The sequence below is a fragment of the Mytilus trossulus genome, chromosome 7 (genome assembly GCF_036588685.1).
Source record: "Mytilus trossulus isolate FHL-02 chromosome 7, PNRI_Mtr1.1.1.hap1, whole genome shotgun sequence".
In the NCBI taxonomy this organism is placed as follows: domain Eukaryota; kingdom Metazoa; phylum Mollusca; class Bivalvia; order Mytilida; family Mytilidae; genus Mytilus; species Mytilus trossulus.
The window spans coordinates 8821572-8893660 of record NC_086379.1 but is presented as its reverse complement, the minus strand read 5'-3'; the positions used below and the strand labels follow the sequence as shown (position 1 = coordinate 8893660).

At 32.4% G+C, this 72089-nt stretch overlaps 4 protein-coding genes across 4 annotated transcripts; 2 read left to right on the top strand and 2 right to left on the bottom strand.

Annotated features, from left to right (window-relative positions):
- Positions 1 to 32226: 32226 nt before the first annotated feature.
- On the top strand, positions 32227 to 37386 carry LOC134726140 (uncharacterized). Its single transcript, XM_063590538.1, has 4 exons — positions 32227 to 32349; positions 32652 to 32712; positions 35951 to 36106; positions 37142 to 37386. Exons 1-4 carry the CDS (start codon positions 32227 to 32229, stop codon positions 37384 to 37386), a joined length of 585 nt encoding a protein of 194 aa, XP_063446608.1.
- A 2073-nt stretch (positions 37387 to 39459) lies between these two features.
- LOC134726139 (whey acidic protein-like) lies at positions 39460 to 43561 on the bottom strand. Its single transcript, XM_063590537.1, has 5 exons — positions 43531 to 43561; positions 42215 to 42526; positions 41044 to 41249; positions 40186 to 40258; positions 39460 to 39530 (listed from the first exon to the last, which is right to left on the bottom strand). Exons 1-5 carry the CDS (start codon positions 43559 to 43561, stop codon positions 39460 to 39462), a joined length of 693 nt encoding a protein of 230 aa, XP_063446607.1.
- Positions 43562 to 51992: 8431 nt separating this feature from the next.
- LOC134726138 (WAP four-disulfide core domain protein 6A-like) lies at positions 51993 to 58938 on the bottom strand. Its single transcript, XM_063590536.1, has 6 exons — positions 58843 to 58938; positions 56892 to 56994; positions 55252 to 55301; positions 54517 to 54550; positions 53805 to 53969; positions 51993 to 52255 (listed from the first exon to the last, which is right to left on the bottom strand). Exons 1-6 carry the CDS (start codon positions 58915 to 58917, stop codon positions 51993 to 51995), a joined length of 690 nt encoding a protein of 229 aa, XP_063446606.1. The 5' UTR covers positions 58918 to 58938.
- Positions 58939 to 60861: 1923 nt separating this feature from the next.
- On the top strand, positions 60862 to 65481 carry LOC134726805 (phospholipase A2-like). The gene is made up of 5 exons (XM_063591219.1): positions 60862 to 60967; positions 61960 to 62082; positions 62979 to 63138; positions 64176 to 64325; positions 65303 to 65481. The coding sequence occupies exons 2-5, from the start codon at positions 62004 to 62006 to the stop codon at positions 65364 to 65366; spliced, it is 453 nt and encodes a 150-aa protein (XP_063447289.1). The 5' UTR covers positions 60862 to 60967; positions 61960 to 62003; the 3' UTR covers positions 65367 to 65481.
- The last annotated feature ends 6608 nt before the right edge of the window (positions 65482 to 72089 follow it).

Sequence of the window (72089 nt, the reverse complement as noted above, 5' to 3'; positions counted from 1 at the left end):
AATTTCCCATAAAACTAGATACATTGTATGTATATAGCATTTTTACACCAATCAATATAATTATAAAAATCCACAGTTTGTTAAAAAGTTCAAACTTTTAATTTTCTTCATTTTCAAAATGCATATCATTGATGCGTTTTGTTTTAATCTGTGTCAAAAAAGCGTTTACCAGACCGTAATAGGTGTTTGCACATAACGTAATAGGTGTTTGGACATAATGTAATAGACATTTGCTCATAACTTACATGGTGTTTGCACATAACGTAAGCGGTATTTGCACATAACGTAATAGTGTTTGCACATAATGATGTAGTTTTTATACATAACTTAATAGGTATTTGCACATAAGGTTAACGATGTTTGCACATAGGGTGAACGATGTTTGCTCATAAGGTAAACGAGGTTTACATAAAACGTATTAGTTGTTTGCACATAATTCAAAAGGCATTTGCACATGACGTAATGAATGCTCACAGAGAGTATCAACTGTACGACAAAACGCATAGGAACTATACCATGATGTATTATGTTTTTCACTGAAGATACATATGTATAAACAAAACATAACGCCAAAATACTATAATATCATGAGGTTTACATAGAACAAAGGTGTATCAAAACAAAACGTTTAGAAAATTTGACATAACAATAACACTTGAGAAAGGACGCAATTATTAACTGACTTACGTAAAAGAAGTATAGACACAACATAGATAAAATATGAGAGAATGTAAAGGTGGTTGATCATAAAGTTTCGAAGTATTCACAGAATATATAGCAGTTGCAGCATAATGTAATGCATATTTTACACAACAAAGTTTAGCAATGACATATCATTCAATTGTTTGTCCAAACGAATTACTAATTTGACATAACACAGAGATGCCGTGTCAGGAAATAAAGACATCTGCACATAACATAAAGAAGATACGACAGGACGTAAAGGCAAAGCGAGAAAACACATTAGATATTTACACTATAAGACAGTTCCGGCGTTCCATACTTTTACATGAATGACATAATGACATAAAATAAGTTGTGCACTTTACCAATGAGAAGGTTATGTTATGTCGGTTATTTTTATTCTATAACTTATATCAGTATGAAAAAGAAAATGTGGATTAGTTTTCTCGATTATCATATCGGGGCCTTTAATAGCTGACTATGTGGTATGGGCTTTGCTCATTGTTGAAGGCCGTATGGTGACCTATATATAGTTGTTATTAATGTCTGTGTCATTTTGGTCTCTTGTGGACAGTTGTCTCATTGGCAATCATACAACATCTTCTTTTTTTATATATAATTGCCAATGAGACCCTTTTCCACAAGAGACAAATATAGTAAGTAAAAATCTACTATCAACAGTAAGCAACTATGTCGTATTAGGCAGATATTGAGTGCAGTGATATCAATATAACTGAACTACAAATAGGAACACAAAAGTGAAATTAACAGATAAATATGTATTTAGGCTTGAATTTTGATTTCACATACAATGTTCTTTCCTCTTCCGAACCGTTGGAAATCGATAGTTAAAAAAGTGTATACGAGTATTGAGAAAACTCTCTCAAACAACACCTAATTCTAAACAGTATCCTTATGATGAAATGTACATGACAACAATTTTGTGATATACCTGGGGTGGTGGTGTTACAGGCGCTGGATTCTGAAATAATACAATGATGCACATAATCTGAGCAACTCACAAGAAACTAATAAGGCACATGTTCTGACATAAATGAATTATAAATATTTAAAAAGTTATAATAGTTATCAAAAGTACCAGGATTCTAATATGTTATACGCCAGACGCGCGTTTCGTCTAAAAAAGACTCATCAGTGACGCTCAGATCAAAATAGTTGAATAGCCAAATAAATACAAAGTTGAAGAGCATTGAGGATCCAAAATTCCCAAAAGTTGTTAAATACGGCTGAGGTCATCTACTTCTGGGGTAAGAAAATCCTTAGTTTTTCGGAAAATTCTAAGTTTTGTAAACAGAAAATTTATAAAAATGACCATATAATCGATATTCATGTCAACACCGAAGTGCTGACTACTGGGCTGGTGATACCCTCGGGGACGAAACGTCCACCAGCAGTGGCATCGACCCAGTGGTGTAAATAGTTATCAAAAGTACCAGGATTCTAATTTTATACGCCAGACGCGCGTTTCGTCTACATAAGACTCATCAGTGACGCTCAGATCAAAATAGTTAAAAAGCAAAATAAATACAAAGTTGAAGAGCATTGAGGATCCAAAATTCCAAAAAGTTGTGCCAAATACGGCTAAGGTAATCTACTCCTGGGGTAAGAAAATTCTAAGTTTTTCGAAAAATTCGAAGTTTTGTAAACAGAAAATTTATAAAAATGACCGTTATACTTCAATGATGTAATAAGTCTTGTTTGAAATAAACCCCCCCAAAAGTATCATTCTGTAAATAAGAAACGATGCAATGTATTTGTGTAACATCACTAATTCCGGGCCGGCCAGAAAGCACATACCACAAAATAGTTCCTACGCAGGAGTGTAACTTTCTAAATATGGAGAATATTTATGCATTGTTGGTATCAAATGAAAGATGAATGCTTGGTTATCATTATAGAACACTATTTGACTTATAACTTTAAATATTTAAAAAAAATGCACCAAAGTGTAAAAAAAGGGTACATTTTGCCTGTTTGTCAGATCTAAAGTACCTGCTTGGTATATCCGAAGTGCCGGGAACCAGTTCTTTCGTATATGTCATTAAAGGTATGTTATTTTTTTCAATACAAGACACCCTTTAATGAAGCTTTATAAATATTCAAAGTTATTTCATGAATGTCACGTTATTTGAACTTAAAATGAAAGAGCTGTGTCTGCTTAAAATTGAGGAATTAACATAGAAAACAATGGGACCATGAATTAGTGGTGTACTTCCTATTATGACGTAAAGTTAAAATAATAATACAGCATTTCTATAGATACAAACAAAACATCCATTCATTCTGTCGTTTGATGCTATCAAATAGGATTCAGAATAAATAAATTGTATGTGAATTAATCAAACTATAAAAGCACACACGTGGTATAATGTGATATGAAATAACATGAGATATGAGTAAAGTTACAAACCCCAGGCGGTCCTGTAACTCCAATTCCTGGTTCCTATAAGAGGTACATAGTCACAATGTTTAGTATAAGCAATTCCATACCCCTATCCCATGCACATCTTTTCCGAACACATTCATTTTAGTTAAAGGGGAATTCCTGCATTGAAGCATGACATGTACAAAAAAAAAGCATTAAAACACAAAATATAGCTGAGATGATCGAAGATCAAACTTGTCAACTTTTTTTTAAAACAAATGGTAGACAAACAAAAAGAATAAGCAGTAGTGTCTTACGGTATTTTAAATCTTTAACCCATATCTCTTACACAATATGGATATGTATTTTCTCTTATATTTTCTCGTGATCATCTTTAGATCTTCACATGATGGTACATGCACCTTTAACTTTTTTGGTTTTTAAAATTCACTGACCAAACAGGTGTATGAAGTGGTCTTATTTTTTTTTCTTTTTTCATTGAGAGAACTTTTCTTTTCAGTTATCTTCATGTGTTATTATGTAACCACCGTGACGATACATTCTACTTCTTCTATCGTGTGTGATGTTCCAAAGACTAAATATTGAAGGCCAAGCGTTTTTAATTTATAAGATGAATAATTGAAGTCATATAATCTAAAGACATATTTAAATGTGTAACATAAACTTTTTTTAAGATAAATTTATACTTACAAATGTAAAGTGAATACATCGGAGGACATTGCATCGTCTAGGACAGCATTTTGAGTGCTCTGTGAAATATTAAAAAAGAGATATTAATAAGCAGTAGAAAATTCTGACAAATGCAATTCGGATTAATCAAAGTTGGATTTTGTTTTACAGAAAAAACAATTCAAAGTTAAACCACATATTAACTACTATAATACAGCAAGTCCTTCTTTTTAATGTTATTGTTGTTGTTGATTTTGATATTGATGTTTATCAGGTCTATTCTGGGTTTTGTTCCGTGGAAGAACTTTTTATTTCATTCTGATTATAATGATTTGTGTTTTTCTTCTGTCTAATTATTTTCATGTGCTGTATTGTTATTTCAAAAGATGTCGCTTATATATTTTGTATACATATGATGTTAAGCATTTTATACCCGTTTGAAACTGACACCATATAACCGAACACTTTCTCTTGGATTATATTTTGTTTTCATCTGCGCACTACTACGCAACTGTAATATAGATCATGCCAAAAACGTCAATAAATGTTAGTTACAATCTGTCGTAATAAGAAATTTAAAACGGTGTGATATAATCTACTAGGATTTTTCAACCCGACATATTAGAAATAAGATGTATGGTACCATAGTAAAACTTATTAACAACACATAGTAGATACATTAGGTCTATGTATATAAGGTCGTTGCTTGGTGACATTTACATTGAGATCAAAGTTAAATGTAAATATGACGTTCAAGGGTCTGACCTTTGTTCTAATTTACATTTATAAATCTTAAAGCCATGGAACTTTTTGCATGAAGTTGCAGTACGGTCTTGAAAAGTCAACGTGTTTTCCGGAAGTAGCCTTTTTTCTACTTATGAAATGTAAAAGTATATAGAACTTTTTTTTAAATCAGTGTTAACTATAAACTATCAGATAATACCGTAAAGGATAATTGTTAGATAAGTAGTGACAAGTTCTATTTCATTTCAAATAAAAGTTTTTAGAAACCATATAATTTTTAAATCAGTGGAAACTAAGTTTTCATTTGTTAATAGTAGACAAGTCAGATAGACAATCAATATATCTGTATGTCGGACTAGCCTACCCCAAAAAGGCGTTAGTGTACCGTATCTAAAATGATTCCATGATTCAGCAGGCAAAGAAGCTTACCAAATAAATTATCTTAAATTATCTTTACCTATACACTCATGCCATTTTACTTTAACTAAAATTAAACGATCACTAAAATACGCACGATAATATCACTGCCATTTTATTCCAAGAGCAGTTATATATTATACTCATTTGCAAATATACAGCTATACTTTAAACTGTTTAAGAATACTTGTACTATTATCCGATTTTCCAAGGATTTCCGTACAGTTGACGTAGTCTAATTATAAACATCGTCAAAGCCGTTTCATTTTGATTTGTTTCCTATTTTGCTATGTAGATGCCTTGGAGCTTACTACTACATGTATTACGTATATGGTGTTTTGTCATCTGTGTTGGTGGCCGTATGGTCTAAAGGAGTAGGTTTAGTAAAACCCCTTTTTGGCCCCAAAATATAGCAGTTTTAAAAAGTTGTTAAAATGTAAACTTTTAGTTATCTATTGTACAGTAGAATGCTTCCAGCATTTTAGTTAAATTTTAGACGGTTTTCGTGTGAAACGAAAGTGGCCGCATTCGTGTTCATCCTTAATATCAAAATGTAAGTTGTATTTTATGATAATGCATAACATATATAAAAATTGAGGATGAACACGCATGCGGCCACTTTCATTTTTGACGAAAACCATCTGAGAAGTGACATTTTTCGGCATATTTGGTAGATTTTTAGTATTTGAGCTTGAATCGGGTCGTTTTTAAAGTCAAAATCAGTTAAAATCTTTCACATTAACTTATTGATTCAAATGAAATAGACACTTAAGTGTTTAAAAAATGGTTAAAATCTTTCGTCAGATGAACCTGAAATTTGAGGCAAAAATCGGTCCTTACCGGACCTACTCCTTTGCTTACATTTTCACACCTAGGTCTCAAGTCAATAATTGTGTTTTGACCAAGGAGGTTATATTCTCAAACCGAGGGATGAATCAGGTGTAGAAAAATATGAAATAATTTTTCATACAAATGAAAATGATTTTTTGAGAATTTTTTAAATTGTGTATTCACTTCACGATAAAAGACATAAAAGCACTAATGGCCTAGGTTTTTAAAAATATAAAAAAAGTCAACGGTCATGATACACATTCAAATTCATTTTTGAGTGTAAAATGAAAGTACTTCAGTTAACCGTGAATGTAGAATTTTAAGCAGTGTTGGAAAGTGGTGAATATTTTTAAAAGGCTATCATTATCCTTTACGGGCCAGGAAATACTACCGTGCCACCTCAAACTACTTTCCCATAAAAGCTTACCACCAAAACAGTCAGCGTCCGTTATGCAGTCTGAAGACATGGATGGTGAACACACAATGGGATCAGGGGCTGCTGGGCAAGTCAAATGTACATGACTTTGCTGTAATAATAATAATAATAATAATAATAATAATAATAATAATAATAATAATAATAATAAAAATAAAAATAATAATAATAATAATAATAATAATAATAATAATAATAACTTTATTTTGCAAATACATAGACAAAACAAACATAAGAATAACTCAGTCATTGGTCTCCTTTCATCAGTTGACTCTTTAATAAAAGAAAAGAAACAACTTATTGTCTTTATATCATTTGTTGTTGATGGATTTAGTATAAATCAGTTAAGCTAAGTGTATTATAGATTGATGGGTTGTTGTTTGCTTAATGTCCAGTGGCAAATATTTCATGCATGTTCAAGACGAGAACAAGTTAACAATAAATACAATATGTACATTGTAGGTCTTGTGATAGAGGCAATTCGGAACGAAGGTAGCGAAAATGGGGACTGCCACAGGAAAATGAGGGTATCTTGGAAAGGGACAGAAATTGTGCCTTCCAACAGGCAACCGACGGACCCCTCATAAAGTTGTTAATCTGCGTTCCGAGTGTTGTTGTTTTGCCCCGTGTTGAAGGTCTCGTTGTGACTTTGAGATGAAGAACAGCAACAAAAGTGACATCTGATTGACGGAGTTTGTAAGCATTATTTTTACACAGTCCCCTCTTCATAGATCCGCACTATCAAAAAAGAAATTAAGATAAAAAAAAAAATTATTGTCTTAAAGAAAAAGCATTGTCTTTGAGATTGAGAATAGAAGTAAAAGCCTTGATTCCTATTTAGATATCGAATGTATTTCGATAAAAAAAGAAGCTTTTTTTACTTACCTGAGTTTCGGTAAACAAAGAAATCATCAAAACTAAACCCGACAACATGGTTTGGTCAAACAACAGTTTTTTCCCCAATGTTGCAAAGCTCCTACTTTTAAGTTAACTGACGTTTAAAGTAATGGTTATTCAATTGTATATTCGATCTTATTTTGTACAACATTTCATGTTTAACTAATTCCGGATGCAAAAATAATATTTGTATTATTCATATTTTGTATTTGATCAAATGAAAAGATACATGTAAAACTACACGAGGATTGAATAATTTATGGCAGCCGAATATGTACAAAGTACTCATTTATAATAATTTAACACCAATCGACTTTTCAGGAAAAATGGAACGCAGTAACCGGATTTTAAAATATGACATGGCATGGTTTTTTTATTATACATTTTCCTAGAATAGAACTTATTGCACCAGCTGCATGTATACATATGTATATTATAAAACTAAATAAAACATAATGTAAAATTAAACAACACTGCGTTTTGTAGAAATAAGTTGGTTGGTCATGCAGCTCAATAATCTTATGATTAAAATTGTCATAATATGATTTGTAATGTTGACCATGCGCTTGTGTTAAAATGTTAAAACGTAATTCTGCGTTTGTGGTTAAAAAAATTGTGTCATACATTTGTACATGTGATGTAAACTGTACAGTACTTTCTTCTTTCATTGGAGGCGTAATACTAGTAATATCAAATATCTACAATACGACCTGGACTGGATCGTAATCCTTCTCTAGTTGGCTGGCGAAGATAGATATACAATAAACAAATAACATGTGACCCATAATTGGATATAAGAAGATTTGGTATGCGTGGCAATGAGACAACTCTCCATCCAAGTCACTATCTATTAAATTAATTTGATAAATCATGTTTAAGAAGTTTTTTCAATCGTTCTTTATCAACTTCTCCGTCTGTTGAAACCTTTCATATTTCTTTTTTTAAAGAGGTAACTCTTTACTAACCCTTTATGGCAACATAACCCGTAGGTTTTAGGACACCCTACATCAACTATTTGTAGTCATCACGTGTGGTCCCCCTAACCTTTCATTTCTCCATATTATAAAAGGTAAGATAAAAGTACATGTATATCAGAAGACTTTGAGGAAATGCATGTATATTGATACATCTTAAGCTTGATTAACGGCTGTTAAACAATGTGTTTCCACTTTACAACTGAGTGAATTCAATATTATTTTCTTTGTATAAATGCCTGAATCTGATTTATATATTCGACTTAAGATCATGATGTAGGCCACATAAAACAAATACTGTATGAAATTGCATTTATCGGACATTATTTTTCTTTTCAATCTGTAAAAGGAGAGGCGAATAATACCAAAACTATAAAGACTCACAAAAGATTACAAAACACTAAGTCTACATAGAAAATTTAAGACTGAGCAACATAGAATCCATCAAAAACCGGACGTGTCCTAATTTAGCTTGCCGTAATACTAATCATGTCGCTTTCGTTGCGTTTTAAAAGATATGTCAACCGAAAATTTTACAAGAACATTCAAAATTTATTGATCGAATGGACACTTTTTTTTAGATACAAGAAAATGCACTATGAGTATCAATGAAACAAATCTCTGGATCCAAGTCACAAATTATAATAATAGTAAACCATTATTGGAGAAAGTACGGTCTTCAAAACGGAGCCTTCGCTCACACAGAACAGCAAGCTCTAAAAGTGTAAAACTATTCAAAAATAATTACATTAGATGTATGTTTCATTATAATACGTTATTCTGATTGGCTAACTAGCAATCTCGTGATATTCCTTAATCAATTTCATTAGACAATGCAACTTTTCATTCATGATGAAACGAGGTCCCACGATAAAGTACACATGTAAATGAAATAAAAACTTGATTAAAGGCGTGTTTTCATAATCCTATAGAAAAAATGTAATTATAAGTATTGAATGCTTTTTTTTTGTAACTTTATAGGGTTGTAAAAGCGTTGATCATGCGCACATCTTTAGTATGAAGCGCCGCGCTTCATACAAAATGTACTTCGGTCAACGCTTTTTACACCCCAATAAATTTACCAAAAATACCATTCAATTCCTAAGTGAAATCTATTTAAAAACTAGAAACGAAAACCACTTATGCACCACATCAACAAACTATACAACATCAGATTTCTGACAGGTGCAAAAAAATGCAACGGGTTTATTAGCTTGTTTAGCTGATTTTTATAGTTCGTTGTTATGCAGTATTGATACACTACTATTTCATGTTAGAGAGGGTTAGATATCCCGCTAACATGTTTTACCCCGCCACATTATGTATATATACATGTATGTACATGTATGTGCCCATCAATAGTCACGTTATTTAGTGCTTATCGTTTGTTTTTTTGTTACAAACTTAGTATTTAAAATTGTTTTTCTTGCATATTGATTTGACCGTATGCAGTCTTCCTTTTCTTACTATAATATATCATGATAGGTATAGTCCTAAAATTGAGTACTACACTAGATGCGCGTTTTGCCTTAATAACACTCATAATTGACGCTCGAATTTGACAATAGATATATGCGCACCAATGCAATAATGTAAGTGAATGTATCGCAAGAAATATTATATTCATATAGATATAGGAAGTTGTGGTTGAGTCTCAATGAGACAACTCTCCATCGAAGTAACAATTTGTAAAAGTAAACAATTATAGGCCAAGGAACAGCCGTTAGGGAGCTACCATTTGATTTCTATGGGAGGGGGGTGAAAATGTTTGTCCTGCATTTTTTTTAGTTGTAATTTCTGTCCTGCCCTTTTATTTTTCACTCTATCCGGTCCTGCTTTTTTTTTTTTAGCTTATAATGACTTTTTTTACAGTCATCCTGACTTTTATTTTTGCAAGTGTCTCATCCTGCCCTTTTTTTTTTACTCAAAACTCCTGTCCTGCCTATTTTTTTTAAATTTCATCCTAGCCAACCCCCCCCCCCCCCCCCCCCTAAAAATTAAATGGAAGCTCCATTAACACGGAGCTAAGACTCACACCTAACAGCAAGCTGAAAAGGGCCCCAACAATTACTAGTGTAAAACCATTTCAACGGGAAAACCAACAGTCTAATCTATAAAAAAAACCCAAGAAACGAGAAACATTTATGAAACACATAAACAGACGACAACCACTTTTTGTTCAATACTTCTACTGCTTGTGTTTTGTTAAATATGTAGAGAATAATACATGGCAAAATCCGTAGCATATGCCGTATCATCCCGAGATACCAATATTAGACAGAAGGACTTTAGGCCTGAGGGATGATATTAGTCGAGGGAGATACGGCATGTGTTACGGATTTTGCCATGTTTTATACTCTTTATCATATATTTGAACAGGAGAGTATTTATGAACTGCTTTTTGATCCCTAGCACTTGGGTTATCTTCATTTCTTCTTTTGTCTTGTTTAAAAAAGCTTACAATTTGAGTGCTGTTGTTTTAAAAATACTTTTTATTTGTTTTGTATGGTATTTCATTGAGTTCTCTTTTATAGTTGCATTTCTTGCCAGAAATATGAAAGCTCGACGTGTGTGACGTCACATTCCAAACAATGACGTCATTCAATTAATTGCGTCACACCCGAAATGACCGTTCATTTGGGACCCATCTTCAGGGTTAAAAATAAGTTAAGTATGAAGAAGCTGGCAAAAATTAAAACGGAGTTTATGTAAAATGAAAAAAAAATTAGTAGGGATGTGATAAAGGGTATAAAATGGTGCGCATCAAAGTTGTGGATATGGATTAAACAGCAGTCTATTTATCGAATATTCAAAACTACTGCATTTACTACTAATTATATGAAAAATATATAAATGTTACCTGTACATGCATAAATTTTTAACTCTTGTTGAGTGATAGGCCTTGTAGAAGAAAGACTGTAGCAAATAAACAAGATTTGGTATATGATTAAGTTTAATTGGAATGATACATTTTAGATATATAGTTTACTTTAGTTGTATTTGTTGTGTTCTGATAGGTCACTGCCAGTTTATCGTACTTTATACATAAATATATAAGAGTTATATCCCTTTGTAAAAACGTTATGTTTTTGGATATATCCCGCCTATTATGAACCTGAAATTGCACTTCCAAAAAAGTCATTTTATAGAAAGGTTAAACGCAAAATGTGGTAGCATTTTACTTTCCTCCATTAGCTAGAGGTATAGGGGGAGGGTTGAGAACTAAAAAACCTGTATAACCCCGCCGCAATTTTGCGCCTGTCCCAACGCAGGAGCCTCTGGCCTTTGTTAGTCTTGTATGTTTTTATAATTTTAGTTTCTTGTGTATAACTCGATATTAAGTATGACGTCCATTATCACTGCACTAGTATACATATTTGTTAGGGGCCAGCGGAAAGACAACAACGAGTGCAAATAGCAAAGTCCATGATGCATAGTCAGCTATAATTGTCCCCGAAATGACTAATTTTTAACAATTCAAATGAGAGAACTAACCGTCTCATTTATGTTCAAAATAATGAATGACACACAGCAATAAAGGAAACACTGGATTACAGGCTCTTCGTTAAACTTTAAAAACATATACCATTCATACAACACATGATCTATACTAGAGTGGAAGCAACATTGTTTACAGCATGTTTTGTTTGTCGCACAGTTATCATCGCTTAAACATAATATTATAGATTTTACATGACAGTTCAAATACTTAAAATTGTCTGCAATACAGTTCTGAGGTGTGGTACATGAACCAATAAACAATAATTGATAGAAATAAATGTTTTATTATTTCGTGTTTTGTAAATTGTAGTATTTTAAGTAATTTGTATTTAACATTGTAAGAATAATAAGATATTGTATGATTGACAATGAGTCTTAAATTATAAATCAAAAGAACATAAAATATTTATCAAATTGCCACAAACTCTTAAATTTAAGACGCCACTTGCAAAGACATGCACACAAATTATTATAAATATGAATAAACGGATATTAAACAGCTTGTACTGTTTCCTCATACTTGATGACTACACATCTGAAAAAAAGAATACTAATATTATTCAATTGGCAAAATGTTTATGTACAGTTTGACTGAATGGGTCGAATCATTTTAAACCACATGAGATCGCTTGTGGATGAACTCAATATCCCAATATATATTTATCTTTATTATCATAATGCCAAAGCATTACATCAGAACAGAGATAACAACAATTACTATTTACAATATTAACAAAACAAACAATCGAACAGACCTTACTGTAATTAACCAAACACGTGTCACTATAAACAAACAACATTTTCCATATTCGATTTCAAAACTTTGATAAATAAAAAATAGTACAAAGGTACAATGATCATCATTTAATACGCCAGACGCGTGTTTCATCTTCATAAGACTCATCAGTAATGTTCAGATCAAAATATTTATAAGGCAAAACTAGTATAAAGTTGAAGAGCACAGTATTTGTTTATCAAAGAATTTCCTGTTTCGCAATCTGTTATGTCATGAATGTTAAATATATTAACAAGTACAAGTATAAACGATTAAAACGTGTTGAATTGATATGGATATTTATGGTTGACTCAATCTCATCTCTTATATTTTTTTCCTACAAAACTGTACAGAATAAACAAATGCATAACTGACGAAAGCATGGTTTTTTAGATGAAGAAAACAATTAAATGGCTGTTTCTTTGCTTTTTATTTTTGCTGTAGACGAACAGATTATCTCTCAAGGATGGATACTCTATTTTTTTTCTATCAGTTGTACAAGAATATCTTCAAACATGTCATTATTTCCGAAATGAGTAAATATTTATTTGCTTTTTTATTTGGCTACACATGCAACATCTTGATTGCATAACGACTATATTTGATGTGTCATTGTTTTATGTTTTTTTTGCTGTTTTTTTTTTATTCATAACGAATGACTGACACTCTTAAATTATAGATATATAAAAAGTTAGTCGAAAATATCCAAACAATAAATTTGAAGGATATCAGTTGATCACGAGTAGTAAACATGGTAAAAAGTTTAAAGGAAAAACGTTGTTCAAATGGTACTTAGCGTTATATTACCTATACAGAAGTTACAGCAAGGTGGAGGTCCACAGCAATGAGCGCAAGGTTTCCGTTCTACAAACAAAAGAAGATAAATATGAATTGAAATTAAAACATGAGCACCAATCGAAAAATATTTTTCAGTAATGATGGGTTGAACTTAGTGTTTATAGCTAACTAAACCTCTAAAAAATTCTTAGATATGTATTGTTTTAATCATTCATGAGGACGGTTACATAATATACTTTTTTGTTGAAAAAAGAAAGAAAAATACAAAATTTTTAAATTGTACGGCATGGTCACTTTGTTACGATGAAGCAACTTACTTCGTCTTTATTCAAATTACGAAACTAGTCAAATAGTAAAACAAAAATTGGTGACAAATAATGAAAAAAGGGAAATCCTAATTTGGATTACTGGTAAAAAGTAAAATTACAAAAATACTGAACTCCGAGAACTACGTTTGGCAGAATGCGGCCATGGAAGCTTAAACATGTTAAAGAAGTGTGTTGTTCCCTCAAGAAACGATGTCGTATTACTATGTTATAAATATCTTGTGGAAACAACATAACATCTTGAGGGAACGGCATACATGTAGCAACTTAAGGGCACGAAATAACTATATTTTGGGAACGACAAAGCATATTGAGGGAACGACATAGTATATTGAGGGAGCAACATATTTGGGTTTTTTCATGGCCGCATTATGCCACCGTAGATAACAACTGTAATAACTGCAGCACACAATACGTTCAATACCACATGATTTGTCTTATTGGCAATTCAGAGGCATAAATACTTAAAACAAATATAGATATTTGACAAAGTCAAGTAAATATTTTTGGGTGCACTCAATTAAAACGAATAAGCACGATTTGTTTTGGCATGTAAAGTTGTTTTGGACATTTTGTTGCAATAAACGCTAGCAAATCGTTGAAAAGTAAGTTAGTATTCTCTGCTTGAAATTTTATAATAAAAATATCTGTGAGTTTTCAGTAGAAATCGTGGCCATATTTGCCACAGTGTTATACGTTGAGGAAGACACAGCTCTATTATATATTATCGTTATTGTTTTGATAATTTTGCACTTGGAACATTCCGTTATAGCCATTGCTATAACGTTGGTTATTATCATAAGCTTTCTTCTTTAAGTATTCAACAGAAACAAAGAGATACCTTCCATGATGACAGTATCTGGAGAGTTTAATTATGTATTTAAACATTACCAGGACAGCAGATATAAAACCCGCTACCGGGACCTTCTGTACAAGTATAGCTGTATCCATTAGTTTGGTAAATTATTGTGAATTTTTACAAAATAATTTGCTTTGTTACTAATGGGCAAAGTTCATTTTAATTGTAAGTAGCAGGCATATTCAGTAAAGTTAGAACTTAAAACACATCACCATCACCAAAACACAATTTTTTTTATCAATCTATTTGTGTCCATTGTGTAATAAAATCAACGGTACCAATTTTCTTGCACATAGACCAAGGTGAGCGACACAGGCTCTTGCGAGCCTCTGGTTTTGTATATCACATAAAAAAGGATAAGCTACGACCAGAGCCATTATTTGTTTAAATGCACAATAAGTTAAATATTTCAAGCCTTTCAATAGTTAATTAATTCAATTGAATTAATGCATAGAAACAGTAAACGTAATTTGTAAGAAAGCATTGAAAAGGGGATAATAAAGTTTGTGAGGGTGCATTTTGATTTTTTACGGTAAGTTGCTACCTAATACGACATTTTCCAGAGACCTTCTCTTTTCTTATCACGACCTCCCTGATTGATGCTTGCTGCTTAATAGTATGCGGTTACACCATTGGTAAGGTTAAAATAAATTCTTCGAGAAAATTGTGGTTGTCATTGGGAGTTGGTTGACTGATATGAAGTTAAAGTTGACGACCATTGAGGACAAATACATGTAATTCCTAAAAGTTTTGCCAACAGCAAGGGCAATCTATTCCCCGCGATAGAGAAGCCTTAGTATTTCAAAAGCTAAAAGTTTTGTTTACAGTTAATTTATAATCATAAACATATCAATGATAACTCAAGTCAACACAAAAGTGGTGACTACTGGGCTGGTGATACCCTCGGGGAATTAAAACTCCAACAGCATTGGGATATACCAAGTGGTTGTAAAACTCATAATAGATACCAGGACTGAAATTTTATATTTACGCCAGACGACGCGACTGCTCAGCGTGACTGTCTATTACGAATCAGGAGTTCCACCTTCCTAATTTGAACTATGGTGGATAGTTGTCTTATTGGCAATCACACAACAGCTATTTATTTTTATATTCATTCGCATAATTCATTAATATGTTAACGTCCAGAATATGACTTTACTATGCTGCACAGCCAGACGGTCGCCCAACTTGGCAATAGGTTTACTGCCGATACGAAGAAAAACAAATCGACCGACCTGTGTCTATTCCGTAGTCAACCTTCGGAAAATAATACTTTGGTGAAGATTAAAACTGTAAAATAACTTTGTTCATTGCAGGATGAAAATGGACATTATGTTCTCTAAAATTAAGAATTAGCAAGAATGACATGAATGAACTGTGTTCAAAATGCACGAATAGATTGCTAGCTAAATAAATAATAAGTACTATCATCAGTTTAAATTGAATATTTCTTCAGTAAAAAATAACTCCCACTGAAAATTTAAAAAATCAAACGTTACAACTGTTGAGGACATGTATTTTTCATACAAGTTGGTACAAAGTAAAATCACAAACACAATGAGCTCCGAGGAGGGTCCAAAGAGGAAAGTCACTAATGAAATTGCAGAATCAAAAGCTAAAATACATCTAATGAATAGAAATATCTTAATTCATAATATTTTTTAATCAATATATGAAACGTCCTCAAACATTCAGATTAAAATTCACGAACCTTATTTTAAATTTATGTAATAAAAAACTATGTGTATTGACAAGACGACAAGTCACATAAAACGTTTCGTGGACGGAATTTTCCCTTAGCAATGATTTACAAATGTCATTTTGGCAAACATACATTTTTATCGCATTCCATATGACTTGATTTCATATTCAACTTTACATGTACCTCAGATAAGTTTTTAAATTTCCTATTATTGTTCTTTCAGGGATATAATATGAATATAAACTGGAAATCTGATTATGTAACTGAATACTGGATAACGATAGTACGACAAATACTTTCAAAGATAACATTTATAATCCGTAAATTCTGAAAGATGGAGAACACTAACTAAACATTCATAAATTGTGCCTCAAATTTAAAGTACACATGTTATATGCAATGTAAAAATATCAATAGATTCTCTCCTTATCTGCCATGCTATCTTTATGCATAGGGCAACGACATAAAGCTTTTTTTAATCACAACAGCACTTTTAAAATATCAAATATTAAGAGTAATACCTAGTTTACATTCACATGTTGGACAGTTATTCTCATCCTGCACATTACCAAAAGGACAAAATATGGCACAGACAGGTGGACAATCTGTCAAAGCTGAAAAAAAATAACATTAAAATTACCTTTTGTTTATTGAAAGAAGACACACCACATAATAAAAAAATCCTTACAATCTTTTTTCAAACTATCATTTTACACATGCAAAAAAAAAGGTGAGTGTATAAAATTATAATCCTGGTACTTTTGATAACTATTTACACCACTGGGTCGATGCCACTGCTGGTGGACGTTTCGTCCCCGAGGGTATCACCAGCCCAGTAGTCAGCACTTCGGTGTTGACATGAATATCAATTATATGGTCATTTTTATAACTTTTCTGTATACAAAACTTTGAATTTTTCGAAAAACTAAGGATTTTCTAACCCCAGGAGTAGATTACCTTAGCCGTATTTGGCACAACTTTTTGGAATTTTGGGTCCTTAATGCTCTTCAACTTTGTATTTGTTTGGCTTTTTAACTATTTTGATCTGAGCGTCACTGATGAGTCTTATGTAGACGAAACGCGCGTCTGGCGTATAAAATTATAATCCTGGTACTTTTGATAACTACTAATATATTTTACTGCCGTCCCGCTAGACCACACGACCACCTGGGCTCTACAAAAATAAAGCTTTCAGTGGCCGTGTGTCACCTTTCCTCGTCAGTTTTAATCTAACGGCGTACTACAGTACATGATATATAAGGAATGCAGATGTTATTGTTACAGATCAGCTCAATTATCTATAGTAAAGGATCCTACAAATTAATGTAAGATACAGTCACGGAAAATAATTATATTTATAAGTACGTCTGAGTCAGTGACAACTCTACAACAGATTTATCCATCGGATCGCCATCAAAGATGGTGATACATAGCTGTGTTCATTATATATATAAAACTGATCTAAACATCCAACCAACAATGTTAGATCTGTAAGTTTGCTTTCGCAAATTTTTTGTTCTTCCCTCGCTGGGATTCGAACCCATGCTACTGTGATATATTGACGACAAATCGCCTGCACTGCAGCCGTCCCGCTTGACCACACGACCACCTAGGCTCTACAAAAAAAGGTTTCAGTGGCCGTGTGTTACCTTTCCTCGTCCGTTTTAAAAAATAATAAAAACATAACAATTTCAAACAATTCAATTTACTAAATATGTAAGCATCCCTTATCTCAAGTTTAATGGAATATTGACAATGCAAGCACTCAAATTGGGCCATTCCAGTTAATATCTGATAGGTGGGGGTGGATGAGGTGATTTATTTCCTAGGTATCAGAAAATACATGTTGAGAAACTGACCTATCAGAATTAAAAAAATAAGACCCGTCAGATGAAGAGTTTCAGTTCATAATGGGTGGATGGGCTAGTATAGGAAAAACTTACCTATCAGAAATTTTTAATGCTACTAACATACCCATCAGAATTTTTCTGACACTTCAACCTGTCAGAAAATACCATCCACCCCTTTTAAACTTTCATTAAGTTCTATGTCTCTGAGTATATTCTCTTTATGAGGCTAAAATATATGCGTGCAATTGCCCTTACTGAAAAATCAGCCTTTTGGCCAACTGTTGTGCAACTGTGTCGCAAACACTGCAATAAGGTTGCTGCAAATAGTTTGCAAATAGTTTGCAGCAACTTCACAATGAATTTTTATCATGAAAATGAAGGTTGTTGCAAGTCTGCACAAAAGTTTATAGCCTTATATAGAGTGTGGCGATCTTTGGTAGCCTTATATATAGTTTGTGGCAAACTTCTGGCAATTTAAGTGATGAATTTCCGGCAAACTTCTTGTAATTCAGTGGTTGTCGTTACATATATTTGTTTTTCGTTCTTTTTTTACATAAATGAGGCCGTTAGTTTTCTCGTTTGAATTATTTTACATTGTCTTATCGGGGCCTTTTATAGCTGACTATGCGGTATGGGCTTTGCTCATTGATGAAGGCTGTACGGTGACCTATAGTTGTTAATGTTTGTGTCATTTTGGTCTTTTGTGGATAGTTGTCTCATTGGCAATCATACCACATCTTCTTTTTTATATTTCAAAGCATATATAGTTTGCAGTGAATTTCTGGCAATTTTTGTGATGAACTTCCGGTAAACTTTCAAAGACTTACTATTATAAATTTTGCCATGAACTTCTGGTAAATCAAGTGACATCAATAATAGCAAATTAAAATGCAGAAACTGTCTAAATTAACTTTCATAGAGATGATTAATGATGCAAGGCCTGTTCCAGGAAGTAATAGAATCATATATAACTCTGACATCTATCATATATAACATCCAGTTACTTTTAAAAAAACAGACATTAAAACTTCCCTTTTATTTCAAATTCAAAGAAGCAGGAAGTGTGATTTTAGTACAGGGAGCATGCTCAGTATAGAATTTTCGGCAAAGTTCCAGCAAACTTGAGGACTGCTCTAAAGTTTATATACAAAGTTCCTTCAAATTTAAGAAGGTTAAGATTTGGCAGCAACTTTTTACATGTTAGCCGAAAGGTTGCTGCTAGCAGCGAAGACGGGTGAACAACTTTAAGGTCTTCTGGCGAACTAAAAAGATTGCGGCAAGGTTGTAGCAGTGTTTCTTTTTTCATAGGGGTGAACATCTTTTGTGGATGTATGGAATTTAACAAATTTAATGGCATCTATGATGAGGTTATTTAGAACTTGGCATACAGACTGAATAAACACCTGTTTTTAATTTTGACTGCTAGATGTCTTTAAGGTAAAGTTCTGTTGTTTTAACGTTTACCCAAAATCTTCATGTATTCATAAAAAACCTTCTTTCAAACTGTGCGTATTGTTGTGTGTTTGATTTCTGCATTGGCTAGACTAAGAGGTATAGGGAGTGGGTTGAGACCTATAAAAAAAACAAGTTTAACCCAGCCAAATTTTTGTACCAAGTCAGGAGCCTTGGTTTGTCTTGTATAATTTTTTATTTTAGTTTCTTGTGTATATTTCAGAGTTGAGTATGGCATCAGTTACACTGTCAGAACTAGTAGAATGCTAAGAGTAGTAGTATACAAAATCTAACGTGAGGAAAACTAAAAAAAAAAGATTTTCAAATTCCTATGGAGATTTGCATTGAAATGGGAGATAACTCTGCAAAAGTGCAGAAGTATCAATAAAGATTGATCATTACTGCTTCTATTCAACAGAATGTATTAAAATCTTTATATTTTAGCCATCTTTAGAGTATAACCAACAACTGTAAAGGTGTTTTCATATATTCTATCAAGCTACAACCTAGATTTCATAATTCATTAGATGAAAATTTGTTAGATTTTTCAACATGTCAAGGTTTAAACATTAAATTGAATAAAATTAATTAAGCATTCATTCTTTGGTGGTTTAAAGTATCTTGAAAGAAGTTAGATGCTGAGTAAATATGATTTACAGAAATTTAACAATACCTTAATTTCACATTTTTTTCTTTAAAATGGTCACAAAGCCATAAATTTGCGATTTCTTTAATGCAAAATGTGCAAATTTTTTTTAAATACTAATCACACTTCAGCTATGTACATTTCATGAGCAGAAGATTATACAATGTAGTCAAATATGAACTTACAAAGTATCATACATGGATTTTAAGAAAATCGACCAAAAACTTACCAAAAAAAGAATCATTTTTGCTGAGCTATGTCCCTTTCCAATGTTGATTTCCAGAGGAAATTAAAAACGCTGATTTTGATTTTTCCTCTCAAGTTAGATTTTATGGGACTTTTTGTCTGTGTATATTTTGGATTAAATGCTATAGATGAGAACTAACATATGTTTTGTTGCAATTAGTTTTAAGTCCAAACTTAGTTTCTGGCTGCATGATTTAAAGACCAATTGGTGGCCTTTAGCTGGTTTCCGCTGTTTGATCAGGTTGATGTCTCTTTAAAACATTCCCCATTCCATTCTAAATCTTATAAGAACTATAAAAGCATTTCATGCTAATGCCCCCCCTCCCCCAAATAAAAAAGTTGATTTGGTTCCATATATTTTAACTCTATAGTTGTTACTGACTTTTTAATCAGAAAATGTCAAATTTATGTTAGATAACAGCTTTTGATAGTTTGATATTCCCTCTGACGATCTTCTCTGTTACATCTAGAGTATGTATGCTTGAATTCTTTCGTAAATAAACAGCAATTGTGTCTTCTTCGGGAGAGTAGTCCTGTACTTCGGCAGCATACCAACGACCTGTATAAACACAAGAAAAAAACCATTTATATAGCTTTTAAATCTAGGTCAAGTGGTAATGATATAGCTTATTTCAGATATAAAAATGCAGATAAAAATATTGACCATTAGTTTGCACGTTTGAATTACTTATATATTGTATTTTCAGGGTTTTTTATAACTAAATATGTGATATGGTCATTATTGACGGTTGCACAGTGACCTACAGTTGTTAACTTCTAGATCCATTTTTTTCTTTTTGAGATTTGTCTCATTTGCTTTATGCCACATCTTCTTACTTTCATGATAACCAATAATCAAGATAATGTTTTTTTTGCTCATTGTTGATCTATAGAAGAAGTGACATACAGTTTTTAACTTCTATATCCATTGTTTTTAAATGGATATTTGTCTCATTTGCTATCATGCCACATCTTCTTACTTTCATGATAACCATTAATCAAGATAATGGCCAAATGTCCATTTGGCATAACAATAATAAAGTAGTTGAAATATTACTTTTAGCATTTAATTGGCATTAGAAGAATTCATTGTCCTACCAAGTTTACTATTTTGTTGGTAATGCATAATCAAACAATTATCTTGCAGAAAATCAGTGCTGCATTTGAAACATGACACAATCAGTATATTACATGCAAATGTATAGTTGTTTTTGATCAAATAAAGCATGAACTTGCCTGGATTCATTTTTGCAGTCTCAGCTTCTTGTTTGGTCCATTTTATCAAAATAGAAGATCCAACCTCTATAACTTTGTCATAAATTGAACTTTCGCTCAGAGTAGTCCTTGCGCTTTTGATTATTTTTCTTTTCATTGCATTATCAACATTTATTTTGTACTCTTTATCTTTTTCACTGACATATTTCACAGTAATTTCATCTTTGTATTCCTCATACTTCATAACCTTAGCAGGAAACCAACCTGAAAATTAAAAGAAATATAAGATGGTGTCAAAATTATATTCTGAAATTTTTGATTCTACTATGTGGACACAATTTGCAAAACTTTTAATTGTCAGGTATATTTTTAAAGAATAGTAATTTAATACTTAAAGTTCAGAATATTTTTTTTTAATCTTGAAATTATTATTTCAAACTAATTTTAGAATCTTTCAAAAACTTAGCAAGTTGTTTGCTCTATTATATATTTATGTATAAAAAACTTTTTCATTACTATCTGGAAAGATTGCTATCTACTTTTATAGCTGACTATATGCGGTATTGACTTTGCTCATTGTTGAAGGCTGTACGGTGACCTATAATTGTTGATGTTTGTGTCATTTTGGTCTTTTGTGGATAGTTGTCTCATTGGCAATCATACCACATCTTCTTTTTTATAGTGTCCTTTTTTATTGAATATGTAACGTTTTTATGCCCCATTTACTGGCATTATTTTTTCTGGTCTGGGAATTCGTTCATCTGTCCCACTTCAGGTTAAAGTTTTTGGTCAATGTAGTTTTTGATGAAGTTGTAGTCCAATCAACTTGAAGCTTAGTTAACATGTCTCAAGTGATTTGACCTTTTAATTGTAATGCCAAATTAGATATTTTACCCCTATTTTCATGGTCCACTGAACATAAAAAATGATAGTGCGGATTGAGTATCCATGTACTTGGGACACATAATGTGTTCTTGTTTTTAACTATCAATTTATGAAATTTTTCGTATTTCTATAATAAAAAAAAAATTCATCTTAAGTATCTATAAATCATCATGTACCTGCTTTCCTGTTGGATGCTCCAAGCTCTTCATCTCCCCAGTAAATTAAAATTCTGTTTCCTGGTAGGCATATCACATCTCGTTGACTTGACACTTGTTCCTTTGATTTCTGACAGGTTATTTTTTCGATGTATCTTTCTATGGTTTCAAAAATGTCTTGTAAATTTTCTTCTGAAATGCCAAATGGTAGTTCAACTTCTGTTAAATTTCTTTTCTCACCACAGTTGCCAGCATTTCTTCTTGGTCTGTGTAGGGCAAACTTGGCTTTCCCCTTACTCCGAAAGCTCTTTCGCGGTGAATGAATTCTTCCTGGCAAATGTAGAGGGACTTCTGTGCAAATATTAGTTGTTTTGAAATATTAATTAAATCCAAAATTAATTCTGCTTCCTTTTGAAAAATTAAGTTTCTGGAACCAAGGCGTAAAGCTAACAACCTTAGGGAAAGTTCGTCTTTTGTTCCAAGAGTTGGTACTTGGAAAAAATTTAAAACCTCCTTTATTTTTGCAATATTTAGTCGATGGATACCTTGAATTGAATCTGGAATTGTTGATAAATCTCCATCAAAGGTTGACCTATCTGGTTCTTCAATTTCCAACTTTTCAGCCAACTTTTTTACTAAATCAACTTTTGTTCCAGTTGAAGGAACCTTTTGATCTGCACACATTTGTACCAATTCTGCCTTTGTATTTTGGAAGAGTTCATGGTTCTGCCATCTATTTCTTTCTATTTCGTTTGTCAGATCTCTTTCCATTTGCTTCCGCAGATGATGAAAGTAGTTTTCAACCTCGGTTTGTGTAATCCATGACAGTAAGGCCAAAGAGTTCGAAATATCAGCAGTCAAATGTGGAATCACCTTGAATGCTAAACCAAGTATTGTCTCAGGGAGAAAAATATCAGGATGGTTGTCCCAAACCCCACATTCCAAGGATTTTCGCATTTCATAAGATATATAATGCAATCTTCCAGTTCTGATATACCTAATATAATCTGGAAGTGGTTGTATGATTGCCCTAGATGAATTATTGCCAATCCAGTTGTCATCCGATCTAAATATTGCTGTTAAATATTTGCCAGAAAATGCTGTTGTCATGTCACAAAATTCATTATTAAGACGTGCATAATCATCTGCATATTTAGCTATGAAATTATCTCCGGATCCCCATGTCATATGTAAGATTTCAGACAGTTTGTTCTTTTTAACGCCATAACCAAGGTTGGACTCCATTTTCCTTTGTTCAGACAAGGACAAAAAATTTCTTAAATTATTTTCATCATCGAAGAGAAATGTTTGGTCTGCTCCGACACCTCTAAAGCATTGAATATTTTTACCACCAAATGAAGCATTTTGTATAACATGTTGTAATTCCTCAGCAACAGCTTCCATGTTTTTGGTATGCTCTAGTGTTCCAGCTTCTGGCTCTTTAAATATACTTGACGATTTGATAATTCCCAGCCTCTGAATATGTAGATTGACAGATGCATGAACAATTTCCACAAAGTTCCTCTTGCTGTAATATTCAGCATTTGAAATTTGGATAACTCTGTCTAGATTTAAAAACCGTTGAAATCTTGCAAGTAACATTCTCACTAATGGACTGCTCGGACATTCAGAAGGTCCATTATCAACAACAAATACAAAAGAGCTTTTAAGTCTCCCTGAGATAGGGTTTCTAAAATATTCATCGAGTGCTGGTTCTGCCAAAAGTACAAAAAGTTCATTGAAGCATCTGAAAACAGTTTCTGGTTCATAAAAAGACAAATTTAAGAGATAGACAGCTTTCCCTGTTCTGGTTACATGTAAAACTTTTTCAGTGGTACCCTCCAGCTCAAGTGATAAATTATCTGGAAGTGTCTTCATAATTTTTGTTTCCAGGAAGAGATGACCCATTGGTGTAATTGCATTTGTACGGCTTTGATCCCAGTCATGATCTGGTGCTTCACATACAACCCAGGTCTTCCCACCTAAGGAATTGTTACAGCGGACAGCTGCCTTAGCATCCTTTGAATCTATACATGTATCATCTGTGTTTTCTGCTGCATTATCTGCTAAATAATTGATATTTGCAGAACAATAATGTGCATTGACAACTGTGTCCTTGACTACAGCAGTTTTTGGTGCACTGTGAAGTGAAATCATTGCATTGACATTTTTGCCTTCATGATGTTGTTTTGCCTGGTAAGTTCCTTTCCTGTAATTTTGGGTATAGTTATAACAAGTTGATAAAGAAATATTAAAATCTGGTGGTCCTGCAGCCAAAACAGTTTCCCTGGCATCAGACATTCTGGTTCTGTTAGTTGCTGACTTGTATTTAATTGTATTAGTAAGTCGTGAATGTGCCTCCATTCCTCCTCCACCTCTTTGTTCCGTATCACCTTCTCCAAATTCATATTCTAAGACAGGAACAAGATTTGGATTTTGGTCACTTTTAAGCTGTCGTCCTCTGCCGGTCATATGATGTCGCAAAAATTCTTTTTTCTTTAGTTCTTTTACACGGTGTAAAATGCATCGTTTTTGTTGGTCATTCAGACCTTTTTTGAATTTGTATTCCTTCATTATATTTTCATAAATCTTTAAATGCCGTGGAACAATATCTCTAGCTTTGGTTATTCGCTTTCTTGATTTTACATCTTCTAATTTAGTCATGAAATTAACACTTGTCACTTTTGTTAAGAGAAAGGTAATTGTATCCCGATCTCTTTCAGAGTCTAAGTAGTCTAAAGCATTTTTATATACTTTACCAATCTGATTTTGTATATGTTCATTAATGAATTTTTGTTCGTTTTGTGATCCTATTATTCCATTGATTTCTTCAACAACTGCCGCTAGTTTCATACCTCTGTCTTCTGTCAGATAAGCTTTTCCATTGAAATAAAGCTGCATAATAGGCAGATACTTTGATAAAATATCATAAGTTTCACAAGCTTTCTTCTGAGAGATTTGGCGTTTGATGTTAAGTGGTTTGTTTTTTGTCGTTGTATAAATTTCAGAAGCCGTTTTAGTTAACAAAATCGGTGATCCATATATAAGTTTTTCACAAACTTTTTTCACAGCTGACAGGTGCGAATGCGATTGTGATTCAGGTAGTGCCTGACTTAACTTCTTTTCCAGCTCTAAATTTGCCATAACTAAGTTCCCTTCAGTTTTGGATCTCTGCATACCAATTTTGTTGTTTCCATCCATTATGATGCTGTTGCTTCTTAAAGTTGATCTGGCCCGGTTACTTATGAATGTTTCTCCCTGTTGTTTATACCACGCTCTGCTCACATGTAGAGGTAAAAGTGTTTTCCATTGTGTCTCGCTGTCATTTTTGTATTCAATATGGCTTTGGAAGTCTATATTTTCATCAATACTTGATGAAGCAAATAACTGTCTTCGAGGTTTAATTTTGCCTGCTTTATCTACTGCTTGTGTGGCATAAATTTTACCTTTAGATGACGATGATTTTGATCCTGTATTAGGAAAATAGTGTGTTATCATGCTGGTTGTTTTACTCTTTTTCTTGGCAGAGGCTGAGTCAGTCTTTACATTTATAGAATCATTTCTATTTCTCCGTTTTGCTGCACGAACTATGAGATTGTTCGAGCATATTGAATCTGTTTGTTCTTTTAGTTTTACTGATGTTTTGGCAACTGTTTTCTTGCTGCTGTTAGGTGCTGCATATTTTTCCTTATGTATATTATGAGATTCATGGAAGGTTGTTGACACCTCAATTTCTTGAGCTACAGAAATATCATCCACTGTATTGTAAATTGATATTGACGTTTTTAAAGGTGTGTTTTTCATGTGTTGAGGTGTTTTTTCCTCTTCTGTGTCATCGACTCCATCATCATGATCATTTTGTTGTTCTCTGTTTTTTTCTGAATTGATGTAACAATCTAATTTCCTTGTTTCTATTTGTGCATAATTATGAAAATAATATACATCAATGCATGTACCATTATTATCTAATTTCGTTTCACTTTCTTTAGTTATTTCACTTGATGACTTCTGATTTTTTGTTACAAAATTGTCTTTCCTTTGTAGAGGGTCCTCACATTTTATAACAATGCGATGTTGCATGTTCTGTTCCACTTTTACATCCTGGGTTGCTTCTTTGTAGTAGGTAGATGATATTCCATTAGCAAAAAGCAGGCTGTTAGTGTTTATATCTGTTTTTTTATTTAGATGTCCATCATAATCAAACTGTAAACTTTCTGTATATTTTTTTTGGTCAAATGTACATGATTTGTCCTGAGTTTCATCAAGTAGGCTGCCATCTATAGTGTCTATTTCATTGCATGCATACAAATTGGACTGATTTTTTATTTCAGTACTATCTATGATGTATTCATTGGTTTTTTCAATTTCGATTTTTTTTATCTGTTCATATGATCTGTCTTGAGCAGGATGAAGGCTGTTTTTATAGGCATTTTTATATTGTTGGTCATTATCAATTTTTTCCTTAGCATTTATTTCATTGTTTTTAGGTAGATCATCCAAGATACTAGTCATTTTCTGATGTTCTTGACCTTGTAGTTTGATTTCAGTTACGTTTACTTCTAGCTCGGATGATTCATTCTTCAATTTAGATTGACATTTCTGCGGGGCCTGTTTTTTCATCTTGTTATCATGGTCTGTATTTCTTTTTTGAATGAACTTTCCTTTCTTTTTTTTAGGTCTGCATGAAGTTAGGAAATCTGCTAGGGTTAACGCCTTTCTCTGGGGAATGTCATTTCCGTTAAACCCCTCTTTTTTGGATACAGTCCACTGTAAATTGCTTTGTTCACATGGAGCTTGCAGACATAGTAGGTTGATACAAGGAACAAAGTGATTTGGTGTCCACCATGACTCTCGGCTTGGTTGTGTTCTAGTCCACATAATCCTGTAAATTTCATCACCTTTAAATGCATTTGGTCTTGGATTAAACATGTGATGGAGATCAGCTCTTAATATCCTGTTATGTTCAGGGTAAATTGACTTAACAGGATGTCCTGATATACTAGCAAATGCACTTATTTGCCATATTCCTGCCCAAGAATTTTTCTGACATGTTTGCAAGACTTCGTTCTCAAAAGCATCATTTAAACAGTGAATGCTACCACTTGATGTCGTCTGTGATAGTCTTCTTGAAAATTTTCTCCCTTTATGGTCATCCATTGCTTCATTTAGATAAAAATCCTTTTGCAGTGCTAGTTCGATAATAGCTCTTACACGCATCTCTGTGAAATATTTTTCAGTTCCAAATACATGTAATGACATTGATCTGTATGCACAATTACCATCACCGTAAACACACACGGGGACATATTGTTTGTCTTCATCGGGTGGAAACAAGGTTTTGGAATATGTGTCCACTTTATAATTGACTTTTTCTTTGGTAGTAGGGAATGATAAATTCTGTACTTTCAACTTTTCGGCATCAACAACTGTCTTCAGGTGGTTAAAGCCATTACTAGCAGCATCTTTGAATTTTATAAAGGTATCTTCAAAGAACTTCATCCTGTAAAAGAAACAAGTTATAAATATATATACCTGATATAAAAGGATATAAAATGTTTCTTGACAGTGTCATCAATAAAATTGTAGACATTTTTTTATGTATTGCCTTTTTTATAGCTATATGATTCTGTGTTAAGAATTCCTTATCAAATTTTAAACCTGTGCAAGTTTCACTTCAATGGAAACCTCACAGATCAAGCTTCAAACTAAAGAAATAAAAATGAAAGAAATAATATGCCAATATCCATTTTAAATATTACTAATCAAAGTTAGTTTATGTAGGTTATGGCTGGTGGTTCTTAAATAAAAAATTCTTTTGATTTGGCAGTTACCAGTGTTTGAAAGCCATTGGGCTATGTAAGGAAGTTATTCCCATGAATCAAAATTTTAATATAATTACTGTTTTTTTTCACATCAGGCCTGGAAGTCATAAAACTTTTATCAGTGCTCAGAGCAGAAAATCATGCTTGAAACATGAAATCCAGCAATTTGAGGATTTTTTACAAAAAGGATAGCTATACAGGTCACTTGCATTCAAAAAACATGTCGACGGAAGGAAGCACATTTAAAACTAGAGGCTCTCAAGAGCCTGTATCGCTCACCTGATTCTACTTGGGTTTTTGTAATTATATGAAAAAGAAGACATTTGTATATATTTCAAATAGGGTCCTATGTTAAAGTAAGTCCCCCAAAGGTGCCCATCATGGATGATGGATCGGCTACAAAGTAGCAACACGTGGTCAGCACCTAATAAGGAATATTCATGCCATGCATGGTTTCATTCCATTCAGTGGTTCTCTAAAAGAAGACATTTGTATATATTTCCCGTAGGGTCCTATGTTAAACTAAGTCCCTCGCTGGCAACTATCTTGTATGATGGATCGGCTATAAAGTAACAACACTTGGTCAGCACCTCATAAGGAACATTCATGCTATGTTATGTTTTATTCCATTCAGTGATTCTATAAAAGAAGTCATTTGAATGCATTTCCCATAGGCCGTCTAATGTTAAACTAAGTCCCCCTGCTGGCGGCCATCTTGGATGTTGGATCGGCTACAAAGTAACAACACTTGGTCAGCACCTCATAAGAAACATTCATGCCATGTGTGGTTTCATTCCATTTAGTGGTTCTTAAAAAAAAAGACATTTGTATATATTTCCCTTAGGGTCCTATGTTAAACTAAGTCCCCCGCTGGCAGCCATCTTGGATGATGGATCGGCTATTAAGTAACAATACTCGGTCAGCACCTCATAAGGAATATTCATGCCACGTTTGGTTTCATTCCATTCAGTGGTTCTCTAAAAAGTCATTTGTATATATTTCCCATAAGAGTCCTATGTTAAACTAAGCCCCCACTGGCGGCCATCTTGGATGATGGATTGGCTTCAAAGTAACAACACTTGATCAGCACCTCATAAGAAACATTCATATCATGTTTGGTTTCATTCCATTCAGTTGTTCTCTAAAAGAAGTCATGTGTTAATGCATTTCCAATAGAGTCCTATGTTAAACTAAGTCCCCCAAAGGCGGCCATCTTGTATATGATGGATCAGCTACAAAGTAACAACACTTGGTCAGCACCTCATAAGGAACATTCATGCAATGTTTGGTTTCATTCCATTCAGTGGTTCTAGAAGAAGTTCAAAATGTAAAAAGTTAACGACGACGACGGACGCCAAGAGGTGAGCTAAAAAGTAAACCTCTTCTAAATGTGGACATATTAAGATTTTTTGTAAGAAAAAAGTATATGTACATTTAGTTTAATGATGAAAACTATCCATTTTGTTATAAAAAATTCAAATGCATCATTTTTTTTTTTAAATTGAGGTTACATATGACTTTAACTATGCACTGCACAGAAGGATTTATGTGGTCAGCTATACACCGTACACGGAATAAAAGACCAAATCATTTCTTAAACCAATCGTACATCCCCATTCAATAGTATTGATCATAAAAAAAGTCCCCCTGTCATGATATGATATATATATACCATAATATCACCCGAACTAAAAGATAAGATAAGGCCGTGAGTTTTCTTGTTTGAATTGTTTTAAATTGTCATTTCAGGGCTTTTTATAACTGACTGTGAGGTATGGGCCTTGCTTATTGATGACAGCCGTACTGTGACATATAGTTGTTAATTGCTGAGTCATTTTGGTCTCTTGTGGAGAGTTGACTCGTAGGCAATCATACCACATCTTCTTTTTTATATGTCTTATGTGGGTAATGGGCATGATCTTCATATTTTCTTAAATTCAAGTTAAAGTACCAGACTTCTGATGTGTATTAAAATATTAGAAAATATGGTATAAATGCGAGGGAGACAACTCTGCAGTGGCCAGTGATCAAAAGACATAGAAGTTATAACTAGTCTAAAGTCACAGTATGTTTGTAGCCTGTTATATCATGCCAAAATATAATTTGAAAGTCAAATAACAAACCTTGATCCAAAAAGGTTTTTTGTGCATTATAATATGCACAATAAAATTAAATTGATAATTAACAAAAATAAAAAAAGTTACTGTACCTTGAATCTGTATACATGATTTTTTTTCTCAATATGTTTAGGCAAATTTAAACATGTACATGGACAGGTGCTCTTATCTGCTCTCACATAAAAGTATTTTTTCTGTAATGAAATCAGATATATATATGCATTAAAATATTTTCCATTTTTCATGTATAATTTAATTGTTAAGTACAGTAGTACAGTTTTATTTCAGTGATACTGGTAGTAAGGGTGAAGGAAACTTAATTGATGTCTAATATATTTTTGCATGAGAAAGTTGCATGAAATTTGATTTTTTGTTTATAATTTCAATTTGAATAAATATGCATACTTAGTAGCTAAATCTGAAATTTTGTGCACTCTTTGTAGTCAAATGGTATCCATAGATTTTCAAATGTTAGTTAACAAATAATCATAAAAAAGGCTAGCACTACAAACTGCTGAGTCTGAAAAGACCAGTTTTTGTGCTGGGCCAGTAAAATCAGGTCATTAAGTACATGAAGTAGTTTGGTGTATTGCTGTCAAATTTAAGAAATAATTTAATGTAGGCAAAAAAAGCTAAGATTTGCAGTGCAGACAAAATTATAGTACACTAAGTCACACTTTAATTTTTGATATAACTTTTTTAAATCAACTTGGATTTTCATCAAACTTTGCACCTATCAAGTGAATAGTTAAAAAAAAAATTAAAGTGTACTATCTGAATTCTGTCCGAACTGCAAATCTTAGCTTTTTTTTTTTACCTACATCAACTTAATTCTTAAACTTGATAGAAAACACCAAACGAAAAGTATAAAACAATATTTATAACTTTGTTACACCAACTACTTTTTCTTATCAGCAATTCTTAAAACATATAAATACATATTTGCAAATTTTTCCTGATCACACATTTTGGTGAAATCTGGAACTATACTCTTGACTTTTAGAAAAGGTTTTTAGCCTACATTCTTCTTAAATATGAAATATTTTAAAGCAAAATGATATTCATCTTCTACCTCCTTTTTACATAAAGAACATAAATCTTTTTTTTCAAAGGTAATTTACAGTGCCTACACTGTTAAATATTTAAATAACTGTTACTTATTCTTATTAAATTATAAAATTTGATCAAAATAAATAGTATAAAACTTACCTAATGTTGAAAGTTTTCTGGATAAATCTTCTTTTGTTCAGATGATGAATGGAGAAGGTAACAAATATTTTGCAAACACACAGACAAACAAATTATAATTCTATACCAAATATATAATAGTGGTACTGTAGTGTCCTGCTGTTAAAATATTACAAATACAAACTTGAGTTTGTTTTTTTTATTGTCAACTATGACACTCAAGCAGTGCAATTAAGTTAAATTTCATACAAGTGATTACATTTAATTACATTGATTATTTTAGAACAATGTAGATCTTTTCATCATAAAACACTTTCTCCACAATCAGGGGTTCACTAAGGGATGAAAATAAGTTGGACATTTGTTTTAACATTTAAAAAGCTATTAATGTATTAATTTTAGTTGCAGTATTAAAACAACATTAGGTCAATGTGATAAAAGTATACACTTTTTTGTATTTGGCACAAAACAGGGGAAGAGCTTAATTGGTACAACCTGGCCCTTCCCCAGTTTCTCAGCCTCATACAAACAAGTTTTATATTATTCTGACATTTTGACCTGATATTCTATGTATGAAAACTGAAGATTCTAACCAAAGACTTTCTTGTGCCAGAAATTAAAACAAAAATGAGTTTACCAAAGGATTGTGCAGAGTTTTTGACAAAGAATAACTTGTCCCATCATGAGGAATTCTTCTTCAACTTGGGAGTAGCAAGTTTTGATGACTTTTTTGCTATAGAAAGCTTAGATGTAAAAAAAATTCTCAAGCCCTTAGAAGAAAGAAGACTATTTAAGGCTTTAAGTGGATTTAAATCAGGTATGTAAAAAATATTACTCAAATGAAATTCTCTAATTTAGTAATTTTATAAGGGACACAAGTAAAACAAATAGTTATTTCATGGAATTTTTCAGAATTTTCTCTTTTAATGAAAACTATCATATATTAATTTTGTAAGATCTTGATATGCTTACAATTTTTAAAATCATTATAAAATCTAGAACTTTTATATAGCCTTAAATATATAATCATATTTTTCACAGAAATTAATAAGAAACAGAAAAACAGGCATCAACTTCCAGACTTTGAAGATTGTGAAAGAGCTGATGTAAAAGGTGAGATCACAATAAATGTGTGTTTGATGGAACAGTCATTTAGATTTTAAAAGGGGGAGGGGGGGGGGGTGATAATGATTTTAAGGAAATGAAATATATATCCTAGTATTGTGAGAATTTTTAAAATGATCAGTTTTCTAGCTAACAGAATGCATCCTGGCAAAAGGTAACAAGAGTGCACACCCTGAAATGTCTTGAAAGGGGGGGGGGGACTTCGATATTTTTTTGGTAGGGGTGTGCCATTTTTGCCTAAAAAATGTACCCATTTTAATATAACATTCACTAAAATTCAATACCTATAGTTATATAAAAAATTAAGAAAGAATGACCTTTACTTTAATACAATATTTAAAATATGACCCATGCTTATATAAGCACTAGCTCATCATCACTCATAATTCATAAATATACCAGCTACCCTTAAGTTTTTATATATGAATTGACATCGTTTGGTGCACATATATTTCATAATGTAAGATCCTCAATTAAGCATAATTTATATATATATTATGATATGTAGATCATACCCCAAATCAATATATACAGTTATCAAACGTAAATGCATTTTAATATTGAATGTCATTTAAAAGGAGGGTCATTCTTATATAAAATCTCGCAAAATTATTACACATATTTTTGGCACATCCCCGTATACCCAATAATATGAAGTTGACCCCCCTCCCCCGTGCCCCGCAGTACACAGCTTTTTGATCAGTTTGGTGATGAGGAAAGTCACTGTATAGTTTCTCTTTATCAATGAATTTATGACCATACATTTGACAACAAGAAGCTGATGACCTGCAGATGCCTAGCCTTGTTTTACTTTTGTTACAATCAATTGAAATGTCATTAGGTAAAGAATGTATAATGAAGATCAAAATATAAAGTGTGTTTACAATTTCTAATGTTTCCATATCTTTACATCCTATATATTGGACATAAGTGGGAATGATGTAACAAACACAAATCATTATGTGTGAATATTCAGTGCTTATGTATTTTGATGATAAAAATTCTTTCCTCTAAAACTAATTGTCTTTTCTCTGACCTGTTATCAGATGTGAAACCAAAACCTGAGTGCAGAACTGCAATTAAATCTGTCACAAGTTGATAAAATAATGTATCCGTAACAGATCATACAGATTCAGTCGGACTGAAGATTTTCAGGGTTTAACCAATCATTGATATATAATGTTGATAGCCCTAAGGCAGCAACCATTTGATTTCCAGGGGTTGAGGGGTTGGAGGGGGGGGGGGGGGGCTATATTCCAAAAACTGGAAACAAACTTTTTTTAGCACCCCCCCCCCCCCCCCCTAGAAAATCAAATGGTTGCTGCCTAAATGTAAAGCTTTATTTCAACTGTCACATAAACTCAACATTAACCAAGAAAACAAAACATTGATCAATGAACCATGAAAATGAGGTCAAGGTCAGATGAACCATGCCAGGCAGACATGTACAGCTAACAATTCTTCAATACAACAAATATAGTTGACTTATTGCTTATAAATTAAGACCAAACACAAACACTTAACACTTAACAAATGGGCTGTGAAAATGAGGTCAAGGTCAAATAAAACCTCTGTAACAGACATAGATCATAAAATATTTCCATACACCAAATTAAGTTGACCTTACCTAACGCATAAAGTATAAGAAAAATAGACCAAAACTCAAAAACTTAACTTTGACCACCGAACCATGAAAATGATGTCAAGGTCAAATGACACCTGTCAGCTAGACATGTACAACTTACAATTATTCCATACACCAAATATAGACCTATTGCATATAGTATAAGATAAACATACCAAAACACAAAAACTTAACTGTTACCACTGTGCCATGAAAATGAGGTCAAGGTCAGATGACACCTGTCAGTTTGACATGTACACCTTACAGTCCTTCCATACACTGAATATACTTCACCTATTGGTTATAGTATGATGTATCTGAGATATGGACTTGACCACCAAAACTTAACCTTGTTCACTGATCCATGAAATGAGGGTGAGCTCAAGTGAAAACTGTCTGACGGGCATTAGGACATAATTTGTACATGTGACTGACGGAAAGTTCGTAATATGAAGCAACTATATACAAAGTATGAAGCATCCAGGTTTTCTACCTTTTAAAATATAAAGCTTTTAAGAAGTTTGCTAACACCGCCGTCACCGGATCACTATCCCTATGTCGAGCTTTCTGCAACAAAAGTTGCAGGCTTGACAAAAATGAAGTCTTTGTTGTGTGATTTTAATTGTTTTAAATATTTAGAAACACTGGCGGATCTAGAAATTTTTATAAGTGGGGGCCCACCCACTGCGCTAAGAGGGGGACCGCTCCAGTCACGCTTCAGTGATTCCCTATATAAGCAACCATTTTTTTTCCTAAAAGGGGGGGGGGAGGAGGCCCCCTGGGCCCCCCTCTGAAAAAGCTTTGTTTTCACACATATGCTAACTATATATTATAATATAAAAAATTAAAACTTGCACCTTTACCATGTTTACTATGGTTTTGATGTTGATAAAAGTTAAAAAAACAAAATCATTTTGTACTAAATTTTCCATGCCAATGCTTGTTAAGAATTTTAAGATTTTAACTGTCCCCTATTTTGCATCACATGTATTTACAGTTATAAAAGACAGTCATTGGACAAAAGTGATTTCCCACTCCAAAATTCAACGAAAATCAATATTTTTCAAAAAAAATATTATCTAGTAGGTCTATTAGATATTTTAATAAGATAGAAACCACTCTAGATTTATTGTTTACCAGTATTACCAGTATTTGGTTTTGATATTATAGGGTTATTGCATGAATATTGGGGAATATCGTCCCGAGTAGAATTTTATATTGCACGAGCTTGCGAGTGCAATATATGTTCTTCGAGGGACAAAATTTTCCAATATTCATGCAATAACCCTTTTATTGTATAGCAATATAATATTTGAAAGAAAAATTGGTTTAAACTAAGAAATTGACGTTGATGACGTCATGAAGTTTGAAGATTTATTGCACTAGTGCAATATTGGAATTTATTGCACGCTAACTTTTGGTTACTTTCTGTGGGAAATATAATATTGCTGTGCAATAATATTCATTCTTATTGTTAATTTCTGGCGAGGTATACACAAAGAAAAATATTTCATAACCCATTAGATCATCACCAAAATTATGACCAAATAAACAATACAAATTCTTGTGTCCTATGACATATATATGTTTATATTTCAACAGAAGAAGAATGTTATGAACAAGAGATTGGAGCTGAAGGAGGATCTGAAATTCTACAAGATAATTTGGAAGAATGCATAGCAACACCTATTCCATCAACATCAAATACGATGAAAGAGCAGTCAAGTGAACATCAGGAATTTGAAATAAAGAACCATGGTAAGTTCTGCCGATATGCTAATTGTCATAGTATGTTGTCTAAAAACTTACATTAAATAATTTAAAACTAAAACCACAAAAAGCCTTTTATAGCTGACTATGTGGTATGGGCTTTGTTCATAATTTGTTAACATACAGTAACCTTTAGTTGGTTATTTCTGTGGTATTTGGTCTCTTGTGCATGGAGAATTGTCTCATTGCAATCATACCACATCTTCTTTTTTATGTATGAATTTTCAAGGTGATAGAATTAAACTTCATTCAATCAAAGTTTTATAAAAAAAAAGGGGGGATCATTACATGGAATATAAACAAATAAGACCATGGACAAATTATAAATGAAGAAAAAAAACAAATAAACAGCTGCAACAAGAGCGCATGATACGCCAGTCACTTTTTCACAGAATACATAAAGTTCAAATTATAGCTTGTCATGACATTAGAAATTCATGAAAATTTTCAGGGATGTTATCTTAATAGATACAAACCACTCACCAAAAGTTTCACGATAACTGCTCAAAGAAAACTGGAAAATCAAACCTTTTTATGAATAAAATCATATGACTCCAAATATCTAAAAATTTCCAGAAAAACATGTCTATCATAGATATAAACATTGAATATACCAAAAGTGTCATGCGAATTGGTTCAATCATATTGACTTATTGTCCAACATGTTGATAATGAACAGATCAACAGACAGACAACAGTATACCAGAATATGTCCCGAACACTGGCATATAAAAATACATCAAAAGAAAAAAATAAATTCAGATGAAGCAAGCATACCGGTAAAAAAATGGAGATGAATTCTGCTACACCTAAAGGGGGCCCATTTGTGTTACTCTTGACTTTATTGAAATGCATACATTCCATTGATTTTAAAACTAAGGAAAATATGACTGGATCATGTTTGAGAGAATTGTGAATATAAAAATTAACCCTTAAATTTGACTTGTATAGCATTCGTTTCATTTTCCTTCCTTCCATATGAAACTATTGTTTAATAAATGTGTGTTTAATTTTTCTCTTTAGGTTTGCAAATGCCTATTATGTTTGGCAAAAAAAACACATATGGAAATGCAGTAGAAAAGGGGATTAAGTTGTGGACAGACTTCCAGATAAAAACAGCTATTGGTTTGGAGAAAAAAAGGAGGGAATTTTTCAACATGAAGGCTGAAGAACTGTGCTCAGTTAAGCACATAAGGCATAACTGGACAAAGACAGAGATAGCAGGTGCTGCCGACACAGCATGGACTTTAAAAAAACAGCTCTGTTAAAGGTAGAGAACAATTATATCAGTACTCTGCTAGAAGGAAAGAAGGCCCCCAAGCAAAAGGAGTCGACCATAAGAAAGAACCTAGAGGAAATGATGACAAATCATATAAAACTTGAAAGCTTAGACAAGGAAGTGAAGGCATGTGCAGAAGGAGGTGATTTCGATAAAGAAAAGGAAGTAGAGGAAGAGATGAGGCAAATCATGCGGAAGCTTAAAAATGCCCAAGAAGCTTTAAGAAAAGCCCTACAGGAGAGACTATGCCAGTTAGGGGAAGAGAAATCAAAAATTAACAAAGATTTCGAACAGATGCCCTTATCTGTTGAGATACAAGACTTTCTGAAAGAACTTCCAGAAGAAGGCAATGACTCGGATTTAGAGTTTGAGCCCTTGTGTAAAAAAAATAAAGATGAATGAGGGCTTATTATGATTTTTTATGAACAAACTGTAAATACACACTATATGGAAAATGAAAATATAAAAAAGGAGATGTGGTATGATTGTCAATGGAAAAAAAATAATATGTAAATAAGGAGATGTGGTATGATTTCCATCAAGACAATCAGTCAACATTTCTGAAAAAAAAAAATAAGGAGACTTGGTATGATTGCCAATTGAACATTTAATGCTATAACTAAGGAAAACAACAATATAAACTAGAATTTATTTTGTAAAGTCTTTTAAAGTTTCACGTGTAGAAGAACAAAAACTAATCTTTATATAAAACGATTGAAACATAACAATGGGACATTCAAAACAAGTCAAATAACTGACCACACCATTGCACAAAGACAAGGGAAAGGCCAACAAATTCATTAAAAACACAAGTGAAACTGCGAGCTACTGCTCACTGATGATACCCCCGCCGCAAGTGGATAATATAAATAGTGTAAAAATATGCAAGTGTTCGGTAAACAGGAAGTTGTCGAGTGATGAATCTGAAAACGCATCACACGGTATAGCTGACTTTGTAAATCCTGAAACCCAATTTCGTTTTGTAGTTCCTGAGAAAAGTGTGACGAAAATTTTCAACTTGGCTATCATGTGTAAAATCATACAAGTGTTCGGTAAACAGGAAATTGTCAAGTGATCAATCTGAAAACGCATCACACGGTAAAGCTGACTTATATAAATCCTGAAACCAAATTTCAGAAATCCTTGTATTGTAGTTCCTGAGAAAAGTGTGACGAAAATTTTCAACTTGGCTATCATGTGTAAAACCATACAAGTGTTCGGTAAACAGGAAGTTGTCAAGTGATGAATCTGAAAACGCATCACACCGTATAGCTGACTTAGATAAACCCTGAAACCAAATTTCAGAAATCCTTGTATTGTAGTTCCTGAGAAAAATGCGACGAAAAATATTCATGGGACGGACTGACTGACGGACGGACTGACGAACGGACTGACGGACGGACGGACAGACAGACAGAAGTAAAACAGTATACACCCCCCTTTTTTATAGCGGGGGTATAATTAAATGGGGGGTATAAAAAGAAACAGAACATAGAAAACTAGAGACTCAAAACGGGCTGCACAAAACACAGGACGATTTAAGGCAGTCATATTAAACCGCAGGAGTGCAAGATGAGAACTCTGCTGTAACATCAAAACTTTTCATTTCTTTTCTGTAAATTTCTATAAAGTTTTTTAAAACATATTTAAAACTTATATGTCTTTTCTACTTGCACATTAATTAACAGGCATTAACTTTGTTTGTGATCTATTTGTTTTTATAGTCTTCCAAACAGTTTTAAGTCTACCTTTCACAGTAACTCCGTGACTGGTACATAGCTAGCTGTTTGTTATCTGATAGTTATCATAAGGATGACCCATAAATTTTAATTCTACAATCACTCAAATACAGTTCATGTATCTATGAATATTGATACAAATCCTTGAAAAATCCTGTTGATTCATGAAAATAATTTCACATTGTATTGGTATTTTTAACCCCTAAGAAGATCTGACAAGAGTTTTTTTTCAACCCCTCAGATGTATTTACTGCAGCTCGACCCTTAGAAGAATTTGGTAAATAAGTGTACGTGTCAGATGAAAAAAAACCCAAAACACACCCTTATGTATGAATTTTACACCCCTCAGAAATAACCATCCACTCCCCCGTATCAGACATTAACTGGAATGGCCCTATGCGTAGAAGTGAGAACAACATCATCAACATATATCTTAAGCATTGACAGACGATTTAATGTGTTGTGTTTTAACAGGAGTTTAATAGAAATTTCAATTTTAAGATTGCTGGCTGTTGGTTTGAAACATTTAGAAATATTTTTTTTCTGATAAAAATGTTATGGTAAATAAAATGAACATTTTACTATTTTTGTTTGGGGTAAATGTAAGATATACATAGAATCATATTCAAAACAGTGTGGTCCTGGCCATGGATTGACGATATAAATTATCCCATTTACTGGGACAGATTAGGTGAACGTTTGTCTGTAACGACCATTGCTCACTTCTTACTTATTATAGAATTTAAACTGTGGGGTCACCAAAGGTTCTTAACGCCTTTAATAATAAAATAATTCAAAAAAAAAATCAGGAATAACCTTTGTTTTGATTTATATTATTGATATAAATCAACACATCGTATTATTCCGGATTCGTTTTTCGAATTGCTTTTTTTAGGTGTTGAGAACCTTTGGTTACCCCACAGTTTCAGTGTCTTTATCAAGTACATAGTGAGCACCTAATCTGCCCAATTCAATGGGATAATTCAGGTCGTCAATCAATGGCCAGGACCACACTGTTTTGAATATGATTCTAATTATATTAGACTTACGTGGTGGCGGTGCAGGTGCAGGTGGTTCTGGTTCTGTAGGTGATGGTTTAGACGGGGGATGAAACAAAGGACACTAAAATGTACAATAGATAAGAAGATTTACTTTTACATGTTTTAATTGTTGAAACTTGTAATTTCAATACATAAAGTAAGTTTAAATGGTTTAACACTAGATATTTTACGGCCCTTTATAGCTTATTGTTTGGTGTGATCAAAGGCTCTGTGTTGAAGACCGTACTTTGACCTATGGTGGTTTTACTTTTATTAATTGTAAAAAGGATAGAGTGTTGTCTCATCTGCACTCATAACGCATCTTCCATATACATTGTTTTTGTGTACTTTTCATTTAAAAGAATGGCATATTTTAAAATGTAATTGTACAAATGGTTGTTGGAGTAGAAAAAGTTTGCAACTAGTTTACAGAATCAAATGTTTATCGAACTGTGGTACGTTTCATCGTCCATATTGTATGAATTTTATGTTGCTTTGTATGCTTCTAAGTTAGTAATAAAGAAAGTAAAAGTAATCAATGGTACGGAGAAACATGGTGATGTTAAGTGAATATTTTTTTATTTATTCAAAACGTCACAACTGCACGTGTCACGAAAAAATGTCTTAAATAACCTTAATACGCATCACATGAACGATGTTGTAAATTTAAAACTGCATATTTAAATAATGTAATGAAAATACATCAAATGACGACATTATAGTTCGTCGTTCTTTGAGAAGACTATTTGACTTTTATTTACTTCATTTTAATATGTGTTTGTCTTCAACACTGTTACTAGACTGTGCGTTAATGATAAAAAAGAAAGATTGTACAATAATCGGAAATAACACAAAACATTGACTTACCTTGGTTATTTTGTGACGGTATTTACCTACCCCTGTTGGTGGACAAAGCTGTCCTGGTCGTGGTCTAGGGCCCAAAGGACCCCGAGTGCATCGAATTTTACATGTGATTCCATTTAACGTCTCGTACTCAAATATACACATTGGTTCACATTGATCAGGTCTTACAGGTGAGGAAGGACAAACTGGCTCTGGAGGACAAGGATTTCCTACAATTCAATAATAATAGATAACCAATCTCAGGCGAGCTCAAAACAGTATTTTCCAAAACATATGGTGTAGTAGTATTTGCGTGTTTTTTACCACGTATATTAAGATAAATAATAAATTAAGGTATAGTCTATTGCATACTATATTTCAAAGCTAAATAATCAGAGGGTATGAAAAAAGACCGCTTTTGAAAGTCCTAAATCGATTGAGAGAAAAAAAATCCGAGTTACAAACTAAAACTGACGGAACACCTCAAATATAAGAGGAAACAACGAAACAACAGATACACTGATGTGCAATAAAAAAAACCGACAATACCACACACACATTCAGAAATGACCCGTAAGACAACATTTGCCATTTTTCTGATATGATACAGGACATTTTAAGAAAAGATGGTGAGTTAAACCTGGCTCTGTTGCTAGCGTAACCTCAGCCTCTTCTGTCAATGTTAAATATAACACTAAAATGACAACATTACATGACAGGACTACATTTAGGACAGACAAAAGAGACATGTGTTTAATTAAAAGTACTTGAAGGAAACGCCATTCAAAATTATACTTTTAAAGATATGTGTTCAATTTGTCTAAGATTTACTAAGTTATCGTACAGTTAAGATAATACCACTTTAATTAATTCAATAACAATTGTTATTGTATTTGTCTCTGCTTTTAGTTACATGTTATTTTTTATTCAAGATAAAACTCAGAAATAGTTGTTTTGTTATTTGATTTTGCCTTTTGATTATGGACTTTCCGAATTGATTTTCCTCTAAGTTCAGTATTTTTGTGATTTTACTTTTTAAATGAGACTTTCACCTTTGTTTTATAAAACAAATACAAAAGTGTTTTTTTCACTTGATCATATAATCGGTTAAGTGAAAGCTCTGTTGCTGCCTGGACGGGTCAAGCATAGGTTCTGCATTTAATCCTGCTTATATCGGCTTCAAATAAAGTCTTACCTGGATCTCTACAAACTATTGCACATCCTCGTCTGCAGCACTTCTGTTTCCCTGGGCAACCTCCATCATTACTGCATTGCCTAGGCAAGGGACCGGCGAAACAATCTACAAGAGCCAAATTAACAAATGGACAATTGCCAGATTTCGTAACTAGAGCAGGATTCAAACAAACGAATTCACATAATCTTCTGCAGCATTTCTGTCTTCCTAGACAACTGAGATCATTATAGCATTTCCTTGGAAGTTCTCCTGCTTGGCACGTTAAAGCAGCTAGGTTAAATGCTGGACACTTTCCAGGCTTGAGAGGATTCCCTATTTTAAAGAAACATAATTACTGTTTAAACATTTTTCAGATATAGTTAATCTGTAGTGTAGGGTTAAATAGGTAACTTCTCCATAAATCAATTATTAAATCAATTCAATGTCCTTGGCATTGCCTTACCGTTGAAGTAAAGGTAACGTGTTATTGTCAATATTACGACTTAAAGAAAAATAAAAATGTGTACACGTACCAACTCGCTACCCACATATTTTCGCCATCTTAGATCTTCATATACCTAATAATTATGATAAATTGCTTGGCGGGTAATGCATGTTTTACCGTTCTACATCGTCCATAAGTACAACTGTGTCTGAGGAAGTTAAACACTTTGTTTCTTCATTAATTCAAAATATATTGACGGGCAAACTAAGAACGGTTGGTTATTAATCATGTCAGTACCAAAGTACTAACATTTGTACTATTGAACTGATGATTGAATTGTCACTCTAAACACGCATAAAATATTCGGACACTTGTCGGCGTTCATATCCAATTCGATGTGTTCCTTTGCATAGATATTAAAGAACATTATCATCAAAGAGATGATACGTAGTGGAACAGCTACTATAGATCCTTTTCTAATCAGGATAGGTTTCGACGTCCACATTTCTTAATTTTAAGATAAAAGATGGACAGCAATGGTCTTTATACCTTGTTCTTGTTTTTATAAAAAAATACTTAATAGGTTTCGATACACATTTGTCCCAAGAAAAGTCTCCACAAAAACAAATATTAATTATATTGAAATATATTTAAACATTCGACAGATCTTATTTGAGAATATAAATGATTTTTAATACGAATTTGAGGAGCAAATTCACTGTCTGGTTTGATTATAACTCCTTCTGTTGTCGTTTGGTTGCCAAAAAAAACCATGCAAATTTAAAACATAATGATAACAAAAGAAAGACTTTGAAAAAAGTATAGAAAATATTTGCAAGAATGTTAGTTTTTTTCTCAAAATCTTTTACAACAGTTGTTTTATATCACTTACGTGGTGGTGCTGGGGCTGGCGCTGGTGGCATGTGACCCTGGAAAGATATTCTTAATGTATTCGAGCTCATGAAAATGAACAAAACATTATTGTAAAATAACAAGTATGTAATACGCTTTCAATTCTTTATGACTGAGAAATGAAGACCTATAATTGCAAGGTAGCCAATAGTCGATTGCATCATGTGGATATGGCTTTTTGTTTTTCTTCATGTGATTCACAATGCGAGGAAAATGATTAATAATGCATGTTATAACAAAAATAAGTTCTCTTTTCGCATATGTTAACCTCGACTAGCTCTGTTACGATATTCCAGGGCTTGCATTTCCTATCATGATTTTCTTGATAGAGGGTTGCTGCTCACAAGGAAGCTTTCAAACCAAGAGTTTCAAATGGTTGAAGTTGAAATATCCCTTCGTATATTTTACTGACGCCGTCATGAGTTGGTTGACCGTTATGGAATAACCGTTTCACAAATCATATCGGATATGTTCCCTACGTCGTGACTACAACCCATTTCCCTTTCATGAATGTGACCTACTGAATTAGACTATTTACCGAATTTGATATCACATAAGCAACACGACGGGTGTCACATGTGGAGCAGGATATGCTTACCATTCCGGAGCACCTGAGATCACCCCTAGTTTTTGGTGGGGTTCGTGTTGTTTATTCTTTGGTTTTCTATGTTGTGTCTTGTGTACTATTGTTTGTCTGTTTGTCTTTTTTCGTCTTTAGCCATGGCGTTGTCAGTTTGTTATAGAATAATGAGATTGACTGTCCTTTTGGTATCTTTCGTCCTACTTTTCATTTACAAAAACGTAGCATATAATCAACAAAACTGTGGCATTCAATTATTTTTATTATAAATAAATATACAAACACCAATTCATTTGGTGGTGAGGTGATATGAACTGTCTTTAATGTTTGTCAATACGCTTGATATATATGCCATTTTGTGCTACTTTGTTGCATATTTGTTTGATTTTGTAGCGATTAAGATAATAAAACAATGTTGACTGCTGCATCCCTATTTTTGACATTTTTATCTCTTATGGCAATATAATGGAATGTGATGAAACTGTCATACAAGTTAGAAGTTTGTCTAGCTTTAAACCTAGGTTTAATTAACCAATTTCTACATACGAAAATGTCCGTTCAATGTCCTGAATATGACAATTGTTATGCATCCGTTTGGTGTGTTTGAGCTTTTGATTTTACACCTTTTTTTTATTTGTGACACTCTTTTTTGGATTTTTCTCGGAGTTCAGTATTTTCGTGACTTTAATTTTTAATGAAAACAAAATGACAAACCTCTGGTCCTACATCTCCAACTCCGGGTTCCTGAAATAATAGACATGATGAGTTAAACTGGCCTTTTCAATACCCTCACCAACTGATCAGCTATTATACTAATTACTTTAACAGATTTATTCTAGTCTAAAATGTGATTCTAGTAGTTTTATTCACTGCTATTAAAATAAGAAAAATGAATTTTATTTTCAGAACAAAATCAATCGTTAAAAACAAAGCCATCAACATGGTGAAAAGCTAAATGTAAATAATTTGTTTCAGAAAATGCAGAGGGTTTGGTAACATTAAAACGTTTAATCCCGCTGCAAATGTTAACAACTGTCCTAAGTCAGGAATCGAATGTACAGTAGTTGTCATTCGTATATGTTATTTGTACGTGTTTCTCGTTTCTCTTTTTGTTATATATAGATTAGACCGTTGGTTTTCCCCTTTGAATGGTTTTACACCAGTAATGTCATTGCCTTTAATAGCTTGTTGTTCGGTGTGAGCCAAAGCTCCGTGTTAATGTTGAAGGCCGTACCTTGGCCTATAATGGTGAACTTTGATAAATTGTTATTTGGATGGAGAGTTGTCTCATTGGCACACATTCTACATCTTCCTATATCTATTTGATATATATTGTTGCAGCATTACCTACTGTTCATAAATATATCCCCAGGTTACAAGAAATTATAACAATCGCAGGAAATATTATAAGTAAATATGTTGTGATGGTTCGAAGATTTGTACATCACATTTGCATACGGTCTGATGTGAATCCTTATATGATATCGATATTGGTATCGAATTTTATTCCCTACATCTGATTTCGCTAAAATATATTTGCTACATGATACGTCCTACAATAAAAGAAATCAAAACATGTTATTCAACGGGTGCAACATCGAGCAAGATACAATGCATGCTTACTCTTCCGGTGCACATAAAAACACCCTCAGATTTTTTTTCTAGGGGGTCTTATTTATGTTTAGTATTTAGTTTTTCGTTGCTGTATTTTGTGTATTTTTTAACGTCTTTTCTTTTCTGTTTAGTCATGGTGTTGTCAGTTATAAATACACATATACAGATAAGGGAACACTTTAGAATTTCGAACAACTCTTTAGCAATACTATATTCTAAAGAGCTGTTATTTATATACTAGTATAGGATTTGGGTTATATTTTGTAAACACGTTTATGTAAATTTTCAATACTATTTAAAATTGAGATATACTTACAAATGAGAAAGTGTGACATTGGAGAACATGGCACTCCTTAAGGCAGCATTTCTGGTGTTCTGTTGATTAGTAAAATAAAAGAAAAAATTTATATTAAAAGAATAAATATGCACGAAGTTCTGACAAAAAATAATTCGGTATTAATCATGAATTTGATTTTCGTGAAAGAATTTTAAACTAGTGGAAATAGAAATAGGTATGAACGTGATTCTGGAAAACAAAACACAGAATAAAACTGCATAACGACTATTCCATCAGGTTTTTTGTATTTATTTGTTTTTGATATTAGTTGGGTGTGTATTTTATTCCTATTCCATGTCTTTTTATAAATCATATAACTTCCTATTTGTTTGGGTTCTTTTTCTTGATTTTAGTTCTGGGTTGATAAAGATTTTCCATTTTTAAAAAAACCGTCAACGTACACCAAACGGACTTTTTTTTATAATAACTGCCATATTCCTGATCTGGGACAGGAATTTTTTATAAAAGATGGTGGGTTAAACCTTTTTACTTTATGGCTAGCCAAACCTCCCTCGTATATAGTAATAAAATAAAAAATACAGCTAAAATGACGCACTACGTGACAGAAACACATTAAGACAAATGCAGGTACACTCAAGAATTGTACCAAGGAGAGAGCTAACGAGGCCGTTTTTTTTATAAATGTTATAATTCCGTGGAACATCACTCTTCTCAAAACAGGCGATCGGTCACCAATATAGATGTTCTTTCAGATATTGCTGATATTAGCATATAGTAAAGTTTTATCATGCTTTTGAGGACATCCGTACAGTAAATGATTCCTTTTCATCGAGGTTTGTACGATGACCAATAGTATATTTCATCTTAACTACATAAACTACTATATTCTAGTTCTCCAAATCTTTTTTCTTATTATTCACTATGTAAAATGCATTCACACTTAGATAACTCTAGTTTTGTGTGGTGTTCTTGTTGCTCGGTCTTTAGTTTTCTGTTTTCTGTTTAAAATCTTTTTGTCTGTTAATTTTTCTTTAGCCCTCGACTTGTAAGTTTGAATGCATCTTTCGTATCTTTCCCGCATCTTGTACTAATTTAAATGAACTAATAAAATAACAGACATCAAATTTTACAGGACATCAAACATATATTTATATTCAAATACCAGCTTACCGCCTGTACAGTCTGCATCTGTCTGGCAATTGGGTTGATGGGTTTCTGGCGAACAAACATCTGGATCAATAGGACCTGGAAATGCTGGACATATCAAAGTAACATGACTTTGCTGTAATGATAATTAAATCATCTTAAATAATAGAAATAGTCACAATAGTGATGATAACATACATACTATATGATTAAAGGCGGAATGAAATATCATAGACAAAAATCGTATTGAAGTAATATCATTGTTAGAAACACAATTGGGGTGACCTAGAAGGGAAAGCAGATATTACACAACATGTGACACCCGTCATGTTGCTTATGTAAGTCCAACCCAGTTAATTAATTGTCGGTATGTCAGATTCGGTAAAATGTTGACGGTATTATATTAACTACTATTTGAACATATCGTGCTCATCAAAAATTCCTTAACATTCAACCAACTGGAGTCGTGATGACGTTTGGCACATTTATTATAGAGGAATTTTAATTTCCCAACTTCAAGTTCTTAGTTTAATTACTTCCTTGTTGGTAGCAACTTTCTATCAATCAAATCATGATAGGGAATGCAAGCCCTGAGATGTCGTAATGATGGGGAGATATATACTCAATAGGCGGGTGATTTACATACAACGTACAAGAAACAATTTTCGCCAATTGATCACACCGCATCATATTTCTTCTTAAATTTAACAAACAAACAACCCACAAGTACTTACCAGTTTAAATCATAACAATATTGTACTTACCTGTGTTCCAATGAACAAACAAACAAACAAAATTAAACCTGAAACCATTGCAATTCCTAGTATTACAACAGGCTGGTTGTTTTCTTCTAATATTGCAAAGTTCTCACGTAATAGTTAACTGACGGTTTAAATAATAGGTATGAACTAATATATTTGATCACAACTATTTCATCGTTAACTATAATTACAGATGCAGAAATAATATTGTTAAATTCATAATTGTATTTGATCAAATGTAAAATTACACGAAGATTAAACAAACTAAGGCAACTATATGCACAAAGTACTCATATATAATCAACTTACTATATATACACCAATCGACTGCAAGAAAAATAGAACGCAGTAAGCGGATTTTGAAATATGCAATGACAAGATGATTTGATTATTATAAAATTTCCAAGTTTTGATAATCCTGCAAATATTACACCAGCTGCATGTGTATTTTAAAACCAAATAAAGTATAATGTAAAATTAAACGTCAAACAACACTGCGTTTTGTAGAAACAAGTTGGTTGTTTAGTTATAAGATTACTTTTTCAATGCTCTTAATATAATTGGTAATGTTGATCATGGATGGGTGTAAATGTTATATTTTCTGCGTATAATAATCGTGATTCTGTGTTTGTGGTTTTAAAATTGTGTCATACATTTGTACATAAAGGCAACAGTAGTATACCGCTGTTCAAAACTCATAAATCCATGGACAAAAACAAAATCGGGGTAACAAACCAAAACCGAGCGAAACGCATTAAATATAAGAGGAGAACAACGACACAACACCGACATGTCATTTGAACTGTACCGTACTTTCTTATTTCACTGGAGACGTAATATCAAATATCTACTCTAGCTTAGGATAACAATCCAGCCCCTCTTCCTCACAGGAGGGACTGGATCGTAATCCTTGGCTGGCGAAGATAAATATACAACAACAAATGCCACCAAACACTAATTTTAAGCTATGATAAGATAAACATGTAAGAAGATGTGGTGTGAGTGCAAATGAGTCACTATTTGTAAAAGTAGTTTGTTTTATCAATTTATTTCAAACGTTCTTTATCAATTTCTTCGTCTGTTGAAACCTTTCATGTATCTCCTTATGGTAACCCTTTATGGTAACAAACCCCGTATGTTTTAGGACACATTACATCAAACATATGTAGTCACCACGTGTAGTCCATTAACCAATTACATCTCAAATAAGTGTATAGGAGGTAAGAAAAAGTACATTTATATCAGAAGACTTTGAGGAAAAGCATTTATATTGCTTGATTTACGGCTGTTAAACAATTTAAACCGGATGAATTCATTATTATTTTATTTGTATAAATACCTGAAACTGATATATAGATCATCATTATTTTATTTGTATAAATACCTGAATCTGATATATAGACAGAATGTAGGCCGTATAAAAAAAACAATACTGTATGAAATTGCATGTATCGGACAATATTTTTCTTTTCAATCTGTAAAAGTGAGGCAAATAATACCGAAACTAATAAGACGAGCAACAGATTACATAGACAATAATAGTGCATTGACTTGACATATCAACGATAGAATGATGAGGCTTAGAAACGGGGAAAGGCTGTGTCGAGCTTTTTCCACGTTTCGGGACAAATCCTTTTATCGTTGATATGTCAAGTCAATGCACTATTACTCAATTTGTCTTTATACTGCAATCTAAAAAAAACCTTTTTCAATTGTTGTACAATGTGTTAACGTTATTATTTGATTTAAATATTGGGAAACTTCCCCCTTTTATGAAAAGGTCCAGATCATAGAGGCGGAGATATAAATATACAACACAATGAAATTGAAAACCGTAACCAATGGTGAATGAATTTGTTTGAGAATGAACTTAATATCAACAATAAGCATACAACACAATGATTTATAGTTTGCAAACCACAAATATTAACAAGTGAAATATGTTTTTTTTTCTCGTAAAATTGTTAAAGAAATAAGTTTGAGTCGTTGTATATATTGGAAACAAGAACAAGTTGAAAAGGTCGTACGAATAATTAATCCTATTTTCAGCAATTTCTATTTAAATATTCATGAGGAAAAGTGATATTATGTCAGTGACTGTATATGATATAGAAATATACGGTCATCACATTTTTACTGCTCAAAAAAAACGAATGCAGTATAGAAAACACCACATAGAAAATTTAAGAATGAGCAACATTGAATCCATCACACAACGGATGTGTTCTCATTTACTCTGGCAAATCTAATCTTGTCGCTTTCGTTCACACCGATCAGCAAGCTGTAAAGGCTCCAAAATGACAAGTGTAAAACCATTCAAACGTGAAATCTAAAAAAAAAAAATAATAGAAAAAAAACCTCTTGTGCACCACCTCAACAAACTACTAAACATCAGATTCCTGACTTAGAACATGTGCAAAAAAATGCAGAGGGTTTAAAAGCCTTTTTCAGATGAATTTTATAGTTCGTACGTGTATGTAGACAAAACGCGCGTCTGGCGTACTAAATTATAATCCTGGTACCTTTGATAACTACTTAATATGCAGTATTGATACGCTACTGTTTCAGGTTAGAGAGGGTAGATTCGTTTAAATTGATTTGACCGTTAGTTTTCTAGTTTGAGTTTAATTCCATTTGTCATCTCGAGGCTGACTATGCAGTATAGGTTTTGCTAATTGGTGAAGGCCACATGATCTATAGTTTTTAATTACTGTGTCATTTTGGTGTCTTCCTTTTCTTACTAATATATAATATATCATGGTAGGTATTGTCTTAAAATTGAGTACAACAGATGCGCGTCTTGTCTTCATAAGACTTGTGGTATGATCGAGTGCCAATGAGACAACTCTCTATCCAAGTAACAATTTATAAAAGTAAACCATTATAGATAAAGGTACAACCGTTAACACGCAGCCAAGGCTCACACATAACAGCAATATATAAAGGGCCCCAACAATTACTTGTGTAAAACCATTTAAACGGGAAAACCAACGGTCTAATCTATATAAAAACGAGAAACGAGAAACACTGATGAACTAAATAAACAGACGACAACCACTGAACATCAGATTCCTGATTTAGGGCAGGTGCAAACAATAGCAGCTATTTGTTAATCGTCTTCTTCATGTTTAATTTTTTTTTCGCAAAATCGCAAAAAAATGTGTAAGTTTTCTAAAACACAGTCTCTATTGGACACATTGTAACTTGTATATATATATATTCTTCCATACAATATAGTCTTTAGTTAGAGGTATAGGGGGGGTTGAGATCTCACAAACATGTTTAACCCCGCCACATTTTTGCGCCTGTCCCAAGTCAGGAGCCTCTGGCCTTTGTTAGTCTTGTATTATTTTTATTTTAGTTTCTTGTGTACAACTTGGAAATTAGTATGGCGTTCATTATCACTGAACTAGTATATATTTGTTTAGGGGCCAGCTGAAGGACGCTTCCGGGTGCGGGAATTTCTCGCTACATTGAAGACCTGTTGGTGACCTTCTGCTGTTGTTTTTTTATTTGGTCGGGTTGTTGTCTCTTTGACACATTCCCCATTTCCATTCTCAATTTAATTTGTTTGTCTTTTTATATTGCACAATACTACTGCTGGTATCTTGTTAAATATTATGTTACCTGTACATGCAAGTCCATCATAACACGAATTGTTAAGATAAATATTTCACTTTCGTTGAGTGATTGGCCGTGTAGTATTAGACAGAATGAACAATGTAGCAAATAACCAAGATTTGGTATAATTTTTATGATTAAGTTTAATTGGATTTATAAACTTTAGATATATATCATACTTAAGTTGTATTTGTTGTGTTCTGATAGGTCACTGTTTGTTGTGTTCTGATAGGTCACTGTCAGTTTATTGTACTTTATACATAAACAGATCAGAGTTATATCCCTTTATACAAACGTTATGTTTATGTATATTATATGTATATCCAGCCTAATATGAACCTCAAATTGCACTTCCAAAAATGTCATTTAATAGAAAAGTTAAACGCAGAATTTGATATATAAATATTTATTCAGCTGTAAAGTTATCCATAGGTTGATTTTTGTGGTTGTTGTCCATAGGTTGCCTTTTGTTGTTGTTGTCCATATGTTGCTTTCTGTTGTTGTTGTCCAGAGTTTACTTTTTGTTGACGGTGGTGTTGTTTAACAGGTCTAACACAACCATAGTAGCAACCAAGTTTACAACATTTTTTGCCTGCACGACATGATGAATCATCTTGGCAGTTTCTGTTTAACTTCCCATAACAATTCGGGAATATGTCTCTTGGACACTTTGAGGTTGAAGTCGCTAGAAAGAAAACATATACTAAGTATTAGACTTAAAAGCAATGCTTAACAAAGATAAATCAATCAAGTACCTACAGAACAATCAGTATTTCTAGTTTATCCTGCACAACGACGATCACTAACTTAAAAAGACTCTTGGTGAACGTTAAAAGTGCAGGGATACATCATAAAGGCGCGCAAAATTGACGAGTTTTTTTTTCCGGTGACGGATGAACTCGAAAGTGGTCTATTGTAATTTGATAAAAGTTATTTTCTTATAAAAAAGAACTTCCGATGTTGATGTCGAGATATCTCTGGCTAACAAGTCACGAGTATTTGATCTCGTGATATACATGTATATATATCTCTGGTTACCATTCACGAGTCTTTTGTGTTGTGTCATTGCAATATTACACATGACATTCTTTTCATAATATAATTATTTGTTGTTTCCCCCCACACAAAACAATACGTTTTTGTAACACTTAACTTGTATTGATATAAAGTAAATTGGTTGATTTGTATAAATGCATTTTAGTGAGGATTGTGACTTGATTGATAATCATGGTATTATACCGACCATTTCAGACTTTATAGTTACACAAAGCATGATTGATAATCATGGTATTATACCGACCATTTCAGACTTTATAGTTACACAAAGAATGCGCTTTATTTTTTAATGTCTATAGTTATTGCATTTGTTAAGTGAAAAAAGAAAACACAAAATGAATTTTCAGCATCAACAATATTTGATGAAATCTATCACTATTATCTGAGGAAATAAAGTTTACGCATTATTTTAGGAGGAGTGAAAGATACAAGAGAGTACATTCAAACTCGCAGATTAAAAACTAGCTGACAAAGTCATGGCTAAAAATGAAAAAAAAGACAAACAGACAAATGATTATAGCACACAAGACACAACATAAAAAAACTGAAGAATAAGTAACACGAACCACAAACAAACACTGGGGGAGATTTCAGGTATTCCAAAGGGTACGCAGATCCTGCTCCACATGTGGCAACCGTCGTGTTGCTCATTTGATTACCGACCCAGTAAATAGTTTCATTTGGTAGGGCAAATCCATAAAAAGGAATACGGGATTGTATTAACGACATAAGTAACCAGCAAATTGAAGAAAAAAAACATCCAGTAAAAAAAAAAACATCATGCTGCAGTATCGACTCTTGTTTAGAAAGCTACAAAACTAAAATTGAGAATGGAAATGGGGAATGTATCAAAGAGACAACAACCCGACCATAGAAAAAAAACAACAGCAGAAGGCCACCAACAGGTCTTCAATGTAGCGAGAAATTCCCGCACCCGGAGACGTCCTTCAGCTGGTCACTAAACAAATATATACTAGTTCAGTCATAATGAACGCCATACTAAGCCCCAATATCTGGCCTAATGATTTTTTTGTATTATACTTGATACTTTTAAAATACATTGAACGCATTTCTTAAGTGATATAATAATCTTCACACTTTACCTCAAAACTTAATATTATTCGTAGAAAACGTGTTTGAAGATTGATAACTTTAAGATAATTAAGTTCATGAATTACCTCCCCTTGAACATGTGCTTAGACATTCTTCTTGTGTATTGAACCTATTTCCATTACCACGGCAACCACCATATGCAAACTCTAAACATGTTTTTGCGTTTGAATCATAATAATATCGTACATAGATTCCCCTACAAGGTCCTGGATCTTTAGGCAGGATACATACTGAAGGCGAGAGCATATGAATTGTTAAAGTAAAGACGGCACGAATTCAAAATAAAACGTAAAGTAATTAGAGGCTAAGAAAATCGACAAGCATAGATATCAGACACATTATCAACTCTAAGCACACGACATCACCCCAGGTTTTAAGGGGGTTTTGGGTTTTGTGTTGCTTGTCTCTCAGACTGGTTTAAATATATTAGTTTTTGTCGACCATTAGTGGTCGTCTTTCGTCTTTTATTGTTATGCCATTGCGTTTTCAGTTTGTTTAAACCTTGATTTTTTCCTATTGATTATTCACAGATTTCAAATCTAGTATTTTTGCATTTTTTTTAAAACAAAAACAACAAAAAAAGAAAACCTTTAACACAAAGATAGCCATATCAAACAAGTCAGTGTCAAATATATGATGGCGATCACATATATACACAGATACATTAATTTAACCCGAGTGTAAGCTTTCAGACGGTATATGATTCAAGAACACGTTAAAAGTATCTTTAATTTTTCATATACTAAAAATACCTGTTCGCTACCAATTTATACCTACCGGATTTAATATCGTTTCCTTCTGGTGTGTTATTCTGTGGGTGAAAAAGACGATTGTTTATTTAACAAAATAGTAGGTACGGAAATGCCCCTAAATGGTCAATATTTGTACATGTAGCTTAAAATAAAATTCAGATGCATTGAGCAATATCACAATGAATCAAAGTTAATACAGTGACAAGATAGAAAGTATGTACATCTAACTTATTGAAATATTATGGACTTTTATTCTTAGAACTTCTAATCATGAGTTACCAATAGAGATTATTTCGATGTTCCATGTTACACGGGTAATTATTTTGATTTTTGGACAGGAAACATTGAGTACATATTTTGTCAAATTTTGTAAAAAATCCCTTTTTTGACATATTGTGAACGTACAGATTTACGCTACAAAATAACATGTTTACAAACAATAGGTCTATTTACAATTCTTACATGTCCGTCCATCAACATAAATCATTTTTTCTTCCGACATTGAACTTAATAAGGTAAGGAACAAATCTCACAAACCCGGAACTTATTTCATTTGGTGAGGAATAAATGTCACCAATCCAGAACCTATTTCACCAGATAAAGTGTGTAACTAATTGTATAGAGATAAAAAAATAAATATGTAGAAATCACCTATAAAAAAAGTTCTCCAAGAAAATGTTTTTCTTCACAGAAACAAATTTTGGCTCATATAGACACGTCTAGCTACGTTCAAATTACAATCGAATAAACACAAACTTACAATATTGTCAACACATTCATTCCCGCATTCTTTTGTGCAGCAAATCTGACCTTAAAGATAAAATAAACATAGTTACATGTATAAAGAATATACCAAATTAAATAAGGCGTTACACTATACCATGTTTTAGATATAGGAAGATGTGGTGTGAGTGCCAATGAGACAACTCTCCATCCAAATAACAATTTAAAAAGTAAACCATTATAGGTTAAAGTACGGCCTCCAACACGGAGCCTTGGCTCACACCGAACAACAAGCTATAAAGGGCCCCAAAATTACTAGTGTAAAACCATTCAAACGGGAAAACCAACGGTCTAATCTATACAAACAAAACGAGAAACGAGAAACACGTATATATTACATAAACAAACGACAACTACTGTACATCAGGTTCCTGACTTAGGACAGGTGCAAACATTTGCAGCGGGATTAAACGTTTGAATGGATCCAAACCTTCTCCCTTTTTCTGAAACAATAGCATAACATCACAACATAGAAAAAACATACGATAAAATATCAATTGGCAGACTTAACTCAATCAAAAAACGTATGATTATTTGTTTGTTTTTGTTTCTGGCGGTATACAAACGTGAAATGTATCATATGAACACTAGTTGCAGTGTTTTGTGTTTTTGTACACAAATCGAATAATACTCTGTTTACATTGCTGTGTAGAATAACACATTTTGTGAGTAGTTTATTTGGCGTACAACCGGTAGACCAAAAAACTCAAGTGTTCATTATTTTCATTAAACACGTCATTTTCTTCGTGTGATTTAAATGCGGTAAATATGTACAGATTTTACATTTGTCATTTTGGGGTCCCTTTATGGCTGGCTGTTCGGTTTGAGGAAGGGTTCGGTGTTGAAAACCATACTTTGACCTATAATGGGATAATAATTGTGACTTGGGTGGAGAGTTGTCTCATTGGCACCCACACAACATCTTCCTATATCTATGATTTTAAATCGAAGCGCTCCTAAACTTGTTTTTATTTCCTAACAATGTGTTACTACTTCTGCTAGTGGAATGTTAGTTTCCGAAGAGATCCACAGACTAGTATGTACATGAAGTGTTGAGTGTTTCGGTACACACATAATTTAATACATTAATTTTCGTAAGTTTTCCGTTGAAAAAGTAGGAAATTATTCAAGGCTCAAATAAAACTTCTTTAGCCAATGAAAATCTCAGATACATGTATTGTCATTTCGGTGTCTTTTGTAGCTGAATATGCAGTATGGGTTTTGCTCATTGTTGAAGGCCGTACGGTGACCTATAGTTGTTAATTTCTGAGTCATTTTAGTCTCTTGTGGAGAGTTGTCTCATTGGCAATCATACCCAATCTTCTTTTTTATATGTACATGCATGTCATTTTTGTGCATATATCTACATGGGTGATTTTTCAACATGAATTTGATTAAAATGTGTACACGTCAATAAGACCGCTATCAGACGACCAACTAAAAAGAATACATATTAAATATGACGTGAACATGCATGAAATTTAAAAAAATAACGAGTTGTTCTTCTTGTCCCGATCTATTTTATTTCTATGCAGAGATCATCATAATTTTTTTTTTTTTTTCCTTTCAAATAGTATATAAGATATGATCACATATTATTTATCAATTAAAACCTACCATTTGTACATTCCTGATCTTGGTGGCAATGATTAAAATGATGTATGCATCTGACCTCTGGATTCAAGGTTGGACATCTGCTCTGACTTCTACCATAAGATGCCTTAAATATTATGAATTGTGTGTTTAATATTGTTTTATTAAAAATCGTATGTTTATATAAGTGTGATAAGTTTTCTATTTCATTTCTATATTCAATTTATAATGTTGAATTAAATGTGATTTCCCCTGTCACTTGGGTTGGTTGAACATGATTGTTAAAAGCAATGAACGCTCTAAATTCCTATCGATCGCACTACATGAAAGTTTTTCTACCCTTAAACACGTGTTTTCAATTTGGAATTTTATTTTAAAAGTAATATTAGTATGCTGCGATAATCCTACAATATTGATTGTCATCGTGCACAAATATTCCTCAATAAATAACTCGTATTTAACTTCACCAATTCCAAGAGTTTTAATAGTGAGAACAATGATTTGTATAGTACAATGTATAAAATGGATTTATTGGATTTATACAGATCCTTGGTGTGAAATTTTAATAAAACACATACAGCTTAAACATTGCTATTTTCCATAAAGACTCAGTCGAGACGTGTTTTCATAGAGTACAGTGTATTCAACAAACTCGGCTGAATGAGTTTTTCGTCCAATTTTGATAAATTGAAGATAGCTAATTATATATAGAAATAAGCAGATGTGATATGAGTGCCAATAAGTCAACTCTCCATAACTATATGAGATTTCTACATTCTACAGTTCTTAACACAACTAAACTGTTTTATTTCTATACTCCTATTGAATTGAAACAGCTAATCCATGTAGTTACTCTAGAGAAAAATAGTGTTAAAGTGTTGTACTACACTATTTTTCGGGTATTTATTGCTGAGACATATTATCCAAGTTATTTCAGTATTATCATGTCTATATTTTTGACTGATTTGAACTCAATCTATGAGACTAAGCAATTCTTTGCAGATCCTGCAGTTTAGAATTGCGCATTTTACACATTGAAAAAATCAATGGTCATTCTTAAAAAGATAACATTCATTGTTCTTAGTTAAGTGTTTGATCTCCAGAAAAGGGGTTTCTTGTTTATTAAACAAGATGCTCTAAAGAACCCGTGTATCTTACTTAGTCTACATGCATATTCAACAAATGACAAAATAAACTTGGTTAAAATCGTCATCAAAGGGCAATAACTCTAAAAAATTTTTTAAAACAAACCAAAAAAAAAACCCAACTGACTGACGATTTGGACAATTGTAAATTCATTTTTAGAATTCAACTTGCTGATCGTTTTTGCAATTTAAGTTTTCTATATATATTGTTTTCAAGCTAATAGGTAATAATGGAAAGGAAAGGAGAAAAAGTGTCTTTTAAGGGCATAACTTCTTTAAAAAGCAGTCTGACAGTTTTGATGATCATGGAAAATTGGCCGACCTCAACATTTTGAACACTTCTGCTCTCGTCAGATTTTTCTATTATATTTTAAAACGGTTTTCAAATAATAGACAGAACTTACATTTTACATCAATGTTATATTTTTAGCCATGTTGTCCATATTTGTTGACAGACATGTACATCGAACACTGTCATGTTTAAACCAAATACTTCAATGATGATATTTCGGCCCGGTAGTTTCAGAGGAAAACATAATTTTGTAATAGTTAACAGACGAAGACGGACGATAAACGACAGAAGCCAAGTGATGAGAAAGGCTCGCTTTGTCCTTTTTGTCTAGCGGAGCTAAAATACATTTAAACAAAGAGTAACTGTTACTCTTCATGTTTGTTAATCCGATTCCTATATAACTTTTTTTGTCTCACTCAAATATTTATGAAAATTTGCTTTAAGACATTGCGTTCAATGCCCATTCGTTTAAACAATGAGAAATGCATCATTATAAACTTCCCACAAAGATAGGAGTATCATTTTTAAAGTAACTTACCTCTGCATATTGAAGTACACAGAAAATGTACACCAATGTATTAAACAGTATGGTCCAAGCTGACCTCGAACCCATGTCGTTTAGATTGGGCCATAAACTGTATAGAATTGTTCTTTAATAACAAATAGATCATCGAAAGAGGCAGCACATTATTTATCCAGTATTTGTTTCAATACGTATAAATTTATTCTCTTAATTCGCATATAATGTTTGGTAATAATGGTAAGTTCAAATCATTATATCACTTTATTTTCTACTAACTAGTTGGCTTAAGATAGTTTGTGCATGATAAATGAGAAAATAGTGTTCAAATATTGAAATATAAATCTGTAACATGGAAAAATAACTATTTAGTCAAGGTTAAAATGGATAATCATGATTATAATTTGTCACAGAACTTTTTTATGGCGTACTTAAGCATATTTAAACGTACTTACGTACCATAAGTCATTCAAATATATCAATATTATTAATTTAGCTGGTATAAATTAACATAACTTTACTAGTAGGGCAACAAACTTCACTAAAATGGTTCAATATACAGTTTCTACCCCATCATTTTAAAGTTAAGTAGTGGTCTTCCGAATAAAGAAAAATACATGTTGCTTGATGAGTATGTAAACGAGCAAATGATGCACTCAATGCAGAGGATGCACCATAACCATTCCGCAGAATTGTAATACCATAATGTGAACAACTGTCTTGAAACGCCTGTTTTTGGTACAGACTTATTGATATGTAATTGGTATTTAATATTGCCAATATTCTCCCCCTTAACATCGCCTCTCCCACTACTGTCTATATTAGATGACCATGAAAGGTATGGAAATACGCAATTTTTATATCAGGGTTTTTAAATCAGTAGATGTGCAATTTCTTGTGAGGTCAAACAAGCAAACAAAAAACAAAACAAAAATTAATAAAACCTGAAACCACGACTGAAAGTTATAGAATTAAAATAATTCGATAGATCGTCGAGACGGACAAGCGGATGGTTTCACAGAGTACAAAAAACCGAAAAAAGGGTAGAAAAAAAACCAACACTGAATGTGTGTTCATGTCAGTGATAACGCTTAAGCATAGATGAAAATACGATATCTTGTCTTTTGTTGCGCTGTAACTTGGAACGCACGTCATTGTATGTACGTGTTTCTTTCTTCCACAATTTGAATTTCATCTCTTATTGGAATTAGACTTTCGGACTAGTATTTATCGCTGCTGTGGCATGATATAATACGTAGAAACTTTGTACATTTGTATCTAGCATTATATAACATATAGTTAAGAGTTGGTACATGCATGCTTTTTGCTGAACGTCCAGTCGCAAATATATCACGCCTGTTCAGGATGAGGTAAATAGTGTAATAATGATTCATGGAAAACCCCATAATACATTAAAACAGATTAATCGAGATTGAAGCTGTGAAAAATAAATAAACAACAATGGAAAGTGAACCACAAACAGTAAACAACACGTACACACCAAACAATTTAAGGTTAATGTTCTACATTTTTTTGTACTTATCGTTCACCTTCAGATATTTAATCATTTAACGTAAAACAAATCTCGTAAAACAAATCTCGTGACAGATGCAAGTTCAAAATATTTTTTTTTTCAATAAAACGTGTCATGTAATAAATATACATCATTAAAAAAAAAATTCTCCATAAATAACTAAAATAAAAAAAAAAGGAAAAACAATCCTGAATTATCTCGTACGTTCGATCTTGTCTCGTTTCGTTCTTTTACGTATTCAGTTATACTAAAATGCATTATGTAAATATTTTAAAAGATCCAAAAAATATATTTTTTCAACAGGTTAATGTTTTTTCGATTGAAGTAAATAAGATGGTTTTTTTTTATCAAAAATTAAAATGTTTAAAGTACAGTATACTTTAACATACCTTTTTTATTGTCAAATTATCATAAGTTAATATAAATACACTATCCCGTTTAAGTTAAATCACGCATATCTTAAATGCATGACAAAAGTTTTAAGAAAATATTTTTATACGAATCACGGACGACTGGTTAATTAATATATATAAATTATTATTTGTAACTAATATATTTGAACATACACGAATTAGAATTCAATAAACCTGTAAGAGATCGGTTTAGCAGGTATGTTTTTAAATATTTTTTTATGACTCGATAGCGGAGGTTTACTATTACTGAAACGATTCACTATAACGAATTCTATCTAAATTATTTAAACACAGATTTCCGCTCATGCCGTTGTTACTGTGACTTTGAGATGTAAAACAGTAATGAAAGAGTTGTCTTTTGCTTTGTGTCATTTTCTTCTGTGTATGCAATGCTTTTGTGTCAATATTCAAAATTATAAGTCAAATGAAACTGACAATGCCATTGCAAAATAAATACATACGAACAAAAGTTTACGACACACAACGTAGAAATCTAAAGACTTAGAAACACGGAACCCAAGGTTAATTCGTGTACTCCAGAAGAATAAGCAGGCGATATGTCTTGTTAGGTAGGTCACATTCGATGGAAAGAGGACATGATTGCTATTAAGACAAATGTTACATACCCGTCGTTATGTGTAATATTTGTTATAATAAAATAGAATGATACATGTACGTGTATTATAATAACGGTAACAGTTATCATTCGCAATAATAAAAAAAACTTGAACATCTAGATGCAAAGGAAACTAACAGTCTTATAGTTCTAAACTGACCATTATGTAAATCTTTTGTGTATAGTATGCTCATTCAATATATCCATAAAAAGCCTGATTTATGAGTTGCAGAATATACAGTAGGTTATTCCGCATTTTATATTTGTCCTGTTTTTAATTTCTAGCATGAGCAATGGAAAATCGACGGAACAGAAATATTTTTTTTTAAATTGTAATTACTCTGTAGGTGGTACGGAAGTACATGTATTTGCATTCCGGAATTGAGGTTTTAGGTTGTACTTAAATTACTAAGCCATGTATCTTTAAGTTAACAGTGTGATAGGACAAACAAAAACAGTATCACCTGAACATAGTTTCCAAAACTAAGTGATAACTCAAATACCACCGTGTCACCTTTTATAGTACAAAATTATGTACAATCATGTATACATTTTCGTATTTTTCTCCACAGATTTACAGAGCAAATTTACATTGATAAAAGAATTTTGAAAGAAAATGATAGACATTTTTCCAACTCTTCTAATAGTATGCCTCATCACTGGTTCCAATGCATCATGGGACATAATTTATCCAAGTATGTTATAGATGGAAATATCCGAAACAGTGATCTATGTTACATGTACATTGTATAATAATATTTAATGAAAAAATACATATATCCGTGTCAAATCTTAAAGATACTTATAGATTATCGTTGATCATCTGAACGAGATTGATTTTCTCGCTTGAACCATGAGATGACCAATGATAATCTGTTTATCGCTATTTTACCTATGACGACGTTTTCAATTTCATGTCAATTTCGTTAGCAACGTCACGTGCCTGCTTAGTTTCTAGCAATAATTTTCCATATCAGGCGAGTAGCGTGGTATGAAAATTATCACAAAAAAAAAGATCAAAGGAAAAATGTACAAAATAGCGATAAAAGTATATAAAAAGAAAAATTATAATAATTGTGTTAAACATTTAAAATAAAAACACTTCTGGTCATTTGGTCTATGTTGGAAAGTTGTCTAATATAAAATCTCTATCGTTTCATATCAACCAAAAACAATGCCGAAAGTCACAAACAGACGGGCACACTTAGAAAATAATTGCAATTGCGTTAATAATTTAAGAAATCGAAGAAGGAATAATTAATGCATGATAAAATTGAGAATGGAAATGGGGAATGTGTCAAAGAGACAACAACCCGACCAAATCAAAAACAACAGCAGAAGGTCACCAAAGTTCATTTCCATATTTAATGTTTGAAATACTTCGTTCAAGACAACGACAAAACCTATTAATAAATATTTATATTAAATTCTTCCTAAGGCTATACTTTGAAATGTAAATTTTGATTTAGAAAAATAAACCAATTTAATGTTTACAGTTCAAAGTCTCGAAAGTTATGTCGCGTTATTTTCTAATCGCCCTTCTTATGTAGTGTATGTATATATAAAAAAAATACCATGGGTGTTGTTTCAGACACTAAATGGTGTGGCAAAGGAAACACGGCCGATGACTATAGCGATCTTGGAAGCCTGGACCAGTTAGACAGCTGCTGTAGAACTCATGACAAGTGTCCTATAAATATCAATGCATTTGAGGAAGATTATGGAATATTGAATATAGGAGTTTCTACAGTGTAAGTTTTTAATAAGGATCATAGTGAATTACTTTAACAGATTAATGTCACGACCGATTAATTTAAACATCTTTCGCGGGAAGAAAAATAACGTGAGAATATATAGACAGTAGTGATAATTTTAAACCATGATAGTTATCCTCTTATATAACCATGTCAGATTAATTTAACAAAATGTAATGATAATTTTAAGTTCTCAATGCTTTTCAACTGTAAACTCTAGCTATCCTATTTTTTATCCAAGCGTCATTGATGCGTCTTTAGAACACAACACTATAGTTTGGCGTACAAAATTATATGCCTGATATCTTGGAAGAGTTTCTCTAAATTGATAAGTTCCTAAATTAGCGAACAAAAAGTTGGATAAACATTTTACGCATGCGTGATAAAACATTTATATTTACAGTTGTGTTTACCATTGCTGCAACAGCATCCACGATAAGATTTTAAAACATTTGTCAAAATGTCAGATGCCAAATTTTGAAGTTATTGGATGATGTTTCCGGGCGCTTATCTTATTAACCGGCATCAGCAATGCTTAGAGTTTTAAACCCCTCCAAAACAATTAATACATCTATCCATGAATACTTGAGAACCTATTTGACACAAATGCACCTTCTAAACCAGAGACCAACCACAAATTAAGCTTGATTGGGGGGAGGGGGTGGTCTAAGAACAAAACCACACAATTTAGAACTCTTATTATAATTGGCGTAAACATAGAAAGAAATTTTACACTAGGTAACAAACAGAAACTGTGAGTTGGAATATTTTGTTTGTTAAAACACGATGAAAATATAAGTTATCTATCTATTTTGCAAACGGAAATTTGGTCCTCAATGCTTTTTAATAATTTTGTACTTTATTTTGCCTTTTTAACTATTTTGGATTCTAGCGTGATAGATACGACACGCGCGTATAGCTTACACAATTGTTTTTGGTATATCTGTGTTAAGTTTATTCATGCATGCATTTATTACGAAAAAGAAGTCTTCGAAAAATAAAACAGTAATTTTTTAACCATTTAATTTCCACAGGAGCCATTGTGATTGTGAAGATGTCCTTTATGAATGTCTTAAAGCAATAGACGGAAGTCAAAAGGACCATGCAACTGCCGTAGGCATTTCTTATTTCAACGTTCTGCATCCTAAATGCATAAAGAAGGAAACGAAATGTGTGCTTAAAATGTAAGTAACCATGTGACACCAATAATTCATGGTGGTATATTGAATTTGTACAGTTAATTTCAGTTGTTTTGAATCAAATTTCATACGAGGGGAATCTGATAGAAATGATTATTGAAAGTGTTGTATTCTTTATTAGAAAAGATAATATGACAATAACAAGATCAAAGAGTACCCAAAGACTCATAAAACCAAAAGACATTTACTTCAACAGTAACATGTACAAATAATAAATAAGAAACAACATGAACTCCATTAAAACTCGGGAGTGAAATCAGGTGCTCCGGAAGGGTGAGCATTTCCTGCACCGTAGACAAAAGGATGAAGGATGCAAAGGTCGTGACTTCACACATAGGGCCATGTACATGTACGAACGGCAATGCACATTACTTGTTATTGCATCATAGGTCATTTTGATTTCCTCTAAATGTTAAAGGGAAATTAATATATGACTCAATTTAGTAGGGCACATAATGGTGATTATTAATTTTACAAATAAAATTAAAATTGAGAATGGAAATGGGGAATGTGTCAAAGAGACAACAACCCGACCAAAATAAAAAAAACACAACAGCAGAAGGTCACCAACAGGTCTTCAATGTAGCGAGAAATTCCCGCACCCGGAGGCGTCCTTCAGCTGGCCCCTAAACAAATATATACTAGTTCAGTGATAATGAACGCCATACTAATTTCCAAATTGTACACAAGAAACTAAAATTTAAATAAAAACACGTGTGTTGATCGTTAAAATTGTTATCATATGTGAAAAGATAATGAACCCGTCATTTCAATTAAAAACTTTTCAAATATAAACATAAAGTATTAGAGATATCAAGGTATGCACATACTGATGTAGAAAATGGCATCAGCAATTGATACATTTGAAATTTTGCAGAATTTGTAATCTTCGTGTTGTTTGAACAAATACTTTTGTGGAAAATGTGGAGTTTAAATTTATGATATATTTTTGTTTGTTTTAGATGGGGTAAATGCATACATAAGTCGTCAGGCTATAACCTTTTCTCTGGAAAATGGTGGACATAGTTTGAACGATAACATTGATTATAGAAATTTCTCCGTCTTTAAATGAACCAAGCACCATGTTTTATATACTGACTTTAATTTATTTTAAATTGTTCTGAAAAACAAATTCTTTGAATATTACATGCTTTCTTGAATTCTTCTTTTTTAGATAATAAAATTCTGATTATATATTGTAAGATTTGTCTTTTAAAAAAAAATTAAATCCTTCTATTTAAAGGTACATTTCAATAAATTGAGTTTGAGATAAACTTCACTTTCAGTTTATAACATCGTTTTTTTTTTTATAGAAATGGGGATGTTGAATATATATACGTCAATGACAGCAACTAAACGTTATAAAACAGGAAGTTTATAGCAATAAGCCAAGCGCTACCCACTCGCCTTAATCAAGAAAAAAAAGTAGAGAAACATTTAAAGATTTAAAAAACTCATCAAATTTGACAAAACTCGTACTTTTTTTTATAAAATGGAATGACATTCACTGATTAATTCTTTTTACAAAACATTTAGACTTTTTGCTAAGATTTCTCGGTTTGTCCTAACAGGAATGTGATGTTCACAGTAGTTGTTGTATGTTGATATGGTTCAAAAGTGTTTCTCGTTTGTTATAAAGATTAGACCGTTGGTTTTCCGGTTGAATGGTTTAACACTAGTCTAATCATTTACGGAGCCCTTTATAGCTTACTGTTCGATGTGAACCAAGGGTCCGAGTTGAAGACTGTACTTCAACCTAGAATATTTGTTTACTAATTTACAAATTGTGACTTGGATAGAGATTTGTCTCATTGACACTCATACCACATCTTCTTATATCTACTAAATTATGGCTTCGAAAGATGTCGAGAAAAAGTTTGTAGAAGAACAGATGTATTATTAAAATGACAAAGTGTAGACAAAAATGGTAAAAACACATAAATTAAGAAAACGTAAATGAACCTGGTTTATCATGAAAGGCCGGTTAACTGTCAATTTTCTACTAGAGGCATCCGTCATGTAGTAAAACTTAAAAATAGGTTTCAACAGGGGACGTCAAAATAGGAGATAAGAAGATACACACAAAATGTGGCTTAGATCTAAATAAATACTGCATTTAACACTTGTCCTGCAAATACATGTAGTAACAATGTCATCTCCAGAGAAATTGCATACACAATTATATGATCAGTTTAGTATTAAAATTGAGAATGGAAATGGGGAATGTGTCAAAGAGACAAGAACCCGACAATATAACAGACAACAGCAAATTTAAAGGTCACCAATAGGTTTCAATGCAGCGAGAAATTCCCGCACCCGGAGGTGTTCTTCAGCTGGCCCCTAAAAATATATATATATATTTGTTCAGTGATAATGAACACAATACTAAACTAATATACCACTAATATAAATGTTACCACATAGATAAGTAATCTTCACAATTGAGCAGTAGTTATAACAACTATAGAGTATCAAGTATGTCTGTTCGAATGATACACTTATTGTGTTGATGATATTGTTATTGTCATTTTTTTAAAATAATACGACTTGTTACATTTGAGTTAACCATATTTAGATATAAACGACTCTAAAATGTTCTTTTAAATATTTTTCTTCAATGGAATCCTGCAAAATTTAGTTTAAGTTACAAAGGTATCGTCAATTCATTTACTTTTATCATAAGTGGCTGTTAAAATTATGAGTACGATTAACAGCCACCAACTATTGTTGACCAAACAAAGGAGTAATGCCATTTTGCAGGTTAAGAAGTTTATAAAAATAAAAGTAAAATCACAAATATACTGAACTCCGATGAAAATTCAATCAGAAAGTCCCTAAAAATATGGCAAAATCAAATGCAAAATAAACTTCAAACGAAAGGAACTGTGAGCATTTAATTTAATTGATACGGTATTTTATTGTGGACGATATTGCTCCAAGTTAAAAAATATTTGTGACATCCATTAATACCAATGTCTTAAAATAACAAAGATAGAAGAAGAAAAAAACAATGAAGAAAAGTATTTTAAGACTGACTGACAGATACCATAAACATACTAATAGTTACATGTATAACATACCAGAGTCATAGCATGTTTCGCTATATGTATAAAAACAAGAAAAAAATATAATCTATTCAGAATCATTAAATTCAAAACATTACAATTTGTAATTAAAACATTTTACTACATAAAATCAATAATTAATATGAATCTATAATAGTTAATTGATACGAAGTTACATCAACTAAAATCATATCAATAAAACACATGACCGTTATTGCTACGGGGCGCCGAATGGGACTCTTGTGGTTTTGTACTCAACATTCAATTTTGTACGGACAAAAGTGACTTTTGTTCAACAAAAATTAGTTCAGTTTAACAAAATTTGTATCATACTACAAATTTGTAATTTTGTCATACAAAATTATCTATCAGCGGACAAAAGTCACTTTTGTCATGACAAAATTCATTTTTGTTACACAGACTTGACTTTTGTTATCTAATTTGAAAATTGAGCGACAAAAGTCAATTTTGTATTCAAATTAGTTTAGTTTGGTTTCTGTGAACTAATTTGCATACAAAATCGACTTTTGTTACACAAAATTGAGTTTTGTTGCACAAAATTGACTTTTGTTACACAAAATTGACTTTTGTTACACAAAATTGACTTTTGTGAGACAAAATTGACAAAATTGACTTTTGTGAGACAAAATTGACAAAATTGACTTTTGTGAGACAAAATTGACTTTTGTCTCAACAAAATTGACAAAATTGAATTTTGTCTCAACAAAATTGACAAAATTGAATTTTGTCTCAACAAAATTAACAAAATTGAATTTTGTCTCAACAAAATTGAATTTTGTCTCAACAAAATTGATTTTTGTCTCACGAAAGTCAATTTTGTCTCACGAAAGTCAATTTTGTCTCATAAAAGTCAATATTGTTGTTACAAAATTGAATTTTGTCGTCACAAAAATGAATTTTGGCGTCACAAAATTGACTTTTGTCTCAACAAAATTGACTTTTGTCCCAACAAAATTGACAAAATTGACTTTTGTCTCAACAAAATTAACAAAATTGACTTTTGTCTCAACTAAATTTACAAAATTGACTTTTGTCTCAACACAATTAACAAAATTGACTTTTGTCTCAACAAAAATGACAAAATTGAATTTTGTCTCAACAAAAATGACAACATTGAATTTTGTCTCATAAAAGTCAATTTTGTCTCACAAAAGTCAATTTTGTCTCACAAAAGTTAATTTTGTCTCACAAAAGTTAATTTTGTCTCACAAAAGTTAATTTTGTTTCACAAAAGTCAATTTTGTCTCACAAAATTGAATCTTACCTTACACAATTGACTTTTGTGATTTAATTTCCATATCAGGTAACAAAAGTCAATTTTGTATGCAAATATGTTTATATTTGCATACCTTTTAGACAAAATTGACTTTTGTCATGACAAATATGAATTTTGTCTACAAAAATGAATTTTGTCATGACAAAAATGAATTTTGTCCACACAAATGAATTTTGTCTACACAAATGAATTTTGTCATCACAAAATTGAAGTTCTCACAAAATAAGTCTGTAGCACATAGTTTTGTAAGACAAAAATGATTTTGTTATGACAGAATTGAATTTTGTACAAAACCCCAAGAGTCCCATTCGGCGCCCCGTAATTGCTCCAAGTCAAAACGATAAAAAAATGTTGTTTGACAAAATATTAGATAAAAAGATAAGGCATGATTGCCAAACAAGAAATTATACCACAAATGAGACAGCACGACGACTATAAAAATAAAAGAAAAAGATTTTCGTCGAAGTCGTGGTATGATTGCCAATGAAACAACTGTCCACAAGAGACCAAAATGACACATACTTTTAAAACTTTAGGTTACCGTACGGTCTTCGACAATGAGCAAAGCCCATATCGCATAGTCATCTTTAAAAGATTCCGATATGACAATGTAAAACAATTCAAACAAGAAAATAAACGGCCGTATTTATATATAAAAAACTGAACGAAAAACAATTATGCAACACATAAACAAACGACAACCACTGAATTTCAAGTTCCTGACTTGGGACAGGCAAATACATACAATTTTGTAAATAATGTGGCGGGGTTAAACATGTTAGCGGGATCCACACCCTCCCCTAACCTGGGACAGTGGTATAACAGTGTTTGTTATTTGTTTTTTGTTTTTTTCAATGGAAAAGTATGCACTCTACCGTCATGTAATAAAGTGGAAATAGATTGAAATTTGATTGGTTGATTGTTGGTTGCTTAGCGTCCGGTGGTAAATTTGTCATGCCTGTTCAGTACGAGAACAAGTTAACAATAAATGCAATAGGTAGGTCGTGTAATAATAGAGGCCATCCGTGAAGATGTTCAAGGAAATTAAGACTGCCACTGGAAACTGAGGGTACATGTACATGTGAAAGGGACAGAAAGTTGGCCTTGCAGCAAGCTACATACGAACCCCTACGAAAGAGTTGTTACAAGGGTTCTTAACGTGCAAAGAGCGTGGCACTCTCTTTACACGAGATAATGTAAACAGAAAAAGACACACACCCATTGTATATAGTAATCTAAAAAAGACCCTGGCTTGACAAAATGTGAAATAAATAAAATGAAAAAACTAATGGCCTCATTTTTGTTTAAAGAAAATTAAAAAGACACAAAAACGGTAGTCAACAACCAATGCTAACATTTAAAATACAGGTTATTGACTTTTATAATTACAGGTTATTGACTTTTACAATTACAGGTTATTGACTTATATATTGGCCATAACGAATGGTTAAATGTTGAATGTTTGTGAACGTTCATTACCCTCCTATCCAGGCGTAACAGAACAATATAAAAAAAACATCGTAAAACGCACTACGAAACCTTAGGAAGAGCTTGAATCAACAAATGGGCAACAAATACATAAAATTTACAAAAGGAGTAAAAATAAAATGTACTAAATTGAATCTAAGTATACTCGCATTTACCCCAAACCCCCTTTGTCATCCACGAAAATCAAACTAATTTAATAAAAGTAAACATAAATCATCTAATATAGTCAATAAGAGCAATAATCAGTTGTCTCATTAAATTGAATGAAGTGACAATGTAAAACAATTCAAACGAGAAAACTAACGGCCTTATTTACATGAAAAAATGAACGAAAAACAAATATGTAGCACATGAATAAACGACTACCACTGAATAACAGGCTTCTGACTTGGGACAGGCACATACATACATAATGTGGCGGGTTTAAACATGTTAGGGGGATCCCAACCCTCCCCTTACCTGGGACAGTGGTATAACAGTGTTTGTTTTTGATTTTTTTTGAATGGAAAGGTATGCACTATACCTTCAAGTAAAAAAGTGGAAATATATTGAAATTTGATTGATTGATTGATTGATTGTTGGTTACTTAACCTCCAGTAGTAAATATTTCATGCCTGTTCAGGACAAAAATAAGTTAACAATAAATACAAAAGGTAGGTCTTGTTATAATATAGGCCATCCGTGAAGATGTTCGAAGAAATTTAGACTGCCACTGAAAAATGAGGATATATTTGATAGGGACAAAAGTTTTGCCTAGCAACAAGTCACCTACGGACCCCACAAAGAGTTGTTGCAATGGTAAAATTATAAAACATTGAAAAACGCACTCAAAAACCTTAAGGAAGAGCTTGACTAAAAAAAATGGCAATAAATCCCACAAAATTTACAAAAGGAGTGAAAATCAAAAGTATTGAATTGAATATAAGGGTACTCGTACTTGTACAACACGTATAATAGTCAATAAAGACAATAATCATTTATCTAGATAAATTAAATGACAAAATTGTAGCTAAAATAAGACAGTAGAAATATGTATATTGAAGTTCACTTGTCTTGTGAAACGGTATAGTCTTGGTTGAAGGCCTTATGGTGAACTATGGTTGTTAATTTCTGTGTCATTTGGTTTCTTGTGAAGAGTTGTCTTGTTGGCAATCATAGCACATCTTCTTTTTTTTTATATTTAACATGTTAAAAACATCTTAAAGACACTAGGTTTAAGATAATGTATCAAACTTCCGTTACTGTATTGATAAGATCGTACAATGTTAGATCAACAGTGCCCCAATCCTTGTAAAAGTAAAAACAAAATGAAATTTGAAATTTGAATGTGCATGTATTGTGAATTTTAATTACAATAAGCAGTGTGAACGACACGAAAATAGAAAACAGCACGAAAATAGAAACATGATATGATCAGAAACTACGTACAAGAGTTAACCAACCACTTTCAGACCGATTTTGGTCAGCAAACTGTAAAATAGTTTGCAGAATTATTGATATTTTCCAATGCACATAATACATATATTAATAACAAAGGAATAAAAAACACAATTGAATAGAAAAATTAAATAAAAAAAATAAAAAAACAAATCATGTACACATTATATATATTTATGTGACCTTCTTCTAGTCAACTTATATTCTTTATTTATTAGTTCCTTATTTTTTTTTTATATCAATTGTCTCTATTTTTCAAACATTTTGCCCTTTATTCCCTATTATGTATATTTCAGCACCCTATCATTCTATTATGTATCCCCTTTTATTGTCTATTTGCCTTGTCTATTATCAACTGTTTATTTCCTTCATTCTGTACATTTTAAATAATATTCTCCATTTTGTAAACACAATCTAGACTCTCAAGAACTGAAATAGTCAGTCATATCTTGTTTACTTGTC

What these genes read in the sequence shown, in the direction of transcription:
- LOC134726140 (XM_063590538.1), top strand. Translation starts at nt 32,227, where the DNA reads ATGAGTTTACCAAAGGATTGTGCAGAGTTTTTGACAAAGAATAACTTG. An exon ending in TTGCTATAGAAAGCTTAGAT is followed by an intron (nt 32,350 to 32,651) that starts GTAAAAAAAATT and finishes GAAATTAATAAG; the next exon opens with AAACAGAAAAACAGGCATCA. An exon ending in TGAAAGAGCTGATGTAAAAG is followed by an intron (nt 32,713 to 35,950) that starts GTGAGATCACAA and finishes ATATTTCAACAG; the next exon opens with AAGAAGAATGTTATGAACAA.
- LOC134726139 (XM_063590537.1), bottom strand. Translation starts at nt 43,561, where the DNA reads ATGCCACCAGCGCCAGCCCCAGCACCACCAC. An exon ending in AATAGTTTGTAGAGATCCAG is followed by an intron (nt 41,250 to 42,214) that starts GTAAGACTTTAT and finishes ATTGAATTGTAG; the next exon opens with GAAATCCTTGTCCTCCAGAG. An exon ending in ACCGTCACAAAATAACCAAG is followed by an intron (nt 40,259 to 41,043) that starts GTAAGTCAATGT and finishes TGTACATTTTAG; the next exon opens with TGTCCTTTGTTTCATCCCCC.
- LOC134726138 (XM_063590536.1), bottom strand. Translation starts at nt 58,917, where the DNA reads ATGGGTTCGAGGTCAGCTTGGACCATACTGTTTAATACATTGGTGTAC. An exon ending in GTGTACTTCAATATGCAGAG is followed by an intron (nt 56,995 to 58,842) that starts GTAAGTTACTTT and finishes ATAATATTTAAG; the next exon opens with GCATCTTATGGTAGAAGTCA. An exon ending in AGGAAACGATATTAAATCCG is followed by an intron (nt 53,970 to 54,516) that starts GTAGGTATAAAT and finishes TCTCGCCTTCAG; the next exon opens with TATGTATCCTGCCTAAAGAT.
- LOC134726805 (XM_063591219.1), top strand. Translation starts at nt 62,004, where the DNA reads ATGATAGACATTTTTCCAACTCTTCTAATAGTATGCCTCATCACTGGT. An exon ending in ATGGGACATAATTTATCCAA is followed by an intron (nt 62,083 to 62,978) that starts GTATGTTATAGA and finishes GTGTTGTTTCAG; the next exon opens with ACACTAAATGGTGTGGCAAA. An exon ending in ACGAAATGTGTGCTTAAAAT is followed by an intron (nt 64,326 to 65,302) that starts GTAAGTAACCAT and finishes TGTTTGTTTTAG; the next exon opens with ATGGGGTAAATGCATACATA.